This window comes from Mytilus galloprovincialis, chromosome 4 (genome assembly GCF_965363235.1).
Source record: "Mytilus galloprovincialis chromosome 4, xbMytGall1.hap1.1, whole genome shotgun sequence".
NCBI lineage: Eukaryota > Metazoa > Mollusca > Bivalvia > Mytilida > Mytilidae > Mytilus > Mytilus galloprovincialis.
In genome coordinates this window covers 16,539,391-16,611,479 of record NC_134841.1, presented here as the reverse complement: position 1 = coordinate 16,611,479, position 72,089 = coordinate 16,539,391, and the positions used below count along the sequence as shown (strand labels likewise).

The following is a 72,089-nucleotide window of genomic DNA, read 5'->3' as shown; positions in this document are numbered from 1 at the left end:
TCACCACTGTGTCGATGCCACTGCTGGTGGACGTTTCGTCCCTGAGGGTATCACCAGCCCAGTAGTCAACACTTCGGTGTTGACATGAATATCAATAATGGGTCATTTTTATAAATTTCCTGTTTACAAAACTTTGAATTTTTCGAAAAACTAAGGATTTTCTTATCCCAGGCATAGATTACCTTAGTCGTATTTGGCACAACTTTTTGGAATTTTGGATCCTATATGCTCTTCAACTTTGTACTTGTTTGGCTTTATAAATATTTTGATATGAGCATCACTGATGAGTCTTATGTAGACGAAACGCGCGTCTGGCGTACTAAATTATAATCCTGGTACCTTTGATAACTATTTACACCACTGGGTTGATGCCACTGTTGGTGGACGTTTCGTCGCCGAAAGTATCACCAGCCCAGTAGTCAACACTTCGGTGTTAACATGAATATCAATAATGTGGTCATTTTTATAAATTTCCTGTTTACAAAACTTTGAATTTTTAGAAAAACTTAGGATTTTCTTATCCCAGGCATAGATTACCGTATTTGGCACAACTTTTTGGAATTGTGGATCCTCTATGCTATTCAACTTTGTACTTGTTTGGCTTTATAAATATTTTGATATGAGCGTCACTGATGAGTCTTATGTAGACGAAACGCGCATCTGGCGTACTAAATTATAATCCTGGTACCTTTGATAACTATTAGGAAACCAAGCTTATCTGTCTCTTGCCTTTCCAGAAAAACGTGTGGTGTATATTGATATTATACACAGTTTTTCCCATGGAGTTGATTCCACTTTTAGCATGACATGAAGAATCATTAGATACTGTTTTTCTACTATCTATAAAATATTGAAATCAGTCGAATGATTCCTGATATGTGTATACTCCAAGGAATAGATGGCCTAAGCCTGATTCGGAATAAATTTGAGAGACCTTTGTTTTTCTACTTTCTTACTGCTTCGATGTTGCATCTTTTTTGAGTCAGGCGCCATTAATGAGTCCTATGTAGACGAAACAAGAGTCTGGTCATCGATCATTTTCGCCTCAGGCGGCCTATTGTCTGATGTTCAATCGGCCTGGTAAACAGTGTTTGGTATAAGTTGGATTTAAATGATACGTTGTGGACATAATCAAGTTAATAAAAAACATTTTTTTTGTTAAAGAGATGTTTTGAAGTTCCTAAGGAAATGTTGACCCTAGACGATATTGGTTCTTTTGTTTGAAGCTTCATGTTGTTGCCATACTGTACCGTCAAACAGAATTGTACATGTATAAACGATGCGTTATTATCCCGTGTAGCATTTGAATTGTAATAAGTTCTTCTAAGGATAACAATGTGAATGCGTGTAAAATATCGATGTGAATGTGTTTACAATATCGAGATTACTATTGAGGTCATATTGAGTGGTAAAGATAGAATTATCCGAAATAGTTTCATGTAACTAAATTATCCACATTAAGACTGTAATAATTTTGGAAACTTGCATTTACTTACCATGCCGCTTTATTAAAGTTATATAATATTATATACCTATCAGATAGCTTATACAACTTTATACGTATAAAATAAAATCAAAATTTGATTTAGTCGTAGTACTAAAAGTAAGTAACATTATCATCCTTCACGACAGACAAAACATAGCTGATCTGAAAGGCGTATCATCTGATTGCCACTATAATACATTATTTATTGTGTTACAACCCTACAAATGTAGATAAAGCTTTTAAAAGAGCAAATGCAGTAGTCGAATGAAAAAAGCTTTATCTTCCAAAAATTATTAATGAAGATCAAACCGGTTATGTTAAAAATAGATTTATTGGGTTTAATTTGAGACAAATTCAAGATGTAATAGACTACGCAGACACTTACAATATTGAAGGAGTATTTGTTTTTGTAAATTTCACAAAAGCATTCGATTCATTGGAATGGGATTTTATGTTTGGGACATTGAAACATTTTGGTTTTAACGATTTATTTATTAACTGGGATAAAGAAATGTACACAGATATACAAACATGTGTTATGAACAATGGGTGGGTATCAGAAACTTTCAAAAATTCACGTGGCATAAGACAATGCTGTCCTTTATCGGCTCTTTTATTTGTTTTGGCTGTTAGAATTATGGCCCGGAGATTAAGGAATAATAAAAATATAAAAGGAATAAATATAAAATTAGATGGGAAAAGTCATAGTATCAAGATTTCACAATTAGCAGACGACACAGCACTTTTTTGCAAGGATAAAAACGATGTGGTAGCTGCAATGAACGAAATAGAAATTTTTGGTTCCTTTTCAGGTTTACTATTAAATAGAAATAAAACAGAGGCACTATGGATTGGGAAATTGAAATCGTGTAAAGATAAAATTGTCGGGATTAAGTGGGAAAATAAACCTATTAAAGCTTCAGGGTGTTTTTCGGACATGACAAAGAAGAATGCAAAAAATAACTGGAATGATAAAATAAAAAAGATGGATAAATTATTTATGATATGGAAAAAACGAAATCTTTCAATTTAAGGGAAAATACTAATTATAAAGACTTTAATATTGCCTTTGTTTACTTTCTTCGGAAGCGTCTGTCTAACTTCAGAAAATTATCTAAATGAAATAGAAAACAGTAGCTTTAAATATATTTGGGATGGGAAACCAGACAAGGTTAAAATAAACATGGTGATTGGTCCATATGAAAAGGGGGGTCTAAAAATGGTAGACTTTAAAAGTTATTTTGTGGCTTTAAAACAACCAGACAGATTTTTCGGTATGAGAAAGCAAGTAATATAGGGAAATAAATTTATAAAATTTGGTAATAAACCAATTATATTTGAGAACTGGATGAAGAGTGATCTAATTTACATACATGATATCTTAGATGATAAAATGTCTTTATCGGAAATCTACATTCTAATCAAATTAAAGTTCAAAATAAACTGGATCGCCGAATTTCACAAATTAAAAAAATCTATACCAGCAGAATGGATTCAAGTTGTTCAAAAAGAGAATTCTGTCAAAAATACAGTTAATATTTAGAGAAATAAAATCATATGGAAAATTATTTAATCGAGACTACATTATTAACAAATAAAATGTTATATAACTCTTTGCTAAATATAAAACTAGAGTGGTCAATAGGGATAAACAGATGGCTTAGAATCCTACCAATACAAGAAACTCCTAATATGAATTCATTGTACAAATTTATTTTTGAATATATGACTGATCTAAATTAAAAATATTTAGATGGAAATTATTACATTATATTGTTCCAACTAAAAAACTGTTATTGCAGTGAAAAATAACTAAGACAGATAAGTGTAATTTTTGTAAGCAAGTAGAAGATTATGCTCACTATTTTCTGAAGTGTAGATATTTGAACAAATTTTGGCAAAAAATCTATGAACTCTTTAAAAAATAAGATTGCAACATCTGGTATTTGGATATAAAATCACAGATAGTAAATATTATTTTTTGATATATACTAACAGCATTAAGTTTTTCTATGTATAAGTCATACAATGTATCCGAGCAGAGAACAAAAACTGTTGATGTCTTTAGTGTTTTTGAAAATGAATTTAATAAAAGAATAGATTCATATAAATCAAGATATCCAATGTTATTGTCAATTAAAAAGATTTTTTAGCATTGATAAATCTCTGCATAAGACAATTATACATCCTTAGTTTATATTATTTTTTATAAGTTAATAAGTGGAATCAGCTGTTTATTTCCCTGGATATCAGTGGAGTCTTACAGGGTAAATCAAGAGAAGCTTGGACTCTTGGTGAAATTTGTAACAAGCAAGATTAGATGAATAAATATTATTATGTTGTTAAAAAAAAAGCTTTATCTTTATATAGATAGGCTAGTTAGTGGAGTGGTCTAGAGAGCTGTAACATATATTCCTCATTAGAATAATTATGTTGTTAAATGAATCGTATCAATCTCTTACGATTCAACTGTAGTAAATTTTCCAACTATAATTATTTAACTATTCCGAAAAGAATGTTAAAAAAATATTGCTATAGTTGAATCAGAATAGATTAATATGACTCATTTTACATCATAATCATACTAATAAAGGAAATATGTTTTCCGTACATGATATATAGTAGTGGAGTGACCAAACCAACAATTTTGCAGCTTGGAACACCCTACCTGCAGGCTAAATTGTGACTTTTTGGAAAGAGAAATGTTTATTCTTGAATGTTTGTCTGGTCATAGAATTGAAATATGGTGCAATTTTTTTTAAAATAAGGTCAAAGTTTAGTGATTGAGTTTTTTTTTTAAATTGTCAATTTATTTCACAAGAGGTTATTAAAAGTCTCCAAAAAATATTTCAATTGTTACTTAACAAGAAATTCATAATGAAATAAACTGTGACACTTCATTTTCAACTTAATTTGAAAAAAATGAAACCACGAAATGCACATTTTAAAGGGAATTCAGACTAGCAACACAATGGAATTTTTTTTTTTACATCGCATGTACTTCTAAAGATATATTTCTGAATCTTACGGCATTATAAAAAGAATCTAAGTCAATTTGGTTTTTGCTTTGGTGTATATTTATTGCCAGTCACAAATAGTTCACAAGACAATTAAATCAAATGAGTTTAATGGTGGACTAAAGTTTCAGCTTATATTCTAGCTCTATGAACTTTTTAGGTTTTATGTGCCCTTGCCTTACAAAAGCAAACATGGACCCATTAGAAAGAGTGGTTTTGGGGTATTTTAACAAACAAAGGGCATGAACACTTTCGAAAACCTGACATCAGCCATCGTTTTCATCGTCGTCTTCTTCCTATAGTGATCGGTGAGTTAAATAATTTCTACAACCATCAGATCCTTCACATGAACAAATATTGTATACGCGGATTACTGTTGGTTGCATACACAGTTGTTATTGTAAGCTGTTTTCCCTTGTCCGTATACGTACAAACCAGGTCTTGAAGGAAATCTACTGACATAAGTCCCTCAAAGAAAACCGAGAGCAAATCTTTTTACAATCTTACCAACCAGAGTCTTTGGAAAGTATGATCACTGGTTTAGCAATATGAGAGTTTATCAAACTTGCGTTTGAAGCATTGCACGTGAGATGTGCTGTAAAAACGTATTTTCACATGAAGGAATTTTCACAAGACTGGCATCCTTTGTGGCGACAAACGCAACCTTTAGTTTGTTTAGATCATCATGAAGATACCTAAACTTTCGCTTCGGATCATACAATGAATGCCTTTCCAATGTTAACGGCGATTCCTAATCTCCCATTTGAAAAGTTATCGGATTTGGCACAACTTTTTGGAATTTTTGTCTTCAATGCTCTTCAACTTTATACTTGTATGGCCTTTCTAACTATTTTGATCTGAGCGTCACTGTTGAGTCTTATGTAGACGAAACTTGAATCTGGCGTATCAAGTTATAAGCCTGGTACCTTTGATAAATGTTATCATAACTTGGAAGATTGAAAGAAGAGCAAATTTCCTCTTCAGGGAGATGAATTATATCACATTTACATTTCCACATGGCATCATCATCATGTAACGAGCTGAAGGTATGGGACCAACATGATATGCCAATATCCTGACTGCAGTCTCATTCTCACGAACATTAGCAAGAATAAAGCACGACGAAATATTTTTACTGCGTTTATATGTGCCTTAAAAAAAATCACCCGATTTACACTTGAGTTTTGAGGTCTTGGTCGTATCATCGAAAGTATTGAGAGCAGACCTCGGCATTGGACTGTAGAAGACATGGGTTTCAGACTCATTAGAGCAGCCTTCCACAGAAGATTTAACCATCTGGTTGCCACGTTCAAGAGATTTCAGAAGAGAATCATTAACATTTATTAGGGCTTTCATTTCTGTAGAAATACTAGTGTTTATCAATGGCTAAGGAAGATCGGCAACGTAAAATGGATCGGTCATATTTGAATGCAAATGCCCTTATCGTAGAGTGGTTGTATCGGACACAAATTAAGGCTTAGTAAATAAGAACGTCTGCTTGCAATGATACTTGTATTGGAACTCTGAATAGCTAACTTCACAACAACGGTGGCGTCGTGTACATGGAGAGCGGTAGCGGGAACACCTCATGTGCAAATATCGTAGAGTGGTTGCATATAGCGTTGATGTTTGTAATTTGATATATTTTCCTATTTGACGTATTTTTGTTTCTAAATTGAAGGAATACTCATCTGAATCAACGATTTCTGTTTAAATGTCCTCTTGAAATCCTGAATTATATCCTCATCTAATTTCCTTAACTTGCTTCCTTTTCAAAGTGTCTAAAAAGTTCGAAAGTTCATCAGAATCAACAACGTCTGTTCCGTTCTCGAGAATTTCGTCGAATTTCTTGAATATTCTTGAAACGGCGCTTCTATGTCCTGCACGTATCGATATCAGCTTCATATTCACCCTGGTCACGGCACTAATATCGTAGAGTGGTTGTATCGGACACAAATTAAGGCTTAGTAAATAAGAACGTCTGCTTGCAATGATACTTGTATTGGAACTCTGAATAGCTAACGTCACTACAACGGTGACGGCGTGTACATGGAGAGCGGTAGCGGAAACACCTCATGTGCAATTCTTAACAACCCTATCAAATCAGAGACATTCTTCTTGTCTCGTGTCATTGTCGTTGGCTTGTTTTCTTCGTGTTCAATTTCTGCATCTGTGCATGGCTGATCCCGATCTTGATATCATATCAGAACTAAAATGCGCAAGGATGTGTCTTGTAAGCATCCATCGAAGTACAGCGGTTTTTTCCTTGTCACTTCTATGTCCTGCACGTATCGATATCAGCTTCATATTCACCCTGGTCACGGCACTAATATCGTAGAGTGGTTGTATCGGACACAAATTAAGGCTTAGTAAATAAGAACGTCTGCTTGCAATGATACTTGTATTGGAACTCTGAATAGCTAACGTCACTACAACGGTGACGGCGTGTACATGGAGAGCGGTAGCGGAAACACCTCATGTGCAATTCTTAACAACCCTATCAAATCAGAGACATTCTTCTTGTCTCGTGTCATTGTCGTTGGCTTGTTTTCTTCGTGTTCAATTTCTGCATCTGTGCATGGCTGATCCCGATCTTGATATCATATCAGAACTAAAATGCGCAAGGATGTGTCTTGTAAGCATCCATCGAAGTACAGCGGTTTTTTCCTTGTCAGTTCTATGATGCCTCCACAACCTATAGAATCTTTAATAATAGTTTTCTCTGTAGCCATATCACTCCAGATACTAATTAAGGCTCTATGTTTATGTCTGATTGAAAACTCATCTGACATAAAGACAGATTTTACCGTTTAAGACAGATTCAACATATCCAATATGTTGGCTGGTGTCCACCTAGCATAGTTCGTCCGATTGGTAATGAAAAATCATCGTCACATTGCAGCTACCATTTTCAAATGTAAAAGCCATTATGTTCTTAATTCACTGTGTTCAAACGAACATAAAGTATTTATGTGCTAAATCTCTCTCTAGATTTTTGTAAAGCATACATATCTGAGCACATTCAGATATGTACATTTATACGATAAAGGCATAATAGAAAACTAAATACATATTTAGGTACTGATAGGCGCAATGACCATCTCAATTTAATAACTATAGATCCAGAGATCACAATATTTCTAATATCAAACAGCATTCACAGTTCATGTTTTGAATACGGCAACCATGCATCTACGAAAACAAATCCCGGTTTATAAACATCACACAATCAACAATACCGGTAAAAGACAGCAATCAAACATCTACAAAATATATACAAAACAAATTAATTCTTTTCATACCACTTCAATACATTAAAAAAAAAATAAATAAAAAAAAATAAAAAACAGAATTCTTAATGAAAATTAAACTTCAATACAAAGGAAACGTACGATAATGGTTACTGCCCAAACCTCGATAGTTAAATATCGTGCAAACTTTCATTATATACTGACCGCCGAAACAGGTTTACGACTATTGTGAAAACACAATAGAATAAATTACATACTTCAAAAATCACACGCGAACCGCACATAAATATATTTATGTTCTAAATTCACTGTGTTCAAACGAACATAAAGTATTTATGTGCTAAATCTCTCTCTAGATTTTTGCAAAACATACATAACTGAGTACATTCAGATATGTACCTTTATACGATAAAGGCATAATAGAAAACTAAATACATATTTAGGTACTGTTAGGCGCAATGACCATCTCGACGCACAAAGAAAGCAAACTTGATGTTAAGTACATATTATATACCAAGATTTTGAGATACTGACAAACACTTCTGTAAACTTTCTAATACATAGCCATCTTTAGCTTGATCGGATTTCCACCGACCATGTATTTTAAATAACCTATCTGAAATATTGTTTTGAGGGGCAGCTGTTGCACCACCCGATCTAAAACTATGCTTTTATACTACAAAGTTTTTGATACCTTAAAAATCCGGTATAAGATAGAGCACTCATTGTTAATAGGCGTAAATCTTTAAGAGAACGACCAATTGAATTGTACTTCGAAAATAATTTGATCATAATATCAGAAGTAACTGGACTCTTTTTCTCTATAGGTCTGTTCAATTTTCTTCTTGATGCTTTTACGATCAATCTAATCATTTCATAATCACATGGATTAGCTACCCCAGCAAGATTATGTGCCCATTTAATTCCATAAAAAGCGGATTCTATAACGCTATAATGATTATATAGCTGATTGAATTATATTTTGTAAATATAGACCTACATATAACTCTTGACAGGGTAATACACATTTAATTTCAGAGTATTTTTCAGTCCATTTAACGAATCTTTTAAGGTACCCTTCCGGAGCACCTGAGATCACCTCTAGTTTTTTGGTGGGGTTCATGTTGTTTATTCTTTAGTTTTCTATGTTGTGTCATGTGTGCTGTTGTTTGTTTGTCTTTTTCATTTTTAGCCATGGCGTTGTCAGTTTGTTTTAGATTTATGAGTTTGACTGTCCCTTTGGTATCTTTCGTCCCTCTTTTAAAATATCCAGCATATTTTTCTACTGTAAATTTTGCACGAGCATCAAGAATGGTTGAAGATAAACTATTAAACAATGATTTAAGTTCAGGATGTTTAATCTGTTCGTTCTGTGACCAAAATCCAACAGAAAATACTGTCTGCAAAATATATATACAAAATAAAGTTATAAATATAAAATACAGTACCTTGAAACTATATCCATACTAGTCCAGTGACTTGGTAAAACAATGCAATCTATAACAATAGCCCAGCGACCAATAAGATGAGGGTCCAGTGACCAAAAAAGCAGTCGAATGCGTGTACTCAGTAACAACATACCAAAATGCAATCCCCAGTGGTAATATAAATCTGTAAAATAAATATACATATTACACAACCGAAGCATTTAAGCGTACAGCTAATATTTTCCCGTGAAATTGGTCATTAGCAAACAAAGAGTTTAAATGTTACCGGAGACCGTGTACATTTACGCCAAACATTTTTCATTTTAAAATGAAAAATAAATTTTCAAATTGCTCTAAAAATTTTAAATGTAGTTGGTTAGAAAAATGTAACAAAAATCTATTCAAATCACTTTCGAAAAACCAATTTTCTCTATAAGATTTGAAATTTGTTATTCTCATGAAATTACATTTTTGATTTTACGAAGATATTAAAACAAATAACAATAAGTTTGTGTTAAAAATGATTTTATTTTGTCAAAAGTTTTAATATATTTTAACATTTGCATTTGCAAACAAAACATATTTCAATCTCATTCTTAAAAGCAAATATTGAAAATACTGACCTTTAGTATTTTTCAATTTAGTTTACAATATTGAAAAATGAAAAATGCTCTAACGTGGAGCATTTTTCAATTTGACTTACAATATTGAAAAATGAAAAATGCTCTAGCGTGGAGCATTTTTCAATTTGACTTAATAATTTGTTACAAATGTACATAATGGTCCTTTCTTATTTTTTTATAATTATCATTTTTCTGCAGGGAACTATGTTTTGGAATATTGTTTCATATCATTTTGTGATACGCTTACGGAAACATGATTGTGCAAGATTTAACTTAATGTAAATGGCAGAAAGTTGATAAACTTGTTAGCATAGCTTTCATTTCTCTCCTTTTTATGTAACAATATATAAAAGCTATTGAACTTTAACAACTGTAGGGTAAAATAAACTGTTTCATACTTTTTACTTTCCCCTGAATTATAAATAAAATAAAACCCTTTCCTTTCTGTTGTCAGAATAGGAACGAGAATTTGACAAAGAGACAGCAACCCGACCAAAAAGCAAAAGCAGCCCAAGGCCATTAGTGGGTCTTCAATACAGCGAGAAAATCGGGAACATGGTGGACCCTTTACACAAATGTGTACTAGTTCATCGAAAATGGACGTCACATTAAATTCCGAAACATATTAATAAAAGTAAATAAAAAAAAACTTACAAACAAAACGAACTTATAAGGCTACCAGTTTCTTCTTTTTTATTTATTATAGTACTTAACCTTGTTTATATGTAGTTTGTGCAAGCAAATGCACTTCCAGTGTGACTTTCAAAAATAACTTGATAGTTTTCCAGTGTGACTGGATAGTTGCTTAAGGTATATCAGACTTTTCAAACGATTCAGAAGTTGACATTATATATGTATAGAGACACCTGTCTTCTCTTGAATACAATAAAAGTGTTTCCAAGGGACTTTTGGTTGTGTGTTTAGTTGGGTTGTTATTTCGATGCTGTGTAAGCGACATCTTTTTCTGTTTATATCAGTATATATCAAATCGTCGTGTTGCGATGTAATAGAAGAAAAGGTATGAAGAGAATTATAAAGCCATAGTTTTCATAGAGATTCTGCTGAGAATACTAACTTACAGAAAAAAAATTGATAAAAAATTAACTGTCGATATATTTGATACATAATTGATTCATAATCTTAATGTAATCCTAGGTATCGGTAATAAAATTACAGTATTTTTTTTTTTTTGATTAAAATGATTGCAATTGTACTGACTGATTTTATAGGCTCAGACATATGATGGTTTATAGGTTGTTATTCGCTCTGAATTTGGTTGTGCACCTAAAACGATCTGATCCCTAAGAGTTCTATATATGCGCCGTAAAGTTATTTTTTCTCGAATGGTTGTATTGTTTTAAATTTTTCATTTGTGAATCTTTTGTAGCTTCCTGTGCGGTATTGGTTTTCATCAATGTTGAAGACTGTACTATGAATTATACTTGCTTACTTCATCATCATTTAATGTCTTATGGACAAAAATGTGTCAGTGGCAATCATACCACATCTTTTTTTTTATGAAATTATGAATAAAACAAACACTAGTATTTGTCAGTTCAGTTCCAAAGCACGCTATTCACGAATCGAGTAAATGAATAAACGGAGAGCGCGCGGCAGCTTTATATATTTTCATGTGCCATACATGCTATATATATATGAATTTTTATAAATGTACATGTATCAATTGGTGATGTTTTCTGTACTTGCTATTGGGGAAACTCAGAAAAAATAAGATGGCAACGTTTCTTCGGTATTATGTTCATTGATTTTTTTTTCTAATTTGGGACCTTGGTATTTCATGTTTTTTAAGCCCGGGATTTCGGATTCAGGAACCCTCCGACCCCCCTCAACATGTTATCAATGGTTGGTAAAGAAGGCGAGAGACTTCAGCATGTGCACTCTTGTCATAATTTGAAAATTTTTAAATAATTTGATTAAAACATTTACCATGCTGATACTTTTGGGCATAAAATCCATCTTGATCAAAATGAATCTTGCAAGTAGCCCTCGGAATATATAGAGGGGTGGTGTTGAGGTTACAAAACGGGGATGTTGGATATAGGATTATAAAAATTGGGGTAGTGAAATCAAGGGGACATAAAAGGTGGGATCTGGAGAACAACAAAAAAAAAGAAATTTAGGAAAAGGCGCACACCGAGTCAATAAGATTGTTGTGTTGTTTACTGTTTTTGGAGGGGGAGGAGGGACGGGCATTATGGGAAGATCTCCCGTCTCTGACTCAAAATATGGATAATTTAATGTCAAGGGTTTTATAATTCTCCCTGACAGCTTCAGACAAAATAATTTTGTATCTCCTATCTTTTTAAATAGACAATACCCTTTTCTAAAATTGAGAATGGAAATGGGGAATGTGTCAAAGAGACAACAACCCGACAATAGAACAGACAACATCAGAACGTCACCAATAGGTGTTCAATGCAGCGAGAAACTTCCGCATCCGGAGGCGTCCTTTAGCTTGCCCCTAAACAAATATATATACTAGTTTAGTGATAATGGACTTCATGCTAAACAAATTAAACACAAAAAAATAAAAATTAAAAATAATCCAAGACTAACAAAGGCCAGAGGCTCCTGACTTGGTACAGGCGAAAAAATACGGTGGGGTTAAACATGTTTTTGAGATCTCAACCCTCTCCCTATACCTCTGACCAATGTAGAAAAGTAAACGTATAACCATATGCACAGTAAAATTCAGTTCAAGAGAATGCCGAGTCCGATGTCAGAAGAGGTAACAAAAGAAAATAAACAAAATGACAATAATACATAAATAACTACAGACTACTAGCAGTTACTGACATGCCAGCTCCAGACCTCAATTAAACTGATTGAAAGAGTATGTCTTCATCATGGGAATACCAGGCAACTTCCGTTAGGGGTTCAGTATTATACACATAAAATATTTAAGAGAAAAACATAACCCGTGTCATGCCAACAAATGGTTTTGTAATAAATGTGTTTAATTTCGATGTAAAGACCCTATAAGTGAATCAGTATTAAAGTCAAAATATGAAAACTTGAATGACCTGACAACCGTATCGTAACTATATCCCTTCTTAATAAGTCTGTTTAAAGGTCTTGTTATCTTTTAATGTTCCTTGTTGTCGTTTGTTGATGTGATTCATTAGTGTTTCTCGTTCTGTATATAGATTAGACCGTTGTTTTTCCCGTTTGAATAGTTTTACACTAGTCATTTTGGGGACACTTTATAGCTTATTGTTTGGTGTGAACCAAGACTCTGTGTTGAAAACCGTACTTTGACCTATAATGGTTTTTATTTTAAAAATTGTGACTTAGAAGGCGAGCTGTGTCACTCATACCACATCTTCTTATATCTAGATAAACGTAAACAAGCTTCACATTTGAAGTTCATTTTTAACTGAAATGCCACCTTACGTTCATTCCAAATAATAGAGAAATCTGTCTCAAAATGAACAAAGTGATCAGCAATATCAGTCTCAAACCTATTTTGACTATACATTTACCAAATAAACCATACAATAAAAATAAAAGACCACAGGATCAATTAAACACTTAAATTTTCAAAACTTGTCTCCTAGAGACAGTTGTATCTAATTCCACCAAGCACTGACTCAAATGTCTGCTTCTGTTTTTCCAAAATAATGTATTTCAGTTAAAAACAGAAAAATTTCTGTAAAATTCAACATCAACCTCGCGGGACCAAAATTTAGCATGGGTTATTCTGATTGAGATGCGGAGATGTGGACCACAGCTTGTTCTAGTTGTAAACAGAGACGATGGATGCCAAATGTTAAAGCAATTGGTATCTAAATAGCTAAGTAAATACCAACCAAAAAAAAAAAAACATAAAAAAATATAAAATTAATTTTTATCTAGTTAAGAAATGGAGCATTCAATGACTTCCAAAATAAGCCGTATTCCCTTATACAGGGAGACTGGGTAAAGAACAGCTTTCCTAGGTGTTGTTTTTATATTTACACCTTTTCTAGGTTGTCAACGAGGGTATCACCAAACCCGTGGCCAGTGCATGAAAGTACGAAATTTTATGTTAATAAAATTTCATGTTACAATATTTTTTATTTACTTTTTATTCAGGAATAACTCTCTCGGCTTCGGTTTCACTATTCTGTCGTTGAGTGCTTTATAGGGAATATTGTAATTGCTTTCAGCTATGCATAATCCTTTGTAAGGCCACAACTAATACGTGTTATGAAGAACGGGCATGATTATGCTTTGATCAATATAGAAGCATGTTGCTCGGATCTTATATAATTAATGTACATTGACTTTTTAAAGAAGTTTACAAATGTTTTGCAACGATGCAAATACTAATCTTGGGAGTAAACATAAATATCTCTATCAATGAATTCAACATACCAATATCTATTTCATTTAACAAATATATAGAAAATACTTAGTTAACCTGAATGTAAATAACAAAATAGGGAAATATAAAATTCATGGTTTTAAACAAGGAAAATAACAATTGCATAATAATCGTGCGCCACATCACAAATTTTGCTGGTGCGTTGTTGTTCTCCTATCTTTTCGGGGTTAGGTAATAAATGTGTATTTACGGGTTCACACATACACACATGTGTATTATATTTAAAGCATAAAAACAAAATTTCTATAAAGTGTAAACAATGAATGAAAAAATAATTTGATTATCTATTTTCCAATATTTTTTATATCAATTTCTTAATCATTTTTAGAGCATTTTTCATTTTGTCACACGATTACAAAAATTGAAAAATGCTACACACAAAAACATTTTCATTTTTGAGAAAATTTTCTAAAAATGAAAATTCAACCCATATGGGGCATTTTCCATTTTTCAATATTTCAAGGCAAATTGAAAAATGCTCCACGTTGGAGCATTTTTCATTATTCAAATTTGAAAGACAAATTGAAAAATGCTCCACGTTAGAGCATTTTTCATTTTTCAATTTTTTAAGGCAAATTGAAAAATGCTTAAGTTAGCAATTTCAATATTGTGATTTAAAGAAGTAGATTGAATTTTTTTTTTTTCTAAAACTATCAAGTTCAAATGTTTTAATTTATTCAAAATGTTGATCAGGTGAAGTTTTTTTAACGCAAACTTATCATTACTTTTTATATTATCCTCTTGGAATCAAATAATGTAATCTCATGAAAATAACAAATTTCAAATTTCATAACGAAAGTGAATTTTAAGAAGTGACTTTATCAAATTTTTGTTACATTTATCAAACAAATTAACTTTAAAATTTGTAGAGTATTTTGCAAAATCTATATTTCAGTTTAAAATGAAAAATGTTTGGCGTAAATATACACGGTCTCCGTACCAGCAACAAAAATTCTTTCCGCTTCATGAAATTCTAAAACATCAACAACATAACAAGCGTATACTGAGTTCTGTTTAAAAATCAAAGGCCAAAATGCAGCAGACTGCCACGTCATCCGACAAATACTCGTCCACAGTTTTCCACCCACCTTCAGTTTTATTAGCTATACCAATCAGCTTATTCCTTTTCTTCAAAGATTGACCAGATTCTTTCAACATTCTAACGGCCTTCTCATATCTCCGGTGCTCTATACAGTCTACAGCAATATCAATATTGTCTAACAAATCAGAATTTAAGTCAAACTGTACTTTGTTACCCTTGAACTTGAAGGAACTCTCAGATTTCTGTACCTTTCGTGCAAGATCATGTGTGGTATCTGCAAAATTTCTCTCGCTTCCCGTCAACTTTCTTGTAAAGTAAGAAGCAGCTTGACCTGGCATCTCTACATCTTCCATATCAGGTAGTTTAGCAGGCTCGATATCAGACATAACGAAATTAAACTTCAATACAAAGGAAACGTACGATAATGGTCACTGCCCAAACCTCGATAGTTAAATCTCGTGCAAACTTTCATTATATACTGACCGCCAAAACCGGTTTACAACTATTGTGAAAACACAATAGAATAAATTACATACTTCAAAAATCATACGCGAACCGCACATAAAGATATCTACCCATTCCGTTTAGCCCTAATGTTCTATGACAATATCTCAACTGCACGAAGAAACATGTCCCCAAATGCGAAGGTTGGTGATAGTTTACAAGAGTGTATTCTGAATTTTTCAAACAATGGCAACATTTGTTCTTTAAAATCAGGAAAAAAAAACTGTACAGTAGCTTCAGCGCTTTTGTGTGTTTCAGCAAATGAACTGTGACATACATTTGGTTCAATATCAATCAACATTTTCGTCTTAACACCAATTGAAGAAGCTTTCAAATTAATCAAAAGAGCCGTGAGAGCTAGCCTCATATACCAAAATTCATCCTCGAACACGTCTGAAATAGACTTTTTTACATATGGGCAACATCAAACAATTAGGTGTCAAATGTTTGCACAGCAAATTGTTGACCAGCACGTTTTGGCATTTTTAAAAATTGTTTCAAAGTTGTAAATACTATTTCTATGTCGCGGCTTTACATCTGTAACCGGAGCATAGGCTACAGACGAAATTTCAGATTTAGCCTCTTGTAAGAACCGGTCCAAAATGGAACAATCTGTTCTGTACTTTCTGCCAAAAGCATTAGAATAACTAGGAGGTCCATACTGTTCTGTTGGCTTGTCGAAAGGTAAACATGCCATAAGATATTCGGATCATTCAACGTCAAACATCATTCTAGTCACCGTTTTACCTTTATGGAACTCATGTGGGTGTTTGATGATTCGTTTTGATACTGAAATACAACTCTAGGCATGGAGTGAAATGTATTTTTACCAACGATTGTTTCAGCATTTAAGTCAATATTTTCTGCTCCCTCCTGTATAATACGTCCACTTTTTCTTAATACAGCAATACCATTAGGTACATAGCCTCATAGGACATTTTGGATTCTGTCTATTTCCAAATTTGCAAAACTAGTCCGATATCTACGTACTTCAGAATAGGATGCACAAAAAAAAAAAAAAAATAAAAAATGAGAGATTGGATTTTCAATAAAATTTTTAGAGCCAAACTCATGGTGTAACTGTAATGCCAAAGCAAGATAAAATGGGGTTAACAAGTTTATTTTTAAAGCAAGTATGCATTCTGTTATTGCCAGGCTTTTCGCAGTTTGTCGACAGGAAGTTTAGAAACATTACTACAATCTTTAAATGAGCATCAGAATAACGAGGAGGTCCATATCATATTTATTGAACTATAATACAAAGTTTAAAAAAACCTCAATTTTCAGTTAATTTATTAAGAAATTCTGACTTGGAATGGCTTCGAAACTTTACAATAGAAGGTTTAAAACATTTTAATTCGGAAAATCATGAAATTATCAATACAATCTAAATTTACAAATGTTGCAACCACTTCGTTAAAATAAGACAGAGTGTGCTTTCGCTAAACTGAGTGAAAATAGACAAAATTAAGAAAACAAAATAAGGAACTCTAGTTTTACATTATGAGTAAACAATTAAACTCTGTATAAAATGCAAAACTATATGTCAAAAGACACAACAAATCATTTTTTTTTCACATTTTGAAATCTGAAAAAAATATCAAAATGTCTTTTTTCTACGACGGGCAAAAAAATTAGCTTAAGGTATTGGCTTTGCAAAAAAATTGTTTTTAGCCTGCAGGTATGCCGGTCCATTATAGTCGTAAAATAAGCACCCTTTTCTTCATCTTTTAATCCACTATAGGCAGGAAGCTGCAATTGACTGTAGATTAGCTAAATTATCTGTCGTAAATTATTAGGAGATATACAAAATAATATAATACTCCTGGTTTAAAGTGAAAAAGTTAAATTTACCTAAGTTCGCATGAGACGCCTATGAAAAATACAAAAATGCATATTGTATATTGTCAAATTGTTCCGAAAGTTGGTGAAAAACTTAATAAAACATCATTTATGGCATTGCACTGATGTGAAGTTAACATGGTTAAGAATGTGTGAGATTTATGTACTTCTAATTATAGAATATTAGATTGTTTTGAGGTCGGTCCAAATCCAGTCTGCTATGATTCATTAAGGATTCAAAAATAAATTCATGGATCTAATAGTAAATAAGGGTAAAATCAAAATGAAATTTAAAAAAAAAAATATGTGCAATTTTGGTTTCCTTACGCTACTTGTTTTAAATGTGTCTGTGTAGGAACCGCGGAGATATCTTAATTTATTGCTATTTTGTGCATTTTTTCTTTGATATTTTTTTGTGATGATTTTTCATATCATGCTACTCGCTTCAGATGGAAAATTATCGCTAGAAAATAAGAAGGCACGTTGGTTTGCTAATGAAATTGACATGAAATTGACAACGTCTTCATAGGTAAAATAGCGATAAACAGATTATCATTGTTTATCTCAACTCGGTTGCTTTTCTCGCTTCCGCCGTACCGGCTCAAGCGAGAACATCTATCATGTTGACATGATCAACGATAATCTATAAGTATCTGTCCATTGAAGAATTCGGTGTAGATGTAACGTTTTCTCACAGTTTTTCTATGGGTAACGGTAGTATACCGCTGTTCGAAAGTCATAAATCGATTGAGAGAAGACAAATCCGGGTTACAAACTAAAATTGAGGGAAACACAACAAATATAAGAGAGAAACAAAGAAACAACAGAAATACTTAAGTTTTGTGGGGTTCTTGTTATATATTTTTTAGTTTTCTCTGTTGTTTCATGTGTACTATTGTTTGTCTGTTTGTCCTTTTCATTTTTAGCCATGGCGTTGTCAGTTTATTTTCGATTTATGAGTTTGACTGTTCCTCTGGTATCTGTCGTCCCTCTTTTAAGTGAAACAAAAAAAAACCAAAAAAAAAAAACAAACGACAATGCAACTCACAGAGAAACGAACTATAAGATAACAACTGCCATTTACCTAACTTGGTACAGGACATTTAATGTACAAAATGGGCAGTATTGTGGCTATCCAAACCTCACGCTTTCATGGCAATGTTAAATATATCACTAAAATGGCAACATCACATGACAGGACTACAATACAAATATATGAAGAAAAAAACATTTAAGATAGAGAAATACACAAATTAACAATACAATAGAACATAACGTGGGAGAATTTGCAAGTTGGATGGAACTGAATTTTCTAATGCTTGTGACAACGCATTATCAATGTTTGTGAGGTTTGTAAATCAGGTGTAGGCTATAGTATTTTTTTTCTCACTATTGTCATGATGTTGTAATCATTTAACATAATGGGAATTTTGAAACCAGTTTAGTCGTATTTCAGATCGATCGTGATATCTACATTACTTACTACATGGCACACATGTTTTGGTTCCATATTTCGGTCAGTCTTAATGTGAAGCATACTTATTTTAAGTCAACCATGAGGGTTTTATCTATTTTAATACACGCATAGATAATCACTTTTACGTATATAAAGTGCTGTCAGAGCTGTAGTCTATCATTCGTTACACACAACTTATACCATGAAGATTGTAATTGCTTTTCTTGTTGTCTGTCTTTTAGGTAAGTGAGAAAAGTTTATTTTTTAAAACAATGAACTTATTAAATATGTATGTTGATATAAGGTGCCATATATTTGCAAGTATATTCAGCACGAGAGAAAAATAAACAAAACTTAAAACGAAATGATTTGTTTAAAAAAAAAAAAAAAAGCATTGCAGCAGGTTTTCAAAGATTGGGTCAATGCTATTTGGAGAATGCTTTAGAGCCAATCCAACACCCATTATCTTAGATGCTCATTTAAAAAATAACAAATTAGAGTTGGCAGGAAATGGCCACAGCATTTATTAACAAATATGATATATGTACTATTATATGAAATGCAATTTTTGATATGATATGAACTAAAATTCAGTGATAGAAATGCATATGTTTCTTTGAAAATGTTGTATGATGATCGCCGAATATGTTCGAGGTGGCAGACCATATATGAAAAGGGGTAAGTTCAAGATAAGCTATTAACCCTGGAAATCAGAGGCTAATGCTATCATACGATTTAAATAAGTCTGTAAACTGCAAATATGTTCTTTAAGCGCAGCGAAATCTGCCATAAATCAAACGACTAACTCTGGAAATCAGAAGTTATCGCTATCATTGATTAATTCAAATCTGCAACTATTTCACATGTTAGAACATTGTAGAATGTAATAAAATCCATAATTAATCACTTCCAAGTTATCCTTTCAATTTCTGTGTATGTCCACTCTTTTACGGCCAGTATACCTCTATAATCATCTATTTTTCGTTGCTTGATAGTCTCTATATTAGAATCTGAACAGCGTTCAACATGGTATGACGATATAATCTATGTGGACAATACAAATCTGAAATAAACAAACAAAAACCAAACAGCAGTATCTTCCGCAGGAATTGAATTCTAACAAATTAAAGGGAGGGTGGGCGGGTTTGCTCTAAAAAGCGTCTTCTTTTGCCAAATGTCGACGGTAAAAGGAGGATTATGGGTAAATCAATCACTTGGGAAGATCGTTAATCCAATTAAAAACCAAATATTAATAATAATTGACTAAGTAGTATAACGGACATGGTGCCTGAGCACAACCGATAACTGATTTAAAATTTAGATTTTAAATCTTATTATCTTAGATGCTCATTTAAAAAATAACAAATTAGAGTTGGCAGGAAATGGCCACAGCATTTATTAACAAATATGATATATGTACTATTATATGAAATGCAATTTTTGATATGATATGAACTAAAATTCAGTGATAGAAATGCATATGTTTCTTTGAAAATGTTGTATGATGATCGCCGAATATGTTCGAGGTGGCAGACCATATATGAAAAGGGGTAAGTTCAAGATAAGCTATTAACCCTGGAAATCAGAGGCTAATGCTATCATACGATTTAAATAAGTCTGTAAACTGCAAATATGTTCTTTAAGCGCAGCGAAATCTGCCAAATTGACGGTGCTGCGACAATTTTAGCCCTCAGATAAAAGTTTCGTAGAACCGTCAACCACCAATAAAATTGGGGGGAGCTGCGCGTAGCTGTGCCATTTCAAGCAAATTTGAATGAAACAATTTCTAATAAATGAACAGAGGAACAAGGAAGAAATTATTTACATTATACATAAAAGAGCATCAGTAACGCTGATGTTTCATCTAAACTAATTACAAAGTTCATAATATGAACAGATATAATATTTACAACGAGTCAACTATCAAAATTCAAAGTGTATAATAGTCGTCTGGAAAAGTAAAGCCACCCGTCTTACTAGAAATAATTGTTTCTAGTGCTCCCTGGATTATATTCAGAAAAATTTCATTTCCAATCTTAGTTAAATGCACCCCATCTTCTGCTAAGAACTTATGTGTAGCTTTTATGTCAGGATACCGAATGTAACAGCCTCCATGCTTTGTCATGTGGACACCAATGGAACTGTTTAACCGACGTCTGCACTTCTCCATACAGTTCCCATTGGTTGAATACCTCCACTGCAATCTTGGTAATACTTGCGACCAAATTAAAGTCGTTTCAGGCAATTTATTTGATAACCATGACATAAATTTAACAAGCTGGAAATGTAAGTAACCTAGTTTGATATTACCTATATCATTTCCCCCAATGTGCACTATAATATAGCTGGGAGGATCTTCAAATCTCAGCATTAATCTAATGCGATTTTTCATCTTGGAGAGAGTTAGTCCACCTGTTCCTTGCCACCAGATATTTACTCCCAACCTATTCAAAGCCAAATTAGCTCCTCCCGGGCGTTGCCTTGATTCCACAAACGCATTCTTAATAATTGACGACCCAACAATCCAAACCCTTATAGGAGAATCTGAAACTAACAGCAATATAAATAAACAATTAAACGGGAGTTCGTATGTAACGCAAATATGCACCTGATTTCCAACGACCTAAACTTTTAATCTTTTCGTCGGATAACCCTTCAATGGCACAGGCTGTAGCCATACCTATTCTGAAAGAGTGAGACGACCAACGAGCGTTATCAATACCTAAAGCATGTAGTGACTTTTTGAGTATTGCAGAAAACTGATATTTAGTCAATGGTTTACCGTCAAAATGACAAAATAGCGGTCCCTCTACTACAGGTCTGTCTCGCAAATAGCAAGGCAATAAAACCACCGGACAAATACATTTGTCTAATTGCTCCGGAATGTGTATGGTAACGCCCCTACCAAACTGATCGGTCTTAGACGAAACCAAATGAATTTCTAAATATGTTTTGTAAATTTGTACATCATTCATGTTTAAAGCATGATTTGAATAACATGTATTACTCATAGTTTGAACTGTCAACTCCCCAACCCTAAAAAGACCATGAAAGGCCAAGGAAAAAACTGCCTTGAATAACCTTACCTCGTATGCAGAACTGCAGATACAAGATAATATGGACAAAATACGACCCAATAACTCTCTTGAAATAGGCAGTCTAGTGTCCATCTGAGGCGACCTTGTACGCTTTACACCATCGATCATTTTCCTTACAATAAATTTTTGTGTATAGTCTTCATAATCATTAAGTTTGTTGTAGAAACTTAGGCCTGATGTGTACGAATTAATTGTTGAATGAGCGAATCCAGATTTATACATATATGCAATAAAAGCAACAATGTCGTGCAGTGACACAGGCCATACATTAGCAAGACCGATATCTTTCCTGAAACTGTTAAAAAAATTTAAAGCCCTGGTGTACAACTTTGATGTACTAGGAGCTACCGAATTGTTTATTAAAAAATCTACTTCAGTTCCGAAATGACCATGTGAAACTCCACAGGAATGTCTGATGGAGTTTGATCTGCTTCCGGGGCCAATGTACGGAAACGGATTACCTGAAAACGAGACAGAGAATCTGCAATTGCATTACTTTCGCCTGGAATATGCAACGCTCGTACCTGAATTCTCATTAATAACAAAACTAGAGGACGAATTAACTTCATTACGTACTTCGATTTTGATGTTCGCTTGTTAATTATCAAAACTAGTGCTTGGTTATCTATTCTTAATAAAATTTTCTTGTTGCAAAATTGAAGGGACCAAATTAACATGGCCAATAATATAGGCACCAGCTCTAAAAAAGATATATCGGACATGAACTCTTTATCCCTCCACTCGACAGGCCATCGAAACTGAGTCCATTGCTTGTCAAAATAAGCCCCACAACCAAGAGCAGCATTTCCAGAACTATCAGTAAACAGCTCAAGCGTATCACTTGATAACCAGAGACTTTCCGAAATGAAGCATTCGCCATTAAAATTTTCTAAAAACTCTAACCAGACTAAAGCATCAGATCTCAGCTCTTGATTAATTTTTACATAATAATACGACTTTCCGTGTTGGAGGTTTGAAATAACATCATAAAACCTTCTAGTAAAAGCCCTTGATGACGGAATTGCACGTGAGCAAAATGCCATTAGCCCAATGATTGACTCTAGCTCCTTCAATTTTATCTTTTTTCGACCAACCATGTATAGAATACCAGACCTTAACTTTATGACCTTGTTTTCCGGAATTCTTACCAACATAAGTAAAGTATCAATTTCAAGACCAAGAAATGTCAAGGTTGTTGTAGGACCAACTGTTTTGTTGTCTGCCAATGGCACGCATAAATCCTTACAAACTTTCATAAAAGTGTCCATTAACAACTCACAATTATTATTTGACTCATGTCCAGCAAATATAAAATCATCCAAATAATGATCCAAAGTGTCCAGACCGGACTTTGACTGAACAACACAGTGTAAAAAGGTCGAAAATCGTTCAAAAAGCTGGCATGAACTACTTAATCCTAAGGGTAGACATTTATTTATGTAAAACTTATCCTGAAATTTGATACCCATAAGATCAAAATCTGCAGGATTTATGATTAAAAGCCTAAATGCTTGGCGAATATCGATTTTTCCGATTTTTGCACGCTCTCCGAGAGTTGCAATCATATTTAAAACATTGTCAAATGATGAGTACTTCACACTACAATAATCTTCGGGTATAAAATCATTAATACTACCTCCACTTGGATAAGACAAATGAGATATGAGACGCCAACCTTTATCTGGTTTCTGAACAAGTCCAATTGGAGAAATTCGCAGTGTCGATATAGGTTTTTTAGAAAATGGACCCAAAATTCTACCAAGTTTGACCTCGTCGTGCAACTTTGCTAATGTTTCGAACTTGTGTATTTCTGCAGAAACCAAATTTTTTGCGGTAGTAGAAATACGTGGACCTTCATATTGTATCCTAAATCCAAAAGTAAACCCTCAAGCAGGAGCTGAGCATCCACCCTATTTGCATAATCACCTAGATACGTGTTTAATTCAAGTGTGTTTATTGGAGTCCACCCTTTATCCCATAGGTGGCGCAATAGTTTGGACTCTGAAAGTAATACAATCTTAATTCTATACAAAATTAACAATATGAACAATGTCATAAATTCTTACACATCTTTTTAACATAGAACCATAAAAAAAAAAAATGTGCCACAACTTTAATTACATTCTGCTAAAGAATCACTTCATATAGTGACCAGAATACGATTTCGTATTGTTGGGATACTGCACTGGGTTGCCACCACGTGCTTGAAATCTCGGTCTAAATTGAGGCCTAGGTTGCTGAAATCTTGCATTTCCACCTACCCTATTAGGAAAAACGTTTTGTCTTGGGCACTGTATAAGTGGGTGCTGATCAGAACATCTTAAACAAGAATGATTATAAGGACATGATTGATTCACGCAATTGCCCTGGTAATTGAATGCGTAACATTTAAAGCGCCCCGTGCTTACTGGCGCATTACTATTAGAAGACGGAGGATACATATAAAGCAGCCATAGCTCAGGGTCAACCACAGCCCAAGACCCTGCTGGATCCTGTGACATTCTGAGGCGGAATTGTTCGTCATACGATTTCCACCCTAGTGCGCACCGCTTAGCACCTAACCGAATACTATGCATGTGCTTTAGTAATTCTTGAAATACATGCGGGTGAGCAGTACAATAAATACTTATATACACTAAATATGCGTCTGTCCAGGTATCGATGGAGTCAATTTTTTGTTGTTGCTGCCGTGGTTGTAGCAAAATTTCTCCCTGCGAAATAACTACTTTTTGTTTATCCCCTGCAGAGGCTTGTGAATTTACTAACAGTAAGGCCAGGTCAATATACTCTCCAGCAATAATTTTTTGCCTCAAGCTAACAGTGACATTTCTAGCAAGGTCATCACTGGCCTTAATGCAAGGAATTGGGTTTTGAAATACTGGACAATTACATGAATGTGTAATGGGTTCAGTAGCGGTTGTTGGGACCGTAATGGGTTCAGTAGCGGTTGTTGGGACCGTAATGGGTTCAGTAGCGGTTGTTGGGACCGGAGCCATAGTCATCACTTCTGTATCTAGTGTATTGGTTGCCACTGGACTCCCTGTTGATCTGATTTCATGGACATCTCCAACTTTTCGACGCGAGACACTTCTCTTAGCGGCCGGAGCCACGCTATCTCCTCTTCCCTTGGGCACCACCCTTTTTCTTTTAGAAGCTCTAAGCATTTTAAACTGAAAAAGACACAATATGTTAACTTATGTAAATATTTGATTATATAACAGATAATATATGATATAAGACAATGTAAAAGAAAGACAATTGCCCGATTCTGCTGTGGCCGATCGATGAGAAAAAAAAATAGATTTGCATCCACCTCAAACAAATAATATTGGAATTCTGCTATCTCCAATATTTGATGTGTTCACTGTATCTATCCAATATAATGTTTAAAAAATTAAACTTCTGCTAGACATAAACTTATTCAAAAAGTCAAAATTTTCAAAACCATGCCATGCCGTCTGCTGCATGAAAATTTTTGTTTCGCCCTGGCGCTTCGACAATTGTATCAATCGAGTCAAATTAAACGATAATCAATTCCATGAACAAAATTGTTTGAAATACTTTAAAAATAAATAACATTTTTAACAACTTATGTGTCAGATTTGTGCAGATTTTCTTCTTGCTCTAAAAAGCGTCTTCTTTTGCCAAATGTCGACGGTAAAAGGAGGATTATGGGTAAATCAATCACTTGGGAAGATCGATAATCCAATTAAAAACCAAATATTAATAATAATTGACGAAGTAGTATAACGGACATGGTGCCTGAGCACAACCGATAACTGATTTAAAATTTAGATTTTAAATCTTATTAAACAAACCTCTTTAAACGAATTCGAGAAATCCTATCGACTATTCATTATTGTTAAAAATCGGTTTTAAAATGCAGAAATCGGATTTAATGTGCTTTTTCGCATTCATTTGTAACGCATTTATAACATAAGTTATGTTAAAGTAGGTGCTATTTTCAAAAAATTAAGGAACTATGATTATTAATTTTTGATAAGGTGCTAGTATTTTACGAAGAAGTCCCATCAAATCGTTCAACACATTGTAAGATGGACAATAAAATATTCCTATATTTAAAACTGAAGGGACAAATTACAACATTTATTATTGGCTCTCCTTTATATCATTCTTCTCCAGCACAGACATTCAACATGCAATTCTCTATAAAACAGTCATACATTTCGAATATCAGAATTAATAGTGCCTATATATATATGACTTTCTTTTCGCATGTAAAGCATGTCAAGATTCCAATAACGTGAATTCGAAATTGAAAAATTACATAACAGTGTGCATTTTCCCCATTTTAAAGTTGAAATAATGATCTAGTTTATTTTCCAGTTGTGTTAAGTGTAAAGTAGAATTAACCACCATGACAACAAAAGGTTTATATTTTGTTTGTATATGTAGGTTATATCAGTGCCGAGGATTGTCCTACTAACAATGCTGATCGGGATTGTGACCACATAAAGTGTGAAGATCATTGGCATAAGGCATGTGTATCAAACACATGCACCTGTCTACACAGTTCTGATGGAGGACAAGGTATGAAGGATTAAAACATGATATCTTTAACTACAGTTTACGTTAATATAATTCTAACAACAGATCTTAAACGTGTTATATATATCTTTCTAGAGGTGTCGCACTTTTGTATTGAAAAACGGTATTAAGACATATTTTAGAAATATCTTAATTAGTAAAATAGTTTGAACTTTGCAGCACTCTCATATACTATTTTATAACATTTGAAACACTTTGAAATACATTTTGTATATGTATGGCATTGTTTCATTTGTTTTGCACTTTTCATAATATTTTCCCTGCATATTTCCTTGTGTTTTATCTTTCATAACGGACAATGCTTCCCCTGTCGATGCACTGGTTTCGCTCCTATCTATTAAAGTTCATGCAATTATCATCGGGTTTTTAACGAGATTTGGATATCGATAAGCTCTGCCTTTTTTCTCCGAGTGGTTTAAAAAGAAATAATTTCACTCTGGCATTAAAAGAAAGTATGTGTCTTGTCAAAGGCATCCAGCAGCTATTTTTCTGTTTGGTAATACTTTAGGTTTAAGATGTACTTGTTTGAAATACCGTGTGCTTGAAAATAAGAGATGGATAAGACACAAATGAAAATATTTTTACAACTTCCGTTCATTATTTACACATATCCGTCAGATTGACTGATGTATTAACATATGGTCATCACTGGACGTTTTTCTTTCCGAGAGTAAAACCTTTAGGACATCTTCTTGAAAGTGTTGGATGTATACATTCGGAATGGGAATGTTTAATCAGATGCAAATAGAGGGAAAAGTGTCATGCTCTTTAACAGGTTCATAGTTGGCCTATCCAACATACCCTCATTCCCAATGGCAGTCCAATTCCCACTTCATCATATGGTCGCTCTACCTTGCAGAACCTAGTACCTTTTGTTAAATTTATTAAGTTGGTCTCCTCCTGCATGTATAGTGTACTTGTCATCAAGTGTTAAGCATGAAATAATTAATCAATCAATCCTTTACATTTTGATTTTAAAAACTATGTGTTTAAATCACCGTCATCTAAACTCTAGTGGATAGTTGTTCGTCAACTATATCTTCTTTTATTTATTTTAACATCGAAAGGAAATGTATTTTCGTTTTCAATACATGCTTTATTGACTGTTGAAAAGAATTGGTACAATAACTTAAAACATTACAATTTCTGCAAATGATGACAGGTTAACAGGAACTATTGTTTTAAAATCCGAACATGATAGTATTTTTCGCCATATAAACATTTTTAAAGAAACAATATTGAATAGAATCTGTTTCATGATTTATTCTAGCCTGCACAAGCAAAGCCGAGTGCGACGCCATAAATGGTTGGTCCTGTTCAAACTCACGCAGACACTGTGTTGATGGTAGATGTAGATGTTCTAGGTTTTAGAGGATACAAGACAGAATAGTAATCATCTTGGAAAATGCATGATATGTTTATACTTGAATGATTAAAGCAATTACAAAAACTGTGTATGGATTTGTGTTTATATGCACATAACGGAAGATTGTTGAAAGAAATATTTTTTATATTGAAATGAATAATTTCTTATCTTATATATATGAGATAAGGTTTTATGTTAGATACTTAAATAGTAGAACTTACACATTCATGATTATGTGTAGTTCTTTGCTTCAATTTACAAATTTTGAGACAGAATGGCAATGCATATGAGAAAGAGAACCACAACTACGATATCAAACTCATTAGGTGAAGAAAAGAAAAAAACAATTGAAAAAGTAAAAGTTGAAAAAGCAATTCTTATAAATGTAGTTGGTATCAAAACAAACGTTATAAAGTGTTTTGAATTTGAAGAAAGCATTCTTTAGTTTCGAATGATGTTCTTCCAAGTCAAATCTATAGAGTACCAGAAGGATTTTTCTGTAAGGATGACGTATGAAAGGAACCATCATTTGGGAGTTATCTCAATTGTGACCTTGTCGTAACTATATAGCAATATTCCAGTAGGGCCTGTCTATTAAGTATATTATATCTCCCCGATGAAACGATGTTTAAAAGATCTTAAGAGCTTTCATTTCCTATCATAATTTGTTGATAGAAATTTCAATGAATCTTTTAAACCAAGAGTTCCAAGTAGTGATTTCGAAATCATCCCTTTGAAAATTTTATGAACGCCATTACATTGTTGTTCTATGTACCTCTACTTCTAGTTCTATGTTACACACTGTCTACACATGTTAACAAGCACACGCAAGAATGAAAATAATCAAAAACTCGTTTATTTAAAAGAACAAAAATTAATAAAAGTGTAATTACAGGGTTAAAAAATAAAAACAGATTTTTGCAGTTACGCCAGAAACTTCAACACACAAACTCGTAAGGCATCGGTTGTGTGGCTTGATTGGCACTTTCAGATAGTTGATTTCAGTTAACCATTGTTCTAGGGATGAAGTTGTATTTATAGGCATGCGTTGATGTGCTGACCCCGAAAAACCTGTTTTTGTGATATTACCTGGTTGTTATGGTTGGTCTTTAATTAAATCTGAAATGGTGACTGATGCTTCTTCATTCAAAATCTTATGCAGAAATATCAGCCTGTCTTATTTTCTGTGTGTAACTAGAGTTGACCAAAAAAGTGTCTGTGGTATGTAGATTAAATATCCTCAATCCCGGAAATACAGAGTGGACTTATCTTCGTTGTACCATTTGGATTTTGATTCAGATTCATGCTCGATGTGTGGTTTAATATACTCTCTCTTTAGTGCTAAACAGTTTTCATGTTATTCCCAATCATGACGTAATTGTAAACAACACGATTGGGTTTTTCGGTCACTCTAAAGATGAAATATTTTTCTGGTTGCAATGTCATCTGCCAGCGTCTGATCTTTTCTACATGTCGCGCAATATCTTTTTGCAGCGATGTGCAGGTCTGTTGGTCATTGATGCTTTTTTTACAGGACGGAGTCGTCAGCAAACAGTTGTAGAAACGTCTTTACCGTTGATTTACTGCATGAAACAATGGCGTTCAAGAACTGTTCACTTGGGATCACCGCAACGTTCTGCTTTTAATTGACTCATTTCACCATCTACACACACTCGCTGGTTTCGATGGGTTTTCCAAGCATTGATCCAGCTAAGTACATTCCCTTGGACATAATAGTAGACCCTCTTTTGTAAAAGCAACTGGTGTTGGACGGTGTCAGATACCTTAAATAAAACTGCCCCATTGATAACGATGACTATGTTCTAGTTGTAGTAACTACCAGCTATTCTCTTTTCCTCGAATGTGACATACTGAACTTAACACCGGGGTTGTACTTACAAAAGATGCACGACGGGTGCTATAGCAGGATATGTCTATCCTTTCGGAGCACCTGAGTTCACCCCCGGCTTTTTGATAGGGTTCGTGTTGCTCTATCTTTAGTTTTCTACGTTGTGTTTTTATACTTTTATTTTTGTCTTATAGTCGTTTTCCGTTTAAAACCGTTGCATCTCCATTTCGTTATTGACTGATGAGTTCATTTTCCCTTTGGATGTTAATCAGCTGAGCCATTCCTGTTACAAATATGTGTGTAGGAATTAATTTAAAAAAAGGAAAATTGTAAATGTTCTTAAGTCTTAAACAAAACCGAAAAAAAAAGATATATGAAACAGAACCAGATATTGCAGACGCACAAGAACAAATGAAGAATGAATATTTCAAAGATAATCTATTTATGAAATATCATAAAAGAGGGACGAAAGATACCAAAGGGACAGTCAAACTCATAAATCCAAAACAAACTGACAACGCCATGGCTAAAAATGAAAAAGACAAACAGAAAAACAATAGTACACACGACACAACATAGAAAACTAAAGAATAGACAACACGAACCCCACCAAAAACTAGGGGTGATCTCAGGTGCTCCGGAAGGGTAAGCAGATCCTGCTCCACATGTGGCACCCGTCGTGTTGCTTATGTGATTACAAATCCGGTAAATAGTCTAATTCGGTAGGTCATATTCATGAAAGGGAAGGGGATTGTAGTTACGACGTAAGGAACATATCCGATATCATTTGTGAAACGGTTATTCCATAACGGTCAACCAACTCGTGATGGCGTCCGTAAAATTTACGAAGGGATGATTTCAACTTCACCATTTGGAACTCTTGGTTTAATAGCTTCCTTGTGAGCAGCAAACCCCTATCAAGATAATCATGATAGGAAATGCAAGCACGGGAATATCGTATCAATTGGGAGATATATACCTCGTATGCAGGTGCAGCTGGAATGTTGCACACGTTTAGCCTTGGCAATCATACACAAACAACATGCCCATTTACCTGGTATAGCTATATGATGCTTAGTTTTCATAATGGTTGTATACTTTTATCGCAACTTTCATTTGTTTGTTTGGTTCTAGTTCAAAAATTAAAGAGCTGTTTAGTGAATAGGACAGGAACCTGAAGAAATTGTGTAGACAGTTAGAGGTCAAACTCAGTCGAATGGAAACAAAACTATCTTTACTATATTTGTCAAACATTTATTCCCACTACAATAAGTTTCACTATGACTTTAAAAAAAACACACATACTTTAAAGAACTATTTTTAATAGTCATATTTTGATAACAATAAAATAAATGGAAACTTACTTCTGCGTTTATTAATTCTTTTTGTCCTAAGACCATTATGGAGTAAGGCATTAAACAATGTTAAAGAAGTGTTATATAAATATAACTGTCTAATCTTGCTTTTGACAGTATCTTCATTATGTGCTGATCGGAGACTTAAATCGCGCAACAGCTACGCGAAAGGAGAGGTCATAAGTTTAGTAGAACCAGGGTTTAATATAAGCTTCTTATCAATCTACTATCAGTGGCACTTGATATTCTATGTCCAGTATATTTTCCGAACAGACAAACTCATTCATTGTTTTACACTCTCATATGACGTCAGCTATTGCTACATGGCTGCAACTGGGCATTTTTTTCAATCACAATTTAGTCAAGTAAGTTCAAGATAAGAGGAAATAGATGGTAAATGTTATACCATGTATACCGAATACAGTCATTTTCACAAGATACTTCAAATTACGGTGCACAATTATTTCTGTATTTAGATGCAATTAAAAAGATAAATAAATCTAAAGTAGAAATTAATAAAATAATATATATGTTGTAAAATTGTCAGAAAAAGTGTAGTAATGCATTTAATTTTTAGCCCTTACAAAAAATAAAATGAGATTTTTTTTTTTTCTGTATAACAACTTTCAAAAAAAGGTGTTTGTATTCAGCAATGTGCCTACATTTTTACATATAAAACAAACAAGTAAGCCAGGGGAAAAAATATTTAAAATATTTTTAACTTTTCTCGCTAATTATCATTTTGGCATGCTTTGATCACTGACAGGTTCAATAATCTTCATCAAAATAAAACAGTGACGTATCAAACAACACAACACGTTATCAAGACTGTCCTGAAGTATTAGTTTGTCCATCTTATCGTGAAGATATGAATGAATTAGTGTCTGAAAAAGTGGCCATATTTCAATTTCAATCAGATTACACATGTATGAAATGTTTATAATTGATAATTTAATATTGTGAATAATTGTGCAAGGTTTACTCTATTCTATGAAGTGATAATCAGTTTGCTTATAATCTCTTATCAAAAATATTGTATAAGCAATAAGCATAAGTCATCTGGTATAAATACGAACATTTGTGTACACCAGATTATTAAATATGAAGTTTTCCATTTGAAATCAGTGAAGCACTGAATGTCCTAGTGTTTGTTCAACCGAGGGTCATCGGGTGAAGTGAGGTGGTCATTTGTGAGTGACCATGGACGGTAAAGAATCATCATTTCGCAACTGATCGCACATCTTAGTTTTTTAAGGTCTGTATATATTTTATTCCATGATATTGAATTTTGTGTGGTAATATTTATTTAAAAAAGTTATTTCTATAAAAAAAAAACAACATGTAAATGTAATAGGTTATTGGTTTTATGTAACCACCTGTATCATTGAAATGGATTACTGGCTTTATCAAACAACGATCATCTTGTTATTAAAATGAATAAACATATTTAAATGGTTTCTATGTAAATATAGAGTGACTGAAGGAAATTGTTGTTGAAGTACGTTAAACTTGTAAACTTGTAAAATGAGGACTTTGTATTTCTTGATAACATTTTTAAATGCAGTTGTTTTAAGATAAAACTTTAGTTATGCCCGGATTTGTTTAGCTTAAGTTATAATTTAGTTGAATTACTTTATTCGATTCACGATTAAAATTATCAATTGTAGTATTATATTTCATGTCAGTAAAAAAAAATGTGTCTTATCTTTTACCTTGTCGGATGTGCCATATTAACACACCATCTACGTTGCCTCATAGTACCTTGATATGTTCATACCTCTTCATAAGTCTCCTGGTTGATATTCTTCGTCATGTACATGAAGTCATAGTTTTATATTACTCTATTTTTAAGTAAAAATCTAAAAGACAGCATAGGCAGTCTCGTTTGACAATGATTCCTTTGGGTAACAATCTGCTCTAATACCCTCTCAGCTATGAATTATTTATACGATGTCCAGACAATGTTTTTTTTTATTTATAAAAACAAATTTATAATCCATAAAAGTACATGTAACCATATTGACCTGTGTTGATGACTTGTGATTGAAAGTGTCAAATGTTAGATAAGATAAACGACGAGCTTGTCTTGATTTATATACCTGTCAAAGATTGTTAATCAGTTTATAAGCAAGGCCATCTTGTGAATTTCTATTACACGTTCATTATAAAATTATCAAAACAAAGTCAATCAGAAACATGAAAATCAAAGAAAAAAGGAGAGCAGATATCTTGATTTCTTAAACACTCATTGACAGTATAAAACTACCAACAATTAAGCATATTAGGTTCTGAAAAGTATATTAATTTTCAAAGCTGTTCTTATGAGAAAGCCTTTTGTTGCTTTTAAAGAGATCACAAATTTGTTATTGCAAAATGCCACTTTATCAGTACTAAGAAAACATGTGATTAATATGGTTAAAATGTACGTGCTTTAAATATGCGTTTCATATTTCGGAATTATTTCTAACATATCCTACAGTGTACGTGTAATCCTTTTTCAAACAAATACATTTTAAATTCAACAGACAATGTGATTTAATTTGCATTCTTAAATAACATTCCTATATATGTCTACAAGGGTGTATCTTTAGTTATTCTACTACATGTATGTCTATTCTTTTTTAAATCCTTTTATGTTTATATAATAGCGTACATAGATTATTCTTTTCAATCTAAGTTTATCAGTTCTTGTTAAGAACATGTATGATTACAATGCCATTAATCCGTTTTTCTATCATCGTCTATTGTTACTATTAAAGCTCTTTTTGTATGTTGGTAAAACTTGTCAATCTTAATACTATTATGTAATCTTAGTTCTTTGGTAACCTCTGAAAATTGTTTATCTTTATAATTTGTCGACTACAATAAAGTCTTCAGTCGGAGTCAGCCTTTTGAAATGACACCATCAGTCCGTTTAAGATAAAAATGAAAATCAGTACTGAAAGTCATCGTTTGTATTTGCTCTACTAGTTTGTGAGTTAGTACGTGAAAAAAAAACTGTCAAAATAGGTGCTATTTGGGTACCGTCACATTACTCACATTAACTGGATTTTTTTTTTATAATAAATTCTTGATTTCAAATCTATAACGCTCTATATAATCCAACCTATGTGTCCTGAAGCAATAGCCTTAGCGTATTTAGTGTTCAGAAAATATATTTTATAACATGAAAAATATTTTCTATATAATCCTATGAAAATGTTAAAAAATAAGTTTGATTTATCAAATAAACAATTTTCGAATTGTTATTATAGTGACTTTAATCGTTGTAAACTTTCCCCATATTTGCCTCAAAAAGAGGTTCGGAAACGACAGTACATATCATATTCTGGAGGGAGGGGGCAAAATAATTTATTCTTACGGAATATTGATTTTACACGTCATGTTATTTACTAGTCTCTTGTATTTTTGCCGCGCCAATAACAATTTCACTCTTGTTCACAATTATCTCTCGACCACAGTTACCGTGCACGTGCCGAGCACATGTGTTCCTTATTTTTCTTTGTAGTTTTTTTGAACTGTTGTAGGTATTTTCTACATCTTTATTTTGGCCATATATGTTGTCTTTTTCTTCAACTTAAAGTTTTTTTATTTAAGAATTGAATGCTTCTTTTTGTAAATTTATTGGGGTGTAAAAGCGTTGACCGAAGTACATTTTGTATGAAGCGCGGAAGCGCTTCATTCTAAAAATGTACGCACTCTCAACGCTTTTACAACCCTATTAAGTTACAAAAAGAAGCATTCAATACTTATAATTACATTTTTTAGCTATGATCATGAAAACACGAATTTTATATATTTTATTATTTAATTCACCTATGCACTTTATTGTTGGAGCACGTGTTATCATGAATGAAAAGTTGTATTGAGCAATGGAACTGCTTACGGAATAACACGTGATGTGCAGTTAGCCAATCAGAAAAAAATATTATAATGAAACATACATCTAATGTAATTATTACCATGTGATTACCCCTTTGTATAGTTTGCTGGTGGTTTTTTTTTAACACTACTACCCAAGATCTGCAATAAATACAAGATTCGAATATGACAAATTCATTTAAATATAATAAAGACCAAGTAAAAACCCAAAAGGGAACATTTCAGAAAAATCAAAAGCGCCTTGCAGTTAAAAACATTAGTGCGTTTTTCAGGGTCAGCACTAAACGACGTAGCTGCCAAAAGGCAGCAAAAGCATTGAATTGATACAATTGTGATTTATTGTAAATGATAAACATTCGTCAAAATAAAACATAAATAGTCGTTTATGGACATATTACAATATCATGAACATGGATGACCAGTACTAACTTATTCCAAACAAAGCATGACAATTCATTAAAATAAACCGAAAGACTTAAGTAAAACTGAAAATATATTACTTTTCTTATATTAAAGATTATATAATTACATAAGATGTTTGTTTCATTATAATACATTATTCTGATTGGCTAACTGGCAATCTCGTGATATTCCTTAATCAATTGCATCACACAATGCAACTTTTCATTCATGATGACACGAGGTCCCACAATAAAGTGCACAGGTAAATGAAATAAAAATCTGATAAAAGGCGTGTTTCCATGATCCTATAGGTAAAAATGTAATTATAAGTATTGAATGCTTTTTTTGTAACTTTATAGGGTTGTAAAAGCGTTGACCGTCAGCACATTTTTAGTATGAAGCGCTTCCGCGCTTCATACAAAATGTACTCTGGTCAACGCTTTTACACCCCCAATAAATTACAAAAAAGAGCGTTCTATTCTTAAATAAAAGATACAAAAAATCCTTCGCATTCTATAATTTTTACCATTTTTTACAAAATTAATATTTTCGGACTGATTCGCTTCAAGTAGTTTATTAGGCTTTTATGATCTTGAAATTTTAAAGTTGTAACACAGGTAAAGTATCCCTGGCCATTTCTCCGTGACTTGCTTCGTCATCCGTTAATATGCATTATTTGATAACATTTTAGTGGACTGCAGTATTGTACATTTGGAACATTTACAAGAAAACCTACAAATTAAGAAGATAAAACACCTCGGTAAGTATGTTTTTACATATATAATTTATACTCTAATAAAAGATTCTGCTACTGTGTCATTGTTCATAATTCCGGTATTAAAACGAGAAAATTTTGAAAAAAAAGTTGCATTAATACGTCTACGTTATTTTGTCACTTGTGGATAGTTGTCTCATTGGCGATCATACCACATCTTCTTATTGTTATACGGATTTTCAGTCAAATTGACTGATTTCTTGGTGATTAACAGGACACTCTCTGCATCCGATAGAAAGTCGTCCATTTTTGAAAATCATTTTGAAATATATGCTTCTGAATTAGAATAGTCAACAACGTAGATTCCAAGAATCTTCAATTTTGCATCAAGCTACTGCGGATATAAGAGTTGAAGCAATGTTTCGTGAACATCTGCAGGGCTTGTACTTTTTAAGAGGGGCATTGAAGCATCACGCCATTAACTATTATTGTCTATTTTTGGGATAAAAAAATTATTAGAAATTCAATTACGAAGTGTAGATTAAAATCATTTTGCTTCAGAAAAATTGTAATATATAGTTTAGAAATGTACATGTTAAAAACATGTCATATTAGACACTTAACTCGTAGAACAATAACAGTTACTATAAATCAAGACGGTTCAATCAGGAAGTTAAAAATGCTGTATCGTAAGGTCAGGTGGAAATAAATAAACTATTATAGTGATATTATATTTGGGTTAAAAAGTATAACGTAAACATTTCTGTATATTTTAACAGTAATTAAAGTAATGTACCTGACTCAGTTATACTTCACTGACTACAGACAGACAATATTTCATTTGCATATATTTATATAAATGTATTGTATATATCCAACCGTGCTATAGACTTTATGTAACAACATATCTTGTATGTATAATTATATATATAACATACAAGTGTGTTTGGTGCGTGTCAAATGTAAATGTAAAGATATTTGTGTCTTAATGTTTGACTCGGTTCATTTTTAATTTTGATAAAGTTTTGACGTATTTTATTCTCAGTTGAGTTTCACGGAGAGATTTAGTTAGCATATTTAGAAAAAGTATGTGCATATAAAGTAAACTGTGTGCATACATAGAATACGAAATTCGGAATGTCCAGATATTGAAAAGTATGTGCATTTTTAAACATATGTTTGCATGAGGCAACTACGGTGTGCCATATATTAGCCTTCTAACCCAAATGAGCGCATGTCAATTAAAACACGTGTTACTTGTGCGTACAAGTTGTATAACCCGATCGTGAGCACAAGTTGTTTAACTCGTGCGCACAAGTTTTGTAACTCGCGCGCCCAAGAGAGTAGCATGGAACTCCAGGGCTTCCGTAATAGACCTTTTCAACATCTATCGACACCTACAGTTGAGACCGACTACGACAGGTAAAATATGAGTCTCAAAAATTAAAAAAAAAAATAAATCATTATTGATTTTATTGCTTTCATTGACAATGATAGAACTTTCCTACAGAGTCCAAATAACATGGATTTTTTTTAATTTATTATAAAGAAAATGATGGACTTTAAGTCACATTTCATCTTTTTAGACGTTGAGCTTCTAGCTGTCCTGGTGGAATTTGGAAAATGAAAAGAACAAAGCATATTTAATTGTAGTTGATATTTAATTAAACAATGTTTTATGTCTGTTGACAAGGGCGGCACATGTTTCCACAATGTCTGTTAGTTTTGGCCTTGCATGCCTCCATAATGTACTGAATACTTTGTATATTTTAAATTCACCAATTTGGTGTTCCACTTGAATTCTGTATTCACCAATCACGCGATTAAATTTTCTGCTCTTTCTCTCAAATGTTATGGCTAACGATTAATTTGAGGTGTTGTACTAAATGGTGTAACTAAAAGAGGGACGAAAGATACCAAAGGGACAGTCAAACTCATAAATCTGAAACAAACTGACAACGACATGGCTAAAAATGAAAAAGACAAACAGAAAAACAATAGTACACATGACACAACATAGAAAACTAAAGAATAAACAACAAGAACCCAACCAAAAACTAGGGGTGATCTCAGGTGCTCCGGAAGGGTAAGCAGATCCTGCTCCACATGTGGCACCCGTCGTGTTGCTTATGTGATTACAAATCCGGTAAATAGTCTTAATTCGGTAGGTCACATTCATGAAAGGGAAGGGGATTGTAGTTACGACGTAAAGAACATATCCGATATCATTTGTGAAACGGTTATTCCATAACGGTCAACCAACTCGTGATGGCGTCCGTAAAATTTACGAAAGGATGACGATTTGGATAAACTTTGTCTCCAAGGAGAACACAGTCCCCCGGGAAATTCAGCGGATTATTTCTCCTTATTTAGATTCAAAACCTCTCTTATGTATGGTCATAGATGAGATACAAAAAAAAATCTTTAGTACGAAAAAACTTGAAAAAGGTACAAAACTTTGTTCCGGAAATTGGATATAGAGAAATAAATTCTGACCCGATGAAAACAAAATAAAATATAGCAATGACAGTGTATAGATAAAATCACGGAAATTTGATCAACTTCTTGTAAGAAACCCAAAGGTCATTTTCAGGAACGGGGGAAGGACACTATGACGAAGGGACAAGGTATGTTGTTCTCGGGACATCAGCCACCGATCTCTAAACCCCTGCTTAGCACTGTCCATATTGATTTTGCAATGTCAACAAGCTCTACGTATTAACTAACAATTTGAAATATAAATTCCACACACAGGTATGTAAAAAAATGCACTGCTTAAGATGTTGTAACATTAAAACGAGAAGTCAATTATATTTTTTTTTCAAAATTTACTCATGAAAAACATCAACGCTAACATAATATCTTGAAGCGGAGAAGTCCGCCGTTGATAAAAAAAATCAGATGTTATATTTTCAAGTTCCTTAGACCTACAAAATCAATATGTGATTATCCCTCCAGAAATTGAATATGTACAGCAACTAAGGTGAAGATCGGTTGAAAAATACCAATTTGGTCGTGTTCACAAGTGTGATACGGACGTACGGACAGTCCAGTAATTATTTTTCATAAATTTTGGAAAATTTCATAAAAGCTTTTACACAACAAATTAATCGTTACTTACATAAAATTGAAGAGAAAGCGGATCAGGATGCAGAATGGTTGCTGTATTTGTTTTAATCAATTCAACATGAAATGTCGTGTAAATACATACAAAATTAAAATATTATATGACAGAGACAAATATTTATTTATTCATTTGGTTGATATATATTCTGAAGCTATATAGTCAAGACAGTATATAACCTCCAATCCAATATGTTACGTATTGGTAATCATGATGGTTCTTGTCTTTGAGACGACCCATCCATTTTACCTGTAAACTGTAGGTGTCATTACCGAGAGATGTTGAAAAGGTCTATTGTTCACCATAGGTAAAAATTACTTTATAACACTGTTCAGAGAAAGATATCAATCTAGATGTCCAAATTGAATATTTAAAAACTCAGATTTAAAAAAGATAATTGTATTATTATGTATCTTTAACTTAACGGACAGGAATATTTTACTGACAATGTAAGTTTCAACTTCTTCATTATTAACATATTGACACGGAATTAATTGACTCTAGTTTGTTTAACTTTTCTATTTTCGAATAAATATTCATCAGATTGCATGTTTATAACACCGAAACAAAAGATTTGAATGAGCGTGTTTTTGTAAAGAAGCTAGCTCATATCCTTATAAAGAAATGTAATATTTGCCACTGTACATATCGTAATGATGTAATGTTTAAATTCATTGAATTATTAGTATTTTACGAATAGTTCACATAGAAAATAAAAATTAAATTAAAAAATATGTATATTAATTAGTTCATATATGATGATATACAATGCATTAAGTATAAAGACTTCATAACAGTCAGAGGAGAACACGACCTTGTGAAATGCCAAGATATAGGTATCGACAGATTGTAGGATCGTGACTGAACTGGTTCATTCAACCTATGCCAACATTTTGAAATTTAGGTATAAAATTGTGTGAAAAAATGTTGGCATAGGTTGAATAATTTGGTACAGATTAAGTGTTATAAAAACATAAATTAATTAGGGGCTAATCAATCTACAACCAGTTTAAACCTAGCGTTGATGTTTACTCAATATACAATTTCTTTTACAAGTACTAGTGAAAATGTAGGTAACTGTGTGTGATGAGTATCTCTATTTCATAAAGGAATAAGTTTTAAATTAGTATAATGAAATAATGAGGGGAAAAAGGATTTTATGAATTTTTATTTAAGGAACAATCATCTAGTCATATTGAATATCTATGAGTGTCATTTTCATGAATAATATAGAAATTTATGATAAAAATATTCAATTTTATGTAAAAGAGATTCCTTCAAATACAATGGCATAACACCACTATTGAAACTCATGAATTTCATAGATACTGACTCATGTAAAATATCTATTTTAAATGTTCACTATTAATTCCAACACATTCAGAGAATAAAACAAACTTCACAAATATTCCGATTGCCTCAAAAGTCATACTATAGGATATGAATTGATGCTGCATCTACACAAGCAACTGGTGTCATGTTGTTATCATTTAGTAAAAAAACGAGACATAGCGATACTACATTCCGTCGGCGACCACAAATATTCACTCTGTGGTTAAAGTTTTTGAAATTTTAATAATAACTTTCTTAAACTATTTTAAAATTTTAATAACTTTTTTATACTATCCTGGATTTGTACCAAACTTGGACAGAAGCTTGTTTATGATCATTAGATAGAATCCAGAGGTAAATTTTGTAAAACAAAAAATCCATTTTTTTTCGTATTTTACTTATAAAAGGACTTACTTTTTTCTGCCAGGATACAATACATTCACTCTATTGTTAAAGTTTTTAAAATTTTAATAACTTTCTTATACTATCCTGGATTTGTACCAAACTTGGACAGAAGCTTGTTTATGATCATTAGATAGAATCCAGAGGTAAATTTTGTAAAACAAAAAATCCATTTTTTTTTCGTATTTTACTTATAAAAGGACTTACTTTTTTCTGCCAGGATACAATACATTCACTCTATTGTTTAAGTTTTTAAAATTTTAATAACTTTCTTATACTATCCTGGATTTGTACCAAACTTGGACAGAAGCTCACAACTCAATATATGATGAATAAAAACAAACACAGAGTACTTGAATTTTCTAAACTACCCGTAAAACAAAGTAAATAAATAGTGCACTGTCAAACTGCCTATAAATGAACCAAATAATCATTTTTTTTTAAATTATTTTGCAAAATTAAGGTGGTACCTAACACTACAGGGAGATAACTCTAAAATTAGCTCAACGTTTTAATTACGTTGCGTTGTTAAGGGAATATTAAGCTTTTCAATGTTCAAAATAAGTGTTTGTCAAAGTGCTATATAACCAGTGTAATTTTTCTGATCAAACAGTTGGTTCAAATTTTTCGAAATTTTTATATTTTTGTCAAAAGATCAAAGTAAATACTATGTCAAAATTTTATGAAAATTAAACGAGCCAAATTAATTTTAGTGATGGTGTTGGGTACCACCTTAATTTGATTTAAAAAAAAAAAATTCTGTTGAAGTATGTTATACATGTATTTGTATATTTTGTTGCTTGTTAAAGTATGTTTCATATTTAATACAACAAAATAATGAAGAAGAAAAAAGAAAAAAGAAAATTGCACAATTGAAACATTTTTTTGTCTCTTTTTTCTCAAGTTTTGTTATGTGATTAATTTTAGAAATTTAGTCTTATTTCATTTTTATAATAATTTAATATTTATACTCAATTTTGCTAGAATCAAGGGTTCTATTTTACAATTTTTGTCTCTTTAGAATTTGTTTATAATTCCATTTTTTACTACAACATAATTTTGCAAATACTTTATTTTTGTTTGTGAATTTTTAAAGAGGAATATTTAATGCTTAAAAATACTGACTGTATTTTACCTTTTATTAATTAATAATTGTTATAACAACACCTTTTGTATTTTGTTTGTAGGCATAGGTTGAATTTATTTTTATCAAATGTTGGCATAGGTTGAAGACACCCCTGAACTAAGGTTGATAACAATAATATTTATTTTATACCGATAAAAACAATATTTAGATTTGTAGTGTCATAAGTATGTTTGTCAATGAGACAACTACATTTGTGTGTATATATCAGAGACCAAATAAAGTGGATGTTAGCAACTATCAAAGGTCACTGTACGACCTTCAACTAGGAAGTACATGTAAGTCAGCTATTTAGCTAGACATTACAATATGTATAATAATTCAAACAAGAAAAAAAGAACGGATTTATTAGGAAAAACATGTATGACAGACATAAAACCAATGGTAACCACTGAATTACAGGTTTAAGCTTGGGACAAGCACATTAAGAACGTGGCGGGGTTAAATATGTTTGTAAGTGCTCAATACTTCCCTAACCTGTAATAGTAACACAGCAAACACACTTATAATACAATTAGTTGGGATGAATTCAGATTGGCAAAAAGCACAAGAAAAACCAAAAAGAACAAACGACAAAAGAAAAAAGACAAATAGTATCGATATAAGAGTACTACTGTCTTATAGCTACTGAAAGCTATTACAAAGCCAGATAATATAATAAATGAATCATGTTGTCCCCAAACAAAAATATCCATTAGTACACAATCAACAGATGTAGTCGTCTGAGATAATCACAACATGTGGTGTGTTACGCCAAACTACAAGTATCCACAGGATGTAGGACAGTAATTGTCCACAACAGTATACATAGCAATAAATTATAACAAAATCAATGTTAGTACCGATAAAGACACTATTCAAAGAGCTTGCTAAAGGTCTTGATGGATATGTTAATTCAAAGAATCACATGTGTTGTCCAGTTGTTGTCAAAAACAAAAGTACATAAAACGAAGATAACAGAATAAATACAATGTTGAAAAGTAAATCTATAATTTCAGATAATCTTTTCTCGAAGAAAGAACTTTGTTTGAAGAACAAATGAAGGTAAGAAGATTATAAAGTATAGCTCGATAAAAACACTGCTATGGCCATCTTGACCTTGCCCTGGGTGAACTTTTGCTCAGTATTTTCGTATTCAACAGTTTAAACCTAGTCAGCCTATTGTCTTGATGACAAATGAATCGGATACAAAGATTCAATAAACCATAATTTCTTTCGTCCACCTGTCCTTATCTTTGTACGGAGGCTTCTTAAAAAGGTCATACTTTTAACGGATTGCAATCTTACTTGGGTATATGAGTTGAAGATAACTATGATTTTGAAGTCACGAGGTCTAAATTAATACAAGAAGAGACCGACATTGTACAGATTAGACTCAATAAAGGATTGAATGAGTAGTAATTCGTTATTCGTAATTCGTAATTCGTAATTCATACGGAATGAAAACTCAACTCGTTACAATACAAACTATATACTGTTAATTATCACTTTGAAATGTGGAAGGCAGCTTTCCTAGTATGGAACTTGCGCTAACTCTACACTTATTGTAAAATAAAAATCCCTTAGTGTTTCGTGTTGTTTCATGTGAGTTTTTGTGAAGTACTTACTGCATTGTGAAGTTGTTCTTGTGTAAAATTCCACAGATTTCTGAAGCATACATGTGTGATGAATATAAGCTTATTATATAGATGATTGTTTTGATTTGTGTGGCAATAGTAGACAGTAAATTTTGTTAATTTCATCTTTCTGTGATAAAGTAAAAAGGAAAATATTAATACAGCATTTTCTTTTAAATTCTCACAATATATGGTGATCAACACATATTTTCATGATTTAAGATTTACATGTAGATTTACATGTAGTAAAAAATGCGTTGTTGATTTTTTTATTATATATAAGCTTATAATTTATTTCTATTAAATGATAATCATCAAAAATACCTCGTTAGAATTGATGTGTCAAGTGTTTGGTTAAGATTCGAAACCAATTGATATCCTTGTTCATTCAAGTATTTATACAAGAAAGAGCTCAGGGGTTAGATTAAGATGTAGCTAATTTTTTTATATCATATTATCACATTATTTTTTAAAGAAAAATGAAAACAATCGTGTGAAAAAATGTTTGATTCGCATTATTAAGTCTAAAATTGGGTCCAAACACATCCGTGTACGTTAAAAGAATACTTAAACGAAATTTTCGAGATTATACTATGAAATGTTCGATTTAATTTCAATGTATATATATGTATATGTATAAAGCAACTTCTGTCTACACAAACAAAAAAACCAATCATATTAAACGTAAAAGCAACTGGTCTGACAAGTGTTAGTTTAGTTTAAACATATTTTATTGTCCAAACACATTGACAATAGGATTAAACACTTAGAACGTCTTCTCCATTACATACAAATAATAAATAACCGAACAAAATAAAATAAACAAGTGTTTCAAACTGGTCCGTATTGTTTTGGTCCGTGTTTTTTTTGTGTCCTAGTTGTCTTTGAAAGGGTCCGTGTTATCTGTTATCTCCAAGACTGGTCTAAGTGGTTATAACATTTGGTCCGATTTGTCATGTTTTCATAATAAAAGAGTACATTACTTTGAAAAATTAAAAACAGAGGTCAAAAACCGATAAACAATTAAAAACAGAGACAACAAAGATTTAATACGAGAACATACACACAAAAAACAACCCCAACAGATGGTATAAACAATTCAAGACAGAGGTCATATGATATGGCATATAAATATTTTGAAAAAAATAGAACAAAAAGCAAAATGAAGATCAGGAAATGTATGCTATATAGAGATAGAGGAATTCGGTCTTTCGGTATCTCCTTTACATGTAATTGTTTTAAACTTCTTATACATTATGACGAGACTATGTAGGCAGTACTTTGACCTATAAATTATAATTGAAAACTTTTTATACATTGTGATTTGGATGGGGAGATGTCTGATTGGCACTCATACCACATCGTCTTATTTGTATATAGCTATCAATCAGCTTTAAAAGAAGAAACATGCACAAAATAGACGGGGAAAAAATCCGGTTTTTATTCATATTATAACAGAAGACAAGTTAAAAGAATATTTGCCATTGGAAAAATAAATGCTTATTTTTGCCAAAATCAAAACTTAAAAAAAAGGCTCAGCTGTATCTTATTTATATGTATCACCTTCTTTTTCAGACGGAAAGTGGGATATCATGGCTTGCATGTTTTTCTCTCGTTGCTATACTGCGCATGATCGGAGGTTAGCTAGCTTTTTTGGACGTTATGGACGATTGATAGCAAAGTATCCATGGCACATCGTCATCTTATCAATCCTAATAAACTTTCTTTTTGGTGTAGGCATAATAAACTTCGAACTAGAAACAAATATAGAAAAACAGTACTTTCTTGAAAATAGTCAAGCCTTCAAAGACAGAGAGTTTTTAAGAACACACTTTCCCTCTTCAGAAAACGATTTTCACGCATATTCACTGCCAGATTATGGATGTTTTGTTGAAGTCATCATTAAATCAAAGAAAGGAAGAAACATTTTCGAGAATCCTGTACTAACTGAATTTATTAACATTGACAATCTTATCAGAAATGATATTGTACTGAAAGATGGCAACATTTCCACCTATACAATGGAAGATCTCTGCGCTAAGAATAACAAAAAATGTGTAGTTTTCGGGGAGGAAGTTCTACATCCTAGTTTTATCTCAAACATGGCATCAAAAACTGTCACGTTTCCGCTTTATAATGATATCTTACTTTCATCTTTACTTGCACAGACAACGCTGAAAAATGGCCACGTGATTTCAGCAAATATGGTGAGATTAAGGTATTTTTTGTCGCAGAATCCAAATAGCACTTACAGGTTATCGAAATTATGGGTGGAAGAATTTATAAATTATATGGAAAATTTCAAAACGAACGAGACGTCTGTTGTATTTATGTATTATAATGCTATGGAGGACGAGATACAAAAGAGTGCGATGGCGGAAGCACACTTGTTTCCTTTAACTTTGCTACTGATGATCGTCTATGCCTCTATAGCTACTGCTGGGAAAAGAATTGACTGTATTCATGACTTACAAAATTTAGGACGTATTGGTGTATTTTGTGCTCTCTTATCGTTGGTACCAGCAGTTGGAATCGCCAGTGCCTTTGGGGTTAGATTTATGAATTCTGCTGCAACCATGCCGTTTCTTATCATTGGTAATTATGACTGTAAATGTAAAAGCAGTATTTATGATAATTTACATTTTGTAACGCATTTATAACAGAAGATGCTATGTGAGACTCTAACTCAAAGACAAAAAATGCATCCAGAAATCAACAAAAACTCTTAAACAAAGTTCTGCATCTAATTTCCTAAAAGGTTAAAGAAAAAAGACATTGAATATCGCCGTTAGATCTGAGAATAAAGTAAATAAATTATATGTATATGTATAAACAATTAAATGTTATTAATATACACAAAAAGAGAATCACATGCTTGTGTCAGGTCGAGTGTTTCAGTAGTAGATATAATTCTTTAAAAAAGGCAGAGTTCTGCTCTATGTTGTACTGAAGTGCATCAATAACAATTGTATAAATATAAAAAAAGAAAATGTGGAATGATTGCCAATGAGACAACTATCCACAAAAGACCAAAATGACACAGACATTAACAACTGTATGATTTGTTTAACTCGTATATATCTTTGTAGTTAGGCATTATTATTTTTAATCTTCAGGAATTGGGATAAATGATATGTTTATCATTATGTCTGGGTATGCTGAGACAATGGATAAAGAGAAAATGACCATAGACGAAAGAATGAAGCGAACATTGATGACAAGTGGGCTTGCCATTACAGTTACCTCCCTTACTGATGTCCTGACGTTTTTCATTGGTTACACATCTGAATTCAACACAATAAAGAACTTCTGTTTATATGCAGGTAACGAAATATCTCCTACGTTTGATAATTGTAGGCAATGACGGAATTAAGTGTTACCCTTGACTGTCCGTATTTCTGTAGTTCAACCCGTTCCATTTTCGCACTCTTACTTAAGTTTTACTCATTCAAATTTTATAAAACTTATCTACAATGCTAATAACTTAAAATCACAGACACCTTTTGAATTTGGGCAGTTAGTCACTTACCGCACTCTAACTGATCTACAATGCTAATAACTTAAAATCACAGACACCTTTTGAATTTGGGCAGTTAGTCACTTACCGCACTCTAACTTATCTACAATGCTAATAACTTAAAATCACAGACACCTTTTGAATTTGGACAGTTAGTCACTTATCGCACTCTAACGTCAGTTTTCCTCATTCAATTTTTATGAAACTCATACCGAATGATAAAACAAAAAGTTGCATCAAATTTGAGCAGTGAGTCACTTGCCGTTCTTGAGACATGCCCCTTCACAACATGGAAATTTACTTTTTTTTGTTTTGGTTTCTGCACTCTAACGTCAGTTTGCCTGATCAAAATGTTTTGAAACTCTAACACAATTGCTAATAACCGAATACGCAGACATAGTTTGAATTTTGACAGAATGTCATTAATAGTGCTAGAGTGATGCCCCTTTATAACATGGAAAATAGAAAATAATTCAGTTTCCTCACTCTTACTTCAGTATCATCCAAATTTTATGAAACTCATACCAGTGCCTAAAACCTAAACACACAGACAGCGTTCTGTATTTTCACATTTGTCATGTAAATTCTGTAATTTGAATAATCGGTTATATGAATAAAACTGATGTCATTTCATACAAACTGTGTCTCTTGTAAAAGAAAAAAAAATTACATCTGAAGACTTCTTTAAAACATAGGAAATCGACGATTCATTACCGATGGTTTCACAAGGGCATACGATACAGTTACAGGGAAGGTAATGACGTTGCTACCGTAAAATAATATTTTCTCGACGTCAAACTATGACATATCGGGAAAAGATGCATTTTTCGACTGATTTTTATCATTCAAACTGATTTAATTTGAAAACGAGTGCATGAACCCCTATTTTTTAAAACAGCAATTTGTTTCATTTTGAAAGGAGATTATGTGACCCAAATTTTATAAAACTGTAAATAGCGCAATTTTTTTAATTTTGATAAACATGCAGCAAAAATGACGTTTTTGTCGAGCCTGCAACTTTTGTTGCAGAAAGCTCGACATAAGGATAGTGATCCGGCGGCGGCGGCGGCGTTAGCTAACTTCTTAAAAGCTTTATATTTTAGAAGGTGGAAGACCTGGATGCTTCATACTTTGTATATATATGCGTCATGTTACGAAGTTTCTGTCAGTCACATGTCCAATGTCCTTGACCTCATTTTCATGGTTCAGTGACTACTTGAAAAAAAAGTTAAAATTTTTTGTAATGTTAAATTCTCTCTTATTATAAGTAGTAGGATAACTATATTTGGTATGTGCATACCTGGCAAGGTCCTCTAGCCCGTCAGACAGTTTTCACTTGACCTCGACCTAATTTCATGGATCAGTGAACAAGGTTAAGTTTTGGTGGTCAAGTCCATATCTCAGATACTATAAGCAATAGGGCTAGTATATTCGGTGTATGGAAGGACTGTAAGGTGTACATGTCCAACTGGCAGGTGTCATCTGACCTTGACCTCATTTTTATGGTTCAGTGGTTATAGTTAAATTTTTGTGTTTTGGTCTGTTTTTCTCATACTATATGCAATAGGTCTACTATATGTGTTGTATAGAATGATTGTAAGGTGTACATGTCTAGCTGGTAGATGTCATGTGACCTTGACCTCATTTTCATGGTTCAGTGGTCAAAGTTAAGTTTTTGAGTTTTGGTCTTTTTATCTAATTCTATATGCCATAGGTCAACTATATTTGGTGAATGGAAATATTTTATTATCTTTATGTCTGTCGCGCAGGTTTTATTTGACCGTGACCTCATTTTCACGGTTCATTGCACAGTGTTAAGTTTTTGTGTTTTAGTCTATTTTTCTTAAACTATAAGTAATAGGTCAACTATATATGTTGTAGAGAAGCATTGTTAGCTGTACATGTCTGCCTGGCATGGTTCATCTGACCTTGACCTCATTTTCAAGGTTCATTTGTCTATGTTTAGTTATCTTGGTTAATGTTCTGTTTGTGTGATAGTTGTAATAAAGCTTAGCTTTATACTTAGAACTATCAACATAATATCAATGATTAGTAAAGAAGGCGAGACATTTCAGCGTGTGCACTCTTGTTTCCTCTATTCATGAACATTTGATAAAGATAGAGTTATTTCGGAATTTTAATGATACTTATAAAATACAGAAATTACCGATTATTTAACAAAAAAACAATTTGTGTTTATCTTTTAAAACAAAAAAGTTATGGCTTTCTTTCGAAAAAGAAAATACGGACACAAATCTGAATTTTGAGCAAATATACAAAATTTCGACCTCATTTTACTCAAACAGTAGCACATGAAGGTATATTTTTTTATTACATATTTGATTTAATCAGGTAAAAATAGCCTATATGCAAATTTTCATCAACTTGTAAATACAGTTTCAAAACTGTATCGTATGCCCTTAACTGTAATGTCATTCATGTGCAGGTGGTCATTTTGTTTTACTTAACTGTTCAAACATCTTTTTTATACAGCTACTTTATTATTAATTTGGCACTTATTCTGTTTCCGTAGGGCGCAACCAATGAGGTATATGCTGACAGCACTCGCGTTTGACGAACTACATCATAATCCAGGACTTGGTTGCACAAACGTAGTTTAATGTTTAACGTCGTTTTTTAAAGTTAATAAATTTAATTCAATCTACTGATACACAAAACATATTATTGTCTTCTCTCCGAGGGTATCACCAGCACATAGTGTGCACGTAATTGTAGACATGAATTATCATTGATATGGTAATAATTATATAACAAACCAAATCAGGAGCCTGTAATTCAGTGGTTGTCGTTTGTTTATGTGTTACATATTTGTTTTTCGTTCATTTTTTTTTACATAAATAAGGTCGTTAGTTTTCTCGTTTGAATTGTTTTACATTGTCTTAAAACTATGGATTTTCTACCCCAGGAATAGATCAGGCAAAACCGGATACAAATTTTTGGTGTCCTCAATGCTCTTCAACCTTGTACTTTAACTGACCTTTTAAACTGGCTTGATTCAAGAGTCACTGATGAGTTTTTTTTGTAGACGAAACCCGCATCTGTCATATACAGTTCTAAGCCTGGGTTATAATGATAAATTTTATTTCAATCCGGTTTGGTGTGATCTTATTTAGTATTATTAGAAATTTAACAAAATGTGTAATGATACTTCATATATTTTGTAGGAATTGCAGTCTTCTTTTGTTATTTAAATCAACTTACTATTCTTGCACCTTGTCTGGTTATACACCAACGCCGGATAGACAGAAGGAAACATTCTTATACATGCCACGTGACAAAACCTAGAAAACAGCTACGAAAAGAAGGAAGATCATCGTGTTATGTTACTTGCTGTTCAGGCGAAAAACCAGTCAGCCGTTCAGAGACGGAAAGTATTCTTGAAACTTACCCAAAACGTGTTGTTCAATTTTTAGTCCATAATAAGATTTCAAGATTAGTTATACTAGCTGTGTATGCATCATATATCACTTTTTCAATTCTTGGAGTGCAATCTATTCAGCAATCAACAAAATTTTCCGATCTAGCAATTGAAGGTTCTAATTATTACACAGCAAATGTTTGGGAATATGATAATTATCCTCTAGAGTTACCGTTCCAAATTGTGTTCACTGAACCTGTTAATTATGAAAAGATAGAGATACGAGAATCCATTGATGAAATAGTGAAGAAGTTGAAAAATAATTCTTTAGTTCGAAATGACTTTGAAGTAAACTGGTTATCATCTTTCATTCAATATGACGGAGATAATATTCATGGAAAAAATTTCTATACAAGATTAAAACGGTTTGTAAATATGACAAATGCATTCAAGAATGATATAGTTTATTCTGACGATGGAGAATCAGTTATTGCATCGAGGATATATTTATTTAGTAGAAATGTTAGAACAACTGAGCTTCAAGCAGAATTTCTTTTATATGTGAAAGCCATTGCTGAGTCATCAGGTTTACCATGTATCATATACGCACCCATATTTGTGTTCTGCGAACAATATATCGTATTGATAAGCAGTACACTACAAACTGTAGGTTTTGCTGTAACAGCAATGTTTATTGTCACGTGCATATTTATGCCTCATCCTTCTATTGTCTTGATCGTCACAACTTCAATGATTTCTATTCTTCTTGGTGTTTTTGGATTTTTAAAACTGTGGGGACTTGATATCAGTGTTGTGACAATGATAGAATTAATTATTTCTGTTGGTTTTTCTGTTGATTTTAGTGCGCATATTTGTCACGCATATTTGTCATCAACGTCACGTGATAAACAAAACAGAGTTAGAGAAGCCATTGAACTTGCTGGTGGACCAATTATTAATGGTGGATTGTCAACAATTGTTGGACTTTCTATGTTACTTTTATCTAAAAGTTTTATATTTCAATCTTTCTTTAAAGTTTTATTTTTGGTCGTTGCTTTTGGACTTCTTCACGGGGTGATTATTTTGCCTATAATTCTTTCATTTATTGGACCTAAAGTTCGTATATTGCCAGAAGGAAAAGCCAATGTCATCATTCAGTCATTAATTTACAATAAAACAGTGGAGCCTGCGTTAAAACCATTAATTTTAAGTACAGAAGGCGACTGTGATGATTCAATCGAACCAAGGAAGCAATTCAAATGTGTACAAAATGGTTTAGATCGGACTTGATTTGAATGGATACATAATATTAAATTTTTGCTTATTGTATTAACAGTTGTTATTAAATTTATTGTAGTTTGTCATATTTGAACTATACAAAGACGTTACGCACGTTATTGCGTCAATACTGTGACAAAAATGCAGTTTAGGCATAAGACAATATTTGTAATTTATCGTTGTACTATTATCTATCATTAATTATCCGTTTGAACAATACGTTAACGAAAAAATACATATAAAATCAGTCTTTTATCCTTGGTTGTTATGAGACGCGTTAATTGTTGCTAGGGTGCTCTCTTCGAGGTCCGCGCTCTTGGTATATAAAGACACCGATTCTTTGTGTAAGTTTGTCATTTATTATTTGGCTGTCAACGAATAATAATCGCTCCTTAAAGTAATACCAGAAATTAAAGAAGAAGAATTTGAAGCTGGAAAGTAAGTTTGTAAACCTAGTTGAGTTGAAAACTTTGTGTTTTTGAAGCAAGCGGTTTTTAAAGTCTTTACGATTGTTGCAGGCTACCGGGTTGTTCCGATACTGTAATTTCAATCGGGAATGGTCGCAGTCCCTCGAACAGGTTGTCTATAATAGTCTGGTGACTTTTGTGCTTCGGAGACTAAGTATTACAATTATTGCAAGCTACCGCGTTGTTCCGAAACTGTAATTTCTCTCGGGAATGGTCGCAGTCCCTCGAACAGATAGCTTGTAATAATCTGGTGACTTAGGTGCTCCGGGGACTAGGTGCTTCAAAACTAGTTGTCTCAGGAACTAGGTGCTTCAGAGACTAGTTGTCTCAGAGACTGGGTGTCTCAGAACTAGGTGTTTCAGGAACCTAGGATTTTTGAAGCTTATTCTTAAGTTTAATATAATTGTTTGTCAAATCAGTTGGGACCTCGGAAAGGATCAAGGATAAATTGAGGTTATAGTTTTCAGATATATAAAGTTATTTGTGTAAATAGTGTTATTTCTTTATTAAGTTTCAAAGTTTAAAAACTGGTCTTGTAGTTTTTAAGAAAAGCCTTGATCCAAGTTGCAGTTAGGTTTCGAGTTAATTAAAAGATTGATATTGGAGTATCTCAGATTCTGTGAAAACGGATACGAACATATAGTTCATAAGCCAAACACGTTACAAAATTGGTTAGCAGCGGTGGGATCTGAGAAACTTCAGTATTATATGTAAATAATCACATTGTTTTGTTGTCATTATTTCCTATTTGTTCTTAATTGCAAGAAGCAACACACTGTTTTGTAAATATATTGATTGTCAAATTGTTTAATAAAATATATTTGGAAAATTGTTTAATTTATACTTCAAAATATGTCCCGAACATACAGAGAAGATAAAATGTTGTATGACCCTTACAGTGTCGAAACAAGAAATTTGACCAGGGAGTTAGATAAATTAAACAAGGAAATAGAGTGCTTAAGATCTAAGAGTTTTGAAAATGCCCCAGACTTTGCTCAGTCAACCCCTATTAGTCAAGCAACACGTCCAAGACAATCTGACTCTGGAATTGCTTCTGCTAGAATTTCAAACCTCGACTTTGGTACAGGCAGCAACATACTCCAAAGTACACACGTTGGGGTAGGGGCTAAGACAAAAGTTATGCCACGGCCTGAAATACATAATAAAGATATTCCCGATTCTGTAAAATTGACACCAGAAATGAGAACTTATTCAGATTCTGTTCTTGAGACAAATTTTGTAACTGAGAGACGAAAGAAAAGTCTACAAAAACCACAAGACAAATTAGGTGCATATAGGGGAGACAACAAAAACAAAAATATTATAAAACCCGCTACGTTTGATGGGCAGGGCTCATGGATAGATTACAAATCTCATTTCGAAGCTTGCTCAAGTATAAATGGATGGACAGATACAGAAAAGGGTTTGTATTTGGCAGTTTCATTGAGGGGGCAAGGTCAGGGGGTACTAGGAAATCTACCCACAGATAAAAGACAAACTTTTATAGAACTTGTTAGGTCTCTTGAAGAGAGATTTTCGCCTGCCAATCAAACGGAGTTGTATCGAACACAACTACGGGAGCGTCGTCAAAAAGCTTCAGAAAGCCTTCCTGGATTAGGTCAAGACATAAGACGCTTGGCGAACCTTTCATATCCAACAGCCCCAAATGACGTTAGGGAAACTCTAGCTAAAGAGCAATTTGTAGACGGGCTCATGAGTGTGGACATGAGACTTAGAATTAAACAAGCTAGACCTGCCGACCTGAATGACGCAGTTCGCCACGCTGTTGAACTAGAAGCTTTCAATAAGGCTGAAATAAAGCGGGAGGAAGGGAAAGGTTATTTAAGAGCTACAAATACAGATGTAAACACCACTGACACTAGCGACAAAACAGTAGAGCTACTTAAAAACATGCAGACAGCTTTGACTGATCTGCAGCAAGAAGTAAAAGCTTTGCAACAAACTCAGGGAAAAGGGTGGTTTCCTTTTAAAGGTAATTCACAATTTCAGAATCGTAAGAAACGTGGATGTTTCAACTGTGGAAAATTTGGACATTTCAAAAAAGATTGTCCCGAAAGTAGTGTGAAAAGGGAACGTTCAAACTCCCAAAACGGACCCGAAGTTTCACATGAAAAACAGAACGGTGTAATAGGAGTTAACAAATTAGCAAATGAGGCTGGTATGTTTATAGAGGCTAAGGTCAATGGTTGTAAAGCAAAGATGCTTATAGACACAGGGGCGACAGTATCCCTTATTTCAAAAAAAAATATTTGACGGTATGCATTCTCATGCTCTGTCACCAATGGACAGAGAGATATTGACTGCAAATGGTTCTCCCTTAGTTCTGTTTGGGAAAAGTATTATTGACATTGACTTAAATGGATATGTTTGTTCAAACATTGCTGTAGTAGCAGACCTTCAAATAGATGGCATATTGGGAATAGACTTTCAAAGAAATCAAGATTGTGTTATCAATCTTACCAGAGGTAGTATTTGGGTAAACGGACGAGAAACGCGTTTACATTTTGAAGGTCAGATAGGCTGTTATCGCGTATCAGTAGCAAGAACTGTACAATTGCCTCCTCGTAGCGAAGTTATGGTACCTGGCACAGTCAGAGGTTCAGTTCTACCAAATCAACAAGTTGGTATTGTTGAACCAACTCAAGAGTTTGTAGACACAAATAAGGGTCTTTTAGGTAGAATATTGGTTAAGAACCAAGCGAAAGTTCCACTCAGGTTTATGAATTTATCTGATGAAACTCAAACAATTCATGAAGGCACAATAGTAGGACAGTTGAGTCCGGTCGAGGAGATAATAGTATCAGAACCTAGTGAAACAATGATTGAAAGCTCACTACCCGCACATATGCAGCAATTGTATAAAGACACAGTTAAAAATATGCCAGAGAATAAAAGGGAGTTAGTTAAAAATTTTCTTTCTAAATATTCAGATGTGTTTTCAGAATCAGATTCTGACTTGGGCCGGACAACTGTTGTTAAACACAGCATTAATACGCATGAAAACATGCCACATAAAGAACCTCCAAGACGTATACCTTTTCATTTACAGCCTGAGGTTGATAAAACAATTGATGACATGTTAGAAAAGGGCATCATCGAGCATTCAAGCAGCCCTTGGGCTTCAGGGGTAGTTTTAGTAAGAAAGAAAGATGGTTCTACGCGATTTTGTGTGGACTATCGCATGCTCAACAGCTCGACGGTTAGGGACGCATATCCTCTACCTAGAATTGATGATTCAATAGAACAGCTGTCGGGTGCGAAGTTGTTTTCAACGCTAGACCTTTGCTCTGGATACTGGCAGGTAGAGGTTGAAGCATCAGATCGGTTCAAAACTGCATTTGCTACAAGAAAAGGGTTGTTTCAGTTCAGAGTACTCCCTTTTGGATTATGTAACGCACCAGCAACTTTTGAGCGTCTGATGGAGATGGTATTAGCAGGGTTGCAATGGGAGTTATGCTTGATATACCTAGACGATATAATTGTTTTTGCAAAAAACTTTGAAGACATGTTGAAAAATCTAGCTACCGTTTTTGACAGATTGAGATCTGCTAATTTGAAACTTAAACCCCGAAAATGTACTTTGTTTGCTACTGAAGTAGAATACTTAGGTCACATTATTTCTGAGGATGGTGTTGCTACAGATAGAAAGAAACTAGAAATTGTTCAAAACTGGCCAACACCATCAAATGTTTCTGATGTAAGATCATTTTTAGGATTCTGTAGTTACTACAGAAGATTTGTAGAGGGTTTTGCAGCTATTGCTAAACCTTTACACAAACTTACTGAAAAAAATAAAGAGTACGAATGGTCGCATGAATGCAATGAAGCTTTCTTAAAACTTAAAATGTGTCTCACCACAGCCCCAGTCCTTGCTCATCCCGATTTTACAAAACCGTTCATACTTGACACAAATGCTAGTGGAACAGCCATTGGTGCTGTACTTTCGCAGATTCAAGACGATACAGAAAAAGTTATTGCATATGGTAGCAGAAGTTTGACGAAATCAGAGCGCAAGTACTGCGTTACAAGAAAAGAACTGCTTGCAGTGGTTCACTTCTCAAAGTATTACAAAAACTATCTTTACGGCAAAAAGTTTAAAATTCGTACAGACCACAGTTCACTTCGCTGGCTCCTAAATTTCAAAAATCCCGAAGGACAGATGGCGAGGTGGTTGGAGGTGTTGTTTTCTTACGATATGGAAATTGAACATCGACCAGGTGTCAAACATAAGAATGCTGATTTTTTAAGTCGCCTGCCATGCAAGCAATGCAATCATTGTAATATAGAGAAAGACACAGCGGTTGGTTATTCACAGAACATTCAATCTAAAAATATAAATGAATCCAACAAAGTCAGTGTTATTACTGAGATCCAGGAAGCTCAGAATGCTGATACAAATATAAGTAAGGTCAGAGAATGGCTAGAAAAGGGTGAAAGACCATCCTGGGAAGAAGTTTGTGGCAGTTATTTCATGCGAAGTCTTTGGAGTCAGTTCAACCGACTCTGTATCGAGAATGAGCTGGTATGTAGGACTTGGGAAATAGGAAGTACAAATATTACATACTGTCAGGCTGTTGTACCTTTGTGTGAAAGACGAAAAATTCTTGAATATTGTCATGATGTCCGAACATCAGGACACTTGGGAGTCACCAAAACGTTAGGTAAAATAAGACAGAGATTTTATTGGCCTGGTCAACAAGATGATGTACGAAGATATGTTGCAGGCTGTGATAAATGTACCAGACGTAAGCGGCCTTTGCAAAAGAAACGTGCTCCCATGCAGGTTGTTCAATCAGGAGTTCCCATGGAGAGAATTGCAACGGACATTCTTGGTGAACTTCCTGAAACAGAAAATAATAACAAATACATAGTTGTTATATCAGACTACTTTACTAAGTGGACAGAGGCATTTCCTATGCCAAATATGAAGGCACGAACTGTGGCAAAGATACTCGTTGAGGAAGTTGTGGCTCGATTTGGAATACCATATACGATTCATTCAGATCAAGGAACACAGTATTAGAGCAAGTTGTTTTCGGAGATGTGTAACCTCTTAGAAATTGACAAAACAAGAACTACTCCATACCATCCTAAATCAGATGGTATGGTAGAGAGATTCAACCAAATCCTAGAAGTTATGCTCAGTTCATACGTTCAGGAACATCATAGAGATTGGGATGTGCATTTGCCATATGTAATGATGGCTTACCGAGCCGCTGAGCATAAAACAACAGGTACTACTCCGAACTTACTCATGCTTGGTCGTGAGACAACAATGCCCCTTGACTTAATTTATTGCATGCCTACGAGTGTGAAACCAGTTCCTACTAATCAGTGGGTATGGGAACTTAAAGAACGTATAGAAGATGCTCACACATTTGTAAGGGGACATATAAAACAAGCCATACTTAGACAGAAAACATATCATGACAAGAAATTATCCTGGCGAAAATTTAAAGAAGGGGATGAAGTATATATATTTTTCCCACAGAAAAAGATAGGGTGTTCCTCTAAGCTAACATCATTTTGGAGGGGCCCTTTTACAGATTTGAGGAAAATGTCTGATGTGTTATATGAGGTTAATTGTGGTAGAAGTGGCAAGCCACAAGTTATCCATTGTGATAGGATTAAGAAAAAAATCTCACAAATGTTAAGAGAAGAAGACGTTGATTTAGTTATAAATGATCGAGTCATAGAAGATGTCGAAAACGAGATTGATACACATACTGATGAGTTTACTGATGTTTCTTTAAGAGACAACATTCGTCCCAGACGCGAAGTAAAACGTCCTGAGCGATACCTGGACTTCATTTGTGATTTTGGATAGAATTAAGTTGTATTCTACAGAATGTTGTATATATTTGATATATATATATATGTAAATAAATAAAAAAAAATGTGTTTCGAAGAGGATCGAAAATTATAATGTATACTTTAATGTTTTGTAGGTAATGGTTAAAACAAAGACCACACCAAGACTGACAAAGCAAGTGATGCTAGTTATGAAAGAAACTTGTCCATTATGCAAGGAGGAATACAGCGACACTGATAAGCTGAAAAATCATGTTTTAACATGTGCACAGGACAAGAGTAGATTGACCTGCTACCAGTGCAACCAAATGTTCAAGAAGACGGTATATTATGCACGTCACATGAAAAAGTATCATCAACATGAAGATGTTAAAGTAGTTGAGGTACCTCTTGATAAACAGGAAGAAAAGAAAGAACAGAATGTTCAATCCAAGGAAAAAGATAACAGTTCAGATGAGTCAGATTCATTTTCTGATGACAGTGAATCCTCCTCAGGAAGTGGAAAAGAGTTTTCCGATCCCGGAGAGTTAAAAAACCTGATAGGAGACATCTCAGGTGGAGAAAGCTTTGATGATGAAAATGTCAGTCCGGGACCAGAAAAGGATAAAAGTCTGCCTGAAACAGCTAAGATTTGTGATAAAGTTTGTCTGGAGGGAAGAATCACAAGAAAGCCAACCAGACCAGATAAAGTGTTGGCTCCAAAAAAAGAGCAGTTACTTGCACTATTGAAAGAGTCATCGAACAAGCAAGAAATAGATGGAAAAGTTCACAGTCCAGATTTAAACAGTAAAAGTGAAACTGAACCAGAAGAACATTCAGAGGAGACAAAGTCTGAGTCGCAGGTGACTAGTGAAAATGGAAAGAACAAGAGAGAAATTGACAGTACTTTTCAAGATAAGGCTGTACAGGTCGAAGGATTAAAACACAGAAAATATATCAAGACCGTTACCAAGTATGTTGAGAACAACAGAGAGATTAAAGAGACAGTGTTTGAAGAATTTCTTTCTTATGATTAAACTTTGATCTGTTATTGCAGGCAGCAAAAACAGTAATAAAAAAAAAATATATTATTTCATGCAGAGTTTTGTATACAATATGCGAGTCCATCGGATGGGGACGTTAAATCCGAGGCCCCATGTACAGGAACATGTCACGCCCTGTGCATGTAAAGGACCCCTCCTGCAGATTTCGTTAAGAGTAGGCTCCTTGGGGCCGCTGCAGAGGCAAAATTTGTTGTGGACATTTTAAACTTATTCTTTGGCAGTAACGCTCAACATTACAGACGTTATAATAGAAAAAAAAGTATGTTAGTCATGCGAGGACGCATGAAATCGGAGGCGTGGGTAATGTGACAAAAATGCAGTTTAGGCATAAGACAATATTTGTAATTTATCGTTGTATTATTATCTATCATTAATTATCCGTTTGAACAATGCGTTAACGAAAAAATACATATAAAATCAGTCTTTTATCCTTGGTTGTTATGAGACGCGTTAATTGTTGCTAGGGTGCTCTCTTCGAGGTCCGCGCTCTTGGTATATAAAGACACCGATTCATTGTGTAAGTTTGTCATTTATTATTTGGCTGTCAAAGAATAATAATCGCTCCTTAAAGTAATACCAGAAATTAAAGAAGAAGAATTTGAAGCTGGAAAGTAAGTTTGTAAACCTAGTTGAGTTGAAAACTTTGTGTTTTTGAAGCAAGCGGTTTTTAAAGTCTTTACGATTGTTGCAGGCTACCGGGTTGTTCCGATACTGTAATTTCCCTCGGGAATGGTCGCAGTCCCTCGAACAGGTGGTCTGTAATAGTCTGGTGACTTTTGTGCTTCGGAGACTAAGTATTACAATTATTGCAAGCTACCGCGTTGTTCCGAAACTGTAATTTCTCTCGGGAATGGTCGCAGTCCCTTGAACAGATAGCTTGTAATAATCTGGTGACTTAGGTGCTCCGGGGACTAGGTGCTTCAAAACTAGTTGTCTCAGGAACTAGGTGCTTCAGAGACTAGTTGTCTCAGAGACTGGGTGTCTCAGAACTAGGTGTTTCAGGAACCTAGGATTTTTGAAGCTTATTCTTAAGTTTAATATAATTGTTTGTCAAATCAGTTGGGACCTCGAAAAGGATCAAGGATAAATTGAGGTTATAGTTTTCAGATATATAAAGTTATTTGTGTAAATAGTGTTATTTCTTTATTAAGTTTCAAAGTTTAAAAACTGGTCTTGTAGTTTTTAAGAAAAGCCTCGATCCAAGTTGCAGTTAGGTTTCGAGTTAATTAAAAGATTGATATTGGAGTATCTCAGATTCTGTGAAAACGGATACGAACATATAGTTCATAAGCCAAACACGTTACAATACTGTGTATTCAACAAGTCCGCACTAATAAACAGCTTTTCTATAAAATCATAACAGTTAAGATATATAAAACGTATATCCATAGACTAGACAGGTAAGTACTATTTCGAAAAAAAGTGCAAATTGTTTTATCATACTTTACTATAGTCTTAAATAAGGACAACATATTGACAAAACGTCAAAAATATGCGTGTCAGACGTAACAGACTATACGCATAATAACTTGAGCAGGGGTGTTTGTGTTCTTCAAAACAGTGTTATATCCACGAAAATTCGAATTAATGATATACTTTATATATAAAGTATTACAATATTACTGAATATGCGTTCCTGTAACGATCAACGCTATTTTTTGGTAAATACAAATAGTGGTCATTATGGTCAGATTTTGGAAAATGTTAAGTTATCAAAATTTATAGGTTTTAAAATTCAAGATTATATGATATTTCGTTTGTGTAAATTATGCTCACAAAAGTACATACATAGACCATATCAGAATCGAATTTTTGCAGCACTCACACTTCATATAAAAATGCAACGGCTTCTGGCAAATGTCTTGCGAGATGTCCAATGTCGGATTTTGCCGCTTTTTACAAATAAATTGGCATTTGCGACGCTTTTCATTGAAAAATTAGATTAGTTGCATGCTACATAGTGCTTTTCGTTAATTGTGCTTTAACTTTGCAAAACAGCTACATAGTTTTTAATAATTTGCGTAGTCAAAACGACTTCGTTTTCAAAGAAATGAAATGTCTTGCAAGTTTGTCCACTGGACGATTTTCATACGTTTTCAACGTTGTCTATTCGGGGTACGCTATTTATGGTAGATCATCTGTATACTTCCTCAGACAGAATTTTCTTGATGGTCAGATACTATCAATAAGACCACAAAGTATAAAAAAAAATCCGATGACTGGGGTTGTTCGTTTAGATGAGGTTCTTAAGTTGTGAAAAGTTAGTATCATGAGAGGATAAAAAAATCCTCTTTTTCAAATTTTCAAATATGGGAAGCGTAAAACTTCGATTTTTTTTTATTTCTCTGCAATAAGATTCATATGTATAGAACTTGAAAGTAAAAATGAAATCGGGCCTAAAGCGTGCCAATGGCTATATACACCTCTCCACATCATACAAAGCTTGTAAATATATGAGATGAATTATAATTAAGTAAACCTTTTATTTCTGGCAATCGTTTCATTTCTTAATCTAATTGTACCGCTATTAGTAAATTGAATTTTATAAGCAAGATCCGTTTAACTTGTAATTCCCGACAAGCTTTTTATATTAAAGCAAAATATATATCTTCCTCCTTTTCGGATCTAAATGGGGAAACATTGCATTTTATTACGTTTTATGTCAATTGGTCTCTGGTAGAGAGTTGCCTCATTGGCACTCATCATACCGTATATATCTTCTCATTTCATATAGATTTATGCATTACCCAAATACGATATATTTTGTTGTTTGTTGCTTACGTTACTTTCAGTGGGAAATATTTCATGTATATTCAGCACAACTAATCATTAAGAAGTATCCATATTGATATGCAAAACAAAAATTACAAGCGAAATTAAAAAAACTTATCCAAAATAATCGCCGTAAAACGTAAGAAATTGACGTTACCATTTGAGACGCAATATCGTGCTCAACGTCAAAGCAAACATTTTGCTAAACAGAGATAAAAGAAAAATAACAAAAATATCGAACTCACAGGAAAATTTAAAAACGCCGGGAAAGTCTTTTATCAAATGACAAGATCAAAAGCTCAAACACATCAGGTAGCAATACACAGTTAGAAATTTAGTTTCGCATTATGTCCCCTGTGAATTTTTTAAATATGAAAGTTTTTGTACAATAAAATTGATTTTTAGATAATTGAAGAATAATATAGCCTTCTTAGTGGGTTTATATGAACATTAAGATTGTTTTTAACATGTTTTATAGGCCATTTATATGATTGACAGTCCGTATTTTCCTATCCGTACCGTTCATAGGTCCATACATTATTGTAGTGTTTATCAACAAAGATTTTGCGCTCGATCTTTTCAATTCAATTTTATGGAAAAACGAACAGATAAGCATATGATTTTTTTGGGACCACTTGATAGATATAAACCTATGGATTCAGGAAAGGTATTACTGTAATTGATTGAAATTTTCCTTTAGACCAAATTTTGGAGACTTTTGTGACATGTTCACCCCCCTTTTTTGCTATATTTTGTATCTAAGAAATGCAGATTGTTGCCATGGTTACACCCAAGAGGGATTATATTTCACCCTTATGACCATTAGAAATCAAATCTATGGAAGATTCTCTTTCTATAAGTATATACATGCATAACACACATATAAAGCCTTCTTTGTTAGACAGGAGGGGAAAGAGGGTGTTTAAAAATTATGAGTGTCAATTTTAAGTTTTTTTTCCTAACTGTGTATTGCTACCTCAGACGAATGGAGAAAAACTATCTTCTTCCTTACTTGGTGCAGGCATTTACGTAGAGTATGTTGGATTTAGCCTAGTTGATGATAAAGGAAGCATTATTCTTGCGTTTACTTGCGCACTACTGTTAGAGCAAATTCAATATATTTTAATAGCAGAAAAACAACTAAAAGTCAAATGTCAGAGTTAAGACAGCAGTAGTTGACCTTGTCAATTCTGAGAAATCGATCAAAACAAACAAAATATTTATGTCAGTTTTCTGAAAAAATAACATTTGCACCACCTTTCGCCCTCAAATATTTAAATAGACATATTCTTTCTGTACCATAATCTATACTTTCCGATGAAAAAATTAATGGGCGAGGGGTGTCGCCACATACCAAATCATGAAAAGGTGGAAGATTGATATTTTTTTTTAGAAAATATGAACGAAAATCAAATCTATTCATATTTTAGACAGAATCAAAATATTTATAAATTTGAAGCAGATATATAATTTTCGTTTTATACATTTAAATATCGCACATATAGCAGTGCATATCCATTAGATTTAATGAAATAATTGAAGTCAGAAAACACCTTTAGAGGGTAGTTTATTGAAGTTCCTGGCTCTACGTGTAGTCCTCATTTTTACAGAACTGGGTTGATACCTCGGGTGGTTGACTAACAGTTCCAAAAGGTATGATCAGCTCAGTGGTGAGTACTTCGGTACTGACACGATTAATAACAAACCTTTTTGAATTTGCCCGTTTATAAATTTTAAAGTCCTAAATAAACTAAGGTTTCCACTCCCTCAGGAAAGGTTATTTCAACAAGATTTGAGCTATACTTTTTATTTCCTGAGGGATTATATGACTCTTCATGTTTTTTTTTTTTAATATTCGGCTCCGAGCGTTCCTGATAAAGATAAATCCAAAAAAGACCTACGAACGCATTAAAATTATAACGTGTTATTTTCATTTCTATACATAATATTTTCGCTTTTTATGCTATAGGTTTTGAAAAGTAGAATGTGAGCACTTTAATTTTGGCAGATATGATTCTCATTTATAACCCATTAAAAAGTAATTAAGAATTTCTATAAATTATAAAGTTGAAAGTTTTGTCTGAAATAACTTTTCTATTCCTATAAGTTAAAAACTAATTGAAAGCACGACTATCATCAACTCTATTCAACCAAGTAAACTATAGGTTTTAGTCTTTTTAGTTATATGCTATTTTTTCTGCTCAGTAAGAAATATTAGATAATGGATTCTGTAAATGTCTCAATGTTGTCTAACAGTTAATGAAAATGTACTTTCGTGTGAAGTTTGAATACTTTGTAGCATTTGAAAACTAAAATCAGATAAAAAAAAGGGTTTGGTTAAACCGTTATAAAAAAACATTTCTTCAACTGCAGCTGAAGAAATAAGACAGTATTCGGTTGTCGGTTGTTCAAGACTTTTAAAGAGTTTTTCACACACCTAAAAATGTTAATACAGTAAGGCGACAGTCTTTTACCAATTTGCCAATCAAATTATCCAAATTTTCGACAACAGAGACAAATCAAAGTAACAAATGATCATGTTGATAAGGTAACAGTCTTCTGCTATTTATGTATCAACCGCATGCGGCGTCCAGACTTAGTCAACATGTTACAATGTGAAAAAGGACACACTCGGTAAAATTAAATTATATATAAGACGACTTTGCCTGATCAAATATTACGTTTTTTTTTTGTCGATTTCATATGCTGCGATATTTTGGCAGGAGGAATATGCTTTATCTAATACGAAGAATATGGCGGCTTTGTCTGTGGTTTTCTATTAAAAACAACATTCTTAAGCTCTCTGTGTTAATATGCTTAAGACTGTTGTAACGATAATTTAGACACTGTACAGTTTAGTGTTTGATGTTTTTGGTTAAATGCGTGTCTGCAACTTATGTGTGTTGAAAAAATTGCTAAGACACCCAATTACAATTATAGTTTTTGTTTGTATGGTAAAGTTCTTGGTTTGTGTCCTTACTTAAGTATCTGTTAATTACCCGGGTTATAGAATGCTAATTTCATCCGAGAAAAGTCTTCATTCTATTTCAGGCAATGATCCGGAGGTTGATATTATATTTGATAAGAAATAAAGGCAAACGTTATACAAAAAATCATGAATTGAAAAACTAGAGGCTCTCAAGAGCCTGTGTCGCTCACCTTGGTCTATGTGCATATTAAACAATGGACACAGATAAATTCATGACAAAATTGTGTTTTGATGATCATGATGTGTTTGTAGATCTTACATTACTGGACATTCTTCTTGCTACAATTATCTCTATCTATAATGAACTTGGCCCAGTAATTACAGTGGGAAATATATTCTAAAAATTTACAAAAATTTACAAAAAATTATGAAAATTGTTAAAAAATGACTATAAAGGGCAATAACTCCTTAAGGGGTAAACTGACTATTTGGTCATGTTGACTTATTTGTAGATCTTACTTTGCTGAACATTATTGCTGTTTACAGTTTATCTCTATTTATTATAATATTCAAGATAATAACCAAAAACTGCAAAATTTCCTTAAAATTACTAATTCTGGGGCAGCAACTCAACAACAGGTTGTCTGTTTTGTCAGTAAATTTCAGGGTACATAGATGTTGACCTGATAAACAATTTAACCCCATGTAAGATTTGCTCTAAATGCTTTGGTTTCAGAGCTATAAGCCAAAATCTACATTTCGTCCCTATGTACTATTGTTAGCCATGGCGGCCATTTTGGTTGGTTGGCAGGGTCACGCCACACATTTTTAAAACTACACAATCAAATGATGATTGTGGCCAAGTTTGGTTAAATTTGGCCCAGTAGTTTCAGAGGAGAAGATTTTTTAAAACAATACTAAAATTTTAGAAAAATGGTTAAAAATTGACTATAAAGGGTAATAACTCCTTAATGGGTTAACTGACAATTTTGGTCATGTTGACTTATTTGTAGATCTTACTTTGCTGAACATTATTGCTGTGTACAGTTTATCTTTATCTATAATAATATTCAAGATAATAAGCAAAAACTGCAAAATTTCCTTAAAATTACTAATTCAGGGGCAGCAACCCAACAAAGGGTTGTCCGATTTGTCTGAAAATTTCAGGGCAGATAGATCTTGACCTAGTAGATTATTTTACCCCATTTCAGATTTGCTCTAAATGCTTTGGTTTTAGAGTTATAAGCCAAAATCTACATTTAACCCCTATGTTCTATTTTTAGCCATGGCCGCCATCTTGGTTGGTTGGTAGGATCACACCACACGTTTTTTGAACTAGATACCCCAATGATGATTGTGGCCAAGTTTGGATTAATTTGGCTCAGCAGTTTCAGAGAAGATTTTGTAAAAGATTACTAAGATTTACGAAAAATGGTTCAAAATTGACTATAAAGGGCAAGAACTCCTAAAGGGGTCAACTGACCATTTCGGTCATGTTGACTTATTTGTAAATCTTACTTTGCTGAACATTATTGCTGTTTACAGTATATCTCTATCTATAATATTATTCAAGATAATAACCAAAAACAGTAAAATTTCATTAAAATTACCAATTTAGGGGCAGCAACCCAACAACGGATTGTCCGATTCATCTGAAAATTTTAGGGCAGATAGATCTTAACCTGATAAACATTTTATTCTATATAGATTTGCTCTAAATGCTTTGGTTTCTGAGTTATAAGCCAAAAACAGCATTTTACCCCTATGTTCTATTTTTAGCCATGGCGGCCATCTTGGTTGGTTGACCGGGTCATCGGACACATTTTCAAAACTAGATACCCCAATGATGATTGTGGCCAAGTTTGGTTTAATATGGCCCAGTAGTTCCAGAGAAAAAGATTTTTGTAAAAGTTAACGACGCCGGACGCCGGACGCCGGACGCAAAGTGATGGGAAAAGATCACTTGGCCCTTTGGGCCAGGTGAGCTAAAAATCAACAAACTTAATTACTAGAAAAAAACGATAATCAACTAAGAGACACAAATAATCTAGATACAGAACAGAACATAGAAACTCAAAATTGTGCTTCACGACATCCCCCTACCCAAGATATATAACGTGGAAAAAACACGCATTTGAAACGTTTATTTCATATGATACTGTAATGCCAGAAGAGCAGCAACTCCTTGGAATATACAATTATACGATTAACTGATTAACTCATAAATGCAGGTACACCTGTTCCCTTTGCCAATTTTCTGGAAGTCTTCAAATTGAGTTTTTAATTTAATTAGATAAATCGAAAATTATAAGACGTTATTATCACCTGTGTATCAACTGCTATCGTTGATCGGATGAACGAAATCCAATACTAGTAATAGTATTATGTTTTGTTTATTTTTGTTTATCTATAGTAAACGATAGTTTTGTGAAAATGTTATTTTATCTTTTTAAATTGTTTTGTTTATACATTTTAAAGACTCACGAAAAAAATGTTTACATCAAATTAATTTAGAATTGACTTAATGTCACTTTAAAATGCAACTCATTAACTGCTAAATATGCTGCTGATATCAACTCTTTATGGGATATTTATTATTTAACAGTGGAAACAATCTCAACAAACAAAACTGAATAAAATCTTTAAGGAATCATTGAATCATCCAAAACACCCATTCTTAGAGGTGTCAACAAAGTAACATCAAACAATGTTTTTTTCGATTCAACAAAAGTTGTTTTCATGTATTCATTTACAATAGCATCTATGCCTGGTGCTTTTGAATTTTTCAAATTTTTAATCGCTTTAACGATTTCATCCTCTGTTATTTCAGAGTTAAGAAGTTCAACGTCATTTTGAGAATAAATTTCTGAAAAATCATCCACATCTTCTTCATTACTGTTATTCAAGTCTTTGAAATATTCATATAGGCGATCAAGTGTATTAATATTTTCTTCAGAAGTTTGAAACTTTGAGAATGACTTCAATATACCCCAAAACTTTTTTGTATCAGTTTTTGAGGCATTCCGAAGTTGCGTCTCAAATTTCTTCAAATATTCACTATAACATTTTTCATTTCTTTCTTATACGCTCGACCCGATCTCGTGAGTATCTGTTTGTTTACAGACGACTTTCGCAGATTATATTTCTACGGTTAATATTAAACTGCATTCGATTTTCCTGACAACTTTTAGTATACCACTTACTTATTGTCAGGTTTCACTTTTTTCGAGTCGAGTTTTTAAAGCCAAAAATAGATTTTGCCGTATTTCTAAATATCTCACCAATTTTGTTCACCGCTTCATCAATAACATGTTTCACTTGATTGCCGTCACATTCATCGTTAAAAATAGTATCAAGTTCACCGAATGACAATTGGCTAATAAAAATAGCTTCGACAAACTGGCAGCATTCCATTTAATATAATTGGATTTACTACAATGACCTACATTTTGTTTTGTAGTATTTTTCTTTACATTGGAATGCAAATACACACTTAGCCCACAATGTACATCTGAATATAGGGGATTGAAATCTAATACATCAAAAGATTTTACAGTTGGAAAAACATTTGAGGATAATAAGAAATAATCTACAAGTGATACATATTTACATGTCTTTTTACCAACAAATTTATCATTTCCGGGCATTCAATCTGCTATTTCCAATATAAATATTTAGTTTTTTTACAAAAATCAAACAATTTATATCCATAATTATTAACCGAAGACGTATCCTCCGAAAATCTTGGTAAAGATATATTATGTAACAATAGTTTCTGATAATCATACAGATATACTAGCAATTCATTATCATCTAAATTATCCAAAACTTCAAAAAGAGAGTCATCAGGTACAACAAAGTCATCTAACTCCTTGTTTTTGCATTAAAATCTCCTAAAAGTGCAATGTTACAACTGTTATCTTGTAAATGAAGAAGTTCATCTTCAATTTCAGTAAAAACTCCTTCTGATGCATATTTGGAGTTTTCAGGTGGGATGTGCACACACCCTAACAATAAATCTTTATCATCTAGTAATAGTTCATTTGAAATTGAAACCCATTGTACAAAATCAGATTTTGTTTTATGAAATTTTAGATAAGACTTCAATTTTTCTTTATATACAATTCTTAAACCACCAGACTTTCTATCAAAAGCACTTCTGTGTTTGCAAAAATAGTTATAACCATTGGGAACATTCAATATATCATGTTTATCTGTTTTCGCCTCTAAAAAAGGCAAATATCATTTTTGATAATAAGATCATTGAAATCATGATTCAAAAGTTTTGATTTTAGGCCACAAACATTAAGACACAAGATTTTTACTACATTGTCTAAATTGTCTAAATTACTGTTCGACGGTTTATTACAACTTCTGTTGTCAGCCCCCTATCCGTATCGTAGTCTTTGTGGGTGTCTTCATCCGAATGGAAGTGTTGTTGTTGTTGGTGATCGAATCTGTGAATCTCTACCAGGGGTACGGGAGGTGGTGGGCGCCTGTTTACCATTTGTCCTTCGATAAAAAGTTTGTTATTTTGAAGTCTTGCGCGTCTGCCATGTTTTTTTTAGCATCCTTCAACTTTGGAAGTAAATGTTTGCGTCTCTCGGAAATCTCCATAGAATACTGTTGATATACAGAGTATATTTGACATTGTTTTAAAGTTTTTTAATAGCGGTACGTCGGACCTTTTGGTGATCATTATAGCTTGTGAATCGTGCTACTATACTCCGAGATTTACCATCCGTTCTCTGTTTTAATAGGGGTACATTTTGGAAAGACATTGTAGTGCTATCAACATGTAGTTCCTTTTGTATGAATTCCTCAACAACTTCTTCTGTATTTTCATCCTTCCAGCTATTAGGCTCTGGGATTCCTGGAAATAGCAAGTTTTATTTCATGGAATGACACTTCATCTCCAAAATTTCCTCTCTTAGTTCATTGTTTTCCAATGCTAATCTTTCCTTAGCATTTTCAGTTTTAGACATTCGGTCTTCAATAAAAACTTACTAGATGAACTGAACAATAGAATGTCACATATGGAGCAAAATCTTGAAAGATTTGACAATCAAATAAAGGATATCAGGAATGATTTCAAACAACAGTCAGAAAGGTTGAAAGACGAGGAATTTCACAATTCTATTATTGAAGACCGAATGTCTAAAACTGAAAATGCTAATGGAAAGACATTGTAGTGCTATCAACATGTAGTTCCTTTTGTATGAATTCCTTAACAACTTCATGTTTTCATGACGATGGGGCTGAATACCCGAAACAAAACCACTATGCGCAGCGAATGTTCTTGGTTGAATCCCTTGAATTTGTAGATTATTTATGGTCGTCGAAACATTTTGTGGTAGGTTCATGTTCATTGGCATCCTATACAATGATTCATTGTCAATCACTTCTGAGATACGTGGTGTTTCTGGTACACATTTCACATAGGTAACCATATTAAACGCAATATGCTAAAATTACTACTCTGAGAGGCAAAGGCAATTAAAAAAAAGATGACTTGAATATTGTGAATTCCGAAATTATTGCTTGCATGTTCTGTAATTTTTGTTAAAGAATTGACAAAAATGCAAACTTATTTGTTTTGTTTCAAGACATTCTGCATACAGATATATGAATTATATATCAGAATGCAAGTTGTTATTACAATGCTTACTGTGTTAATTAACAAGTCGCATCAGCAATAATTTACAGTATTAAAATGTTCAAACTTGCGCTGTACATTTCCTATGCATAAATGGGAATAGTTTATTACCATTTCAGAAACAGATCTAAATTTTATATCTGTATCTGATACAAGAAAGCGATTATTATTGCAATACTAATAAGTTATTATTCACATTAATGAACTTCATTATTAATTTTTTGAATATACAGTAAATTGATAATAGCTTAAAATATCAATCTGATATCATTACATATCAAATTAAGGAACTTAAATGAAGTGTTTCCACAAAAAAGCGAATACTTACATATATGTTGCACCATTTATAAAACCAAATTTTTATGTAAAAAAAAATCATTATGACAACAAATGCATGATTTGAATAACATTCTCCTTTCAAATATTTGAATTTCTGTTAGTATCCACTTTACATAACTTATACATGTAGTTAAATAAAGGAGATTTGGAATGATTGCAAAGTTTTAAAGAGACAACTTTTAATTATGATTTAAATAATGTGGCTGTTTGCAGATATAGATAAAAGCAACAGTGGTATATCGCTGTTCAAATGTCATAAATCAATTGAAAAGAAACAAATCGGGGTTACAACCTAAAACCGAGGTAAAAACAACAGCTATAAGAGGAAAAAACAAAAGAATAACAGAAATACTTTAGTACAACAAAAACAAATGACAGCATACATAGAAAAGACTATTAGATAATAATTGCCATATTTCTGATTTGGTACAGGACATTAAAAGAAAAAGTAGTGGGTTGTTCCCGGTTTTATGGCTAGCCAAACATCCCGCTTATATGACAATGTTAAAAAATGACAACACTACGTGATTTAGTCGTTACTGTGCAGACATCAACAATTAAAAAAATGGCACATAGTTTTCAGGCGGCATAGAAAAGAGAGTAATTGTGCGTCGTTTGGTTGCAATAGACTACGAAAAATAAGAAAAAAAAAGAGAGGGAGAGGGACAATTAATGACAGCACTTAGCCGCGGGACTATTTATAAAAAAGATGATTTTTTGTTTGTTTAACTCAATATTGTAACAAATTTAGTTACTGTTAATGATGAGTTACTTCTCTTTACAAAGGTAAAAACAGGTTTCTTGAGTTCAAATTGTCCATACAATAAATGGCAATCATTTATTTACTTGACGCACTTTGAATAGCTGGTGTGTTTATTAGCCTTTTGATGAAGCTTCTTTGTTCGTTCATCTGTGGAGGATTATTTGTGATTTTTTTGTTCAATTCGATTACCTAAAATTTAAAATTAACTTTATAAATTTGGTAACT

The 72,089-nt window shown here is 33.1% G+C and overlaps 3 protein-coding genes across 7 annotated transcripts; 2 read left to right on the top strand and 1 right to left on the bottom strand.

The window, feature by feature from the left end:
* Window positions 1-19,120: 19,120 nt before the first annotated feature.
* LOC143071489 (serine protease inhibitor Cvsi-2-like) lies at window positions 19,121-28,155 on the top strand. The gene is made up of 3 exons (XM_076245818.1): window positions 19,121-19,277; window positions 26,550-26,684; window positions 27,973-28,155. The coding sequence occupies exons 1-3, from the start codon at window positions 19,238-19,240 to the stop codon at window positions 28,071-28,073; spliced, it is 276 nt and encodes a 91-aa protein (XP_076101933.1). The 5' UTR covers window positions 19,121-19,237; the 3' UTR covers window positions 28,074-28,155.
* LOC143071491 (uncharacterized) lies at window positions 24,033-25,922 on the bottom strand. Its single transcript, XM_076245819.1, has 2 exons — window positions 25,723-25,922; window positions 24,033-25,303 (listed from the first exon to the last, which is right to left on the bottom strand). Exon 2 carries the CDS (start codon window positions 25,295-25,297, stop codon window positions 24,269-24,271), a length of 1,029 nt encoding a protein of 342 aa, XP_076101934.1. The 5' UTR covers window positions 25,298-25,303; window positions 25,723-25,922; the 3' UTR covers window positions 24,033-24,268.
* A 4,085-nt stretch (window positions 28,156-32,240) lies between the features above and the next one.
* Window positions 32,241-52,151, top strand: LOC143071488 (patched domain-containing protein 3-like). 5 transcript variants are annotated; one of them, XM_076245815.1, is made up of 7 exons: window positions 32,242-32,527; window positions 36,248-36,316; window positions 42,433-42,545; window positions 43,272-43,317; window positions 45,465-46,484; window positions 47,006-47,212; window positions 50,592-52,151. In XM_076245815.1, the coding sequence occupies exons 5-7, from the start codon at window positions 45,482-45,484 to the stop codon at window positions 52,073-52,075; spliced, it is 2,694 nt and encodes an 897-aa protein (XP_076101930.1). In that variant the 5' UTR covers window positions 32,242-32,527; window positions 36,248-36,316; window positions 42,433-42,545; window positions 43,272-43,317; window positions 45,465-45,481; the 3' UTR covers window positions 52,076-52,151. The 5 variants fall into 5 exon arrangements, with proteins under 5 accessions (XP_076101931.1, XP_076101930.1, XP_076101929.1 ...); XM_076245814.1 differs by lacking the exon at window positions 42,433-42,545; XM_076245816.1 differs by lacking the exons at window positions 42,433-42,545; window positions 43,272-43,317 and having other exon boundaries at window positions 32,241-32,527.
* Window positions 52,152-72,089: the final 19,938 nt, after the last annotated feature.

Coding starts and splice junctions, on each gene's coding strand:
- LOC143071488 (XM_076245813.1), top strand. CDS start 35,785: ATGATGACACGAGGTCCCACAATAAAGTGCACAG. Junction 35,819..36,247: donor TCCCACAATAAAGTGCACAG/GTAAATGAAATA, acceptor ATAACATTTTAG/TGGACTGCAGTATTGTACAT. Junction 36,317..45,464: donor TAAGAAGATAAAACACCTCG/GTAAGTATGTTT, acceptor CTTCTTTTTCAG/ACGGAAAGTGGGATATCATG.
- LOC143071491 (XM_076245819.1), bottom strand. CDS start 25,297: ATGCTTAGAGCTTCTAAAAGAAAAAGGGTGGTGCCCAAGGGAAGAGGA.
- LOC143071489 (XM_076245818.1), top strand. CDS start 19,238: ATGAAGATTGTAATTGCTTTTCTTGTTGTCTGTCTTTTAG. Junction 19,278..26,549: donor TCTTGTTGTCTGTCTTTTAG/GTAAGTGAGAAA, acceptor TTGTATATGTAG/GTTATATCAGTGCCGAGGAT. Junction 26,685..27,972: donor CAGTTCTGATGGAGGACAAG/GTATGAAGGATT, acceptor GATTTATTCTAG/CCTGCACAAGCAAAGCCGAG.